This window comes from Spinacia oleracea, chromosome 2 (assembly GCF_020520425.1).
Source record: "Spinacia oleracea cultivar Varoflay chromosome 2, BTI_SOV_V1, whole genome shotgun sequence".
Taxonomy (NCBI): Eukaryota; Viridiplantae; Streptophyta; class Magnoliopsida; order Caryophyllales; family Amaranthaceae; genus Spinacia; species Spinacia oleracea.
In genome coordinates, this window is record NC_079488.1 from 3,292,306 (window position 1) to 3,364,394 (window position 72,089).

At 36.7% G+C, this 72,089-nt stretch overlaps 1 protein-coding gene across 2 annotated transcripts; it reads right to left on the reverse strand.

Moving 5' to 3' along the window:
• Positions 1-21,304: 21,304 nt before the first annotated feature.
• On the reverse strand, positions 21,305-25,127 carry LOC110778937 (probable potassium transporter 13). Of its 2 annotated transcripts, XM_021983469.2 has the most exons (6): positions 24,788-25,127; positions 24,387-24,421; positions 22,738-22,790; positions 22,544-22,658; positions 22,384-22,456; positions 21,305-21,542 (listed from the first exon to the last, which is right to left on the reverse strand). In XM_021983469.2, the coding sequence occupies exons 1-6, from the start codon at positions 24,889-24,891 to the stop codon at positions 21,419-21,421; spliced, it is 504 nt and encodes a 167-aa protein (XP_021839161.1). In that variant the 5' UTR covers positions 24,892-25,127; the 3' UTR covers positions 21,305-21,418. The 2 variants fall into 2 exon arrangements, with proteins under 2 accessions (XP_021839161.1, XP_056692371.1); XM_056836393.1 differs by lacking the exon at positions 24,387-24,421 and having other exon boundaries at positions 22,738-22,801; positions 24,788-25,126.
• Between the last annotated feature and the right edge of the window lie 46,962 nt (positions 25,128-72,089).

Sequence of the window (72,089 nt, forward strand, 5' to 3'; positions counted from 1 at the left end):
ATAACTCATATGGAGTCTTTTCAACAGCTTTAGACGGAGCTCTATTTATAGTGAGTGATACTGTATTTAGTGCATGTCCCCAAAATTCTATTGGAAGTTCGGCCTGACCCATCATTGATCTAACCCTGTCTAGCAAGGTTCTGTTCCTCCGTTCCGACACACTGTTCCATTGTGGTGTTCCAGGAGGAGTCAATTCTGATAGAATTTCACATTCTTTCAGATGGTCATCAAATTCATAGCTCAGATATTCACCGCCTCTGTCAGACCGTAGTGCCTTAATCTTCTTGTCTAATTGATTATCTACTTCACTCTGAAATTCCTTGAATTTGTCAAAAGATTCAGACTTATGCTTCATTAGGTAGACATAACCATATCTACTGAAGTCATCAGTGAAAGTGATAAAGTAGCTGAAACCACCTCTAGCATTTGTACTCATTGGTCCACATACATCTGTATGGATTAAACCCAATAGTTCAGTTGCTCTTTCTCCAACTTTAGAGAAAGGTTGCTTTGTCATTTTGCCAAGTAAACATGATTCGCACTTACCATAATCCTCTAAGTCAAATGGTTCTAGAATTCCTTCCTTTTGAAGTCTTTCTATGCGTTTCAAGTTAATATGGCCTAATCGAAAATGCCACAGATATGTGAGATCTGAATCATCCTTTTTGGCCTTTTTTGTATTTATGTTATAAACTTGTTTGTCGTGATCTAATAAATAAAGTCCATTGACTAATCTAGAAGATCCATAAAACATCTCTTTAAAATAAAACGAACAACTATTGTCTTTTATTAAAAAGGAAAATCCCTTAGCATCTAAGCAAGAAACAGAAATGATGTTTTTAGTAAGACTTGGAACATGGAAACAGTCTTCCAATTCCAAAACTAGCCCAGAGGGCAACGACAAATAATAAGTTCCTACAGCTAATGCAGCAATCCGTGCTCCATTTCCCACTCGTAGGTCGACTTCACCCTTGCTTAACCTTCTACTTCTTCTTAGTCCCTGTGAATTGGAACAAAAGTGTGAGCCACAACCTGTATCTAATACCCAAGAAGTTGAATTAGCAAGTATACAGTCTATAACGAAAATACCTGAAGATGGAACGGCTGTTCCGTTCTTCTGATCTTCCTTTAGCTTCAAGCAATCTCTCTTCCAATGCCCCTTCTTCTTGCAATAGAAGCATTCAGATTCAGAAGTGGGTTGGCTCACCTTCTTCTTTTCAGATTTGGTGCCGCCTGGTTGCTTAGTCTGGCTGGCCTTGTTGCCACCTTTCTTAGCATTCCTCTTCTTTCTAGATTTCTTGAACTTGCCCCCACGCACCATAAACACATCTTGCTTATCATTTTTGAGCGTCTTTTCAGCGGTCTTCAGCATACCGTGAAGCTCAGTGAGCGTTTTGTCCAGACTATTCATACTGTAGTTCAGCTTGAACTGATCATACCCCCTATCAAGAGAATGGAGGATGGTGTCTACAACCATTTCCTGAGAGAATTGCTGATCCAGCCGACTCATATCCTCAATGAGTCCAATCATTTTGAGAACATGTGGACTTACGGGCTCGCCTTTCTTAAGCTTGGTCTCAAGAATTTGCCTATGAGTCTCAAATCTTTCGACTCGAGCCAGATCTTGGAACATGTTCCTTAACTCACTGATGATCGTGAAAGCATCTGAGTTGATGAACGTTTTCTGTAGATCTTCACTCATGGTTGCAAGCATTAGACATTTCACATCCTTGTTGGCATAAATCCAACGATTGAGGGCTGCCTGAGTGACCCCGTCGCCTGTGGCTTCGGGCATCGCCTCTTCCAGGACATACTCCTTTTCTTCCTGCATAAGAACTATTTGCAAGTTCCTTTGCCAGTAAAGGAAGTTTTTCCCGTTCAACTTCTCCTTTTCGAGAATTGATCGAATGTTGAATGAATTATTGTTTGCCATAGTTAAAACTACAATTGAAAAAGAATAAACAAATAAATAATCATTCACAGTTTCTCTTAATCAACTCAAATTCTAGCATACATGCATAATTTAATGTTCATTAAGCATTTTATTCAAGTTATGTGTTCCGGCAGGTGTGAATTAAATGATTCCAAGACCCTTAAATCATTGAAGAATCAAGCACATTATGTATTTTGACTCAATTCTAAAATATTTTAGGTAAGCAAAAGCCTTTTGCTAATAGTCTAGAAACTACTCTTGGTTGATAGGTACGTCTAAGAACTTATAATTAGGAAAACCTATCGAATTTTCTACGACATAAAAGGACTCCTTACTTATATCGTTGAGTTTCACCAAAACTAACATGTACTCACAATTATTTGTGAAGGAAATAATGCCCTTGGTCCAAGTATGCATTCAATGATAAGTCTAATATATACGGTTCAGTATTAATTAACAAGTTAATAATTCAGTGAGATCAAGTGAGCTGAATGCCTAGCAAGAGGCCGCTTCAGTTCAAGTGCAATTAATGATATTAATCCACAGCTTACTCTTGACTGAACCCGTAGGGTCACACAAATAGTACGTAAACGGATCAAGTATTTAATGGCATTAAATACTCCATCTATGGATATTCGGAATCGACGGATCTTGGTTTCAGTGGGAGCTGAGATCGTCACAGGCAAGAAATGAATACTCCGGAAACGATGATATTGCCGGAAACGGAAATATGGATCGTATCGGAAATATAAATATTATCCAAGTCGTAGATGTTGCCGGAAACGGAAACATGGTACGTATCGGAAAATATTATCGGAAATGGAAATATTGTCGGAATCGGAAATATTGCCGGAAACGGAAATATTGTCAGAATCGGAAGTATTATCGGAATCGGAAAATAATTCCGGAAACGGAAATATTAAATATTTGTTCGAAACGGAAATTGATTCCGGAATCGGAAATATTAAATATTGTTCGTATCGGAAATGAATTCCGGAATCGGGAATTTAATCGGAAGTGTATCGTACGAATTAGCATCGGACGAGGCCCGCTAGACGAAGGCCCAGCACGAGGCCAGGCCATCGCCCAGCGAGCCAACACGCACCATCGCATGCCAAGCCTCGACCAGGCCCAGCGCAAGGCCAGGCCCAGCCAAGGCCTGGGGCGCGCGCGCGAGAGCACAGCAGTGGGCCGAGCGCTGTGCGCCTAGCGTGGGCCGCAAGGCTTGCGCGGGTGTACGGTGCTCATGCAATGCTTGTGCGGGAATCCTAAAGCAATCGGGATTCGAAATATGATTAAATCCTAAAACTATTAGATAATGATTATTTAATTAGAGTCCTAGTAGGATTATAATTAAATAAATTAGTATCCTAATAGGATTCCAAAACCTTTTCCATAACTCTATAAATAGGTGCCTGGGGTCACATATTTATAGAGATTATTCAAGTATTCAAAGTGAGTTTTTGAGAGAAAAATTCAGTCACATACCTTGCCTAAAAGTGCCGAAATTATTAGTACCTTAAGGGCGATTCTAGTTGGTCAATCTTAAGGCAGATCCGGACGTGCTGTGGACTATCTACGGAGGGACGACACTTGGAGTCCTAAAGACTTGTTCTTGTTCGGTTCGGGCGCAGCTAGGGAAGGCACGCAACAAAGAGTATGCATCTAAACTATGCTATATGATTATGTGTAAATAATATGTATTCCTGGCTAAATGGTTTTTCCGCATGATTTATGAATTGTCATATGTATCATAACCTAACAGTGGTATCACGAGCCTCTTATTATTTTCATAATCTAAATTGCATGAACATGGTTAAATATTACAAATTTGCAAGAATTAAAAGGGGTGATTAATTTTCGTAATTGTTAATTAATTGCAAATTGCGTTTATTTAATTATACGTACGCAGTTTTTCGGCAGTTTCTTCGTTACTCATCCAAATCGAGTGATTTTTGTGTCAATTCCGCATGTAAAAGGCATTCTAAAATTTTGACAAAAATAGTTTTTTTCTGCCGAACCCAGAATTCTCAAATTCGAAGCCTAACTATGACTTTTCGAAGGTTTTAGTTTTTCGAATGCAAAATTTCGTAAATTTAAGATGTTAAATTAAATATTTGCGATTCTTGTTGATAAATCTTGAATTTTTGATTGACCTACTGCATATGTTTAACAAGTTTGAATGTCTAGCCTTGTTAATTATGCAATCTAATTTGTAATTATGATTAATTTGTTAAAAATTAGAATAATTTAGAATTAATTTGATTTTCATAATTAATTATAATTTAATTAGATACCTATGATTAAAAACCACCATAAAAATTGTAAATTTATGATAAATTTTAAATTTTTATGACCTAGACTTGAATCCGTGTTAATCGGAAATCAATTGAATAATAAATTTTCGATTTTTCGCCCTAAAATTATGAAATTAATATTAATTTATTAATTTGTCATTAATTTTAAATATAAATTTTTTAAATTTTATGCGATTCGTTCATATAACTTGCACGCACAAAGCAATGGACGCTATGTGTTACCCTTAAGGGGTGTTGTATAGTGCGGGCATGCGACGACGAGCAAGGGAGCTCGTCGCCCATGCGGCACGAATGCAATGAGCAAGGGCATGGTGCACGAGCGCAAGGCAGCAGCCCTGCCTTGTGTCGTGGGCTATGAGCAATGGACGAATGGGCATGGGCGAAGGCAAGGCACGGCAGTCGCGTGTGGGCAGCAAGCGAGCTGCGCCACAACGCGCACTGCCTCGCGCAAGCGCGCGCAGCCTCACGCGCAGCGAGCGCAAGCTCGCGTGCCACGAGTGCTGCGCCCAGCGTCGATGCCACGCGCAGCGAGCGCTGGCTCGCACCAAGCGAGCGCTAGCGAGCGCGCACAGCATGCGCTGGCGAGTGCACGAAGCGAGCGCTGGCTCGCTTGCATCGAGCGCTGGCGCGCGCGCAGCGAGCACATGCTCGCGTGCATCGAGCGCTGGCGCGCGCGCAGCGAGCACATGCTCGCGTGCATCGAGCGCTGGCGCGCGCGCAGCGAGCACCAGCTCGCGCGATGGCTTGCGAAGGGTAGAAGCAGCAGCTATGCGACGCAGCGCATGGGCTGCGCGCACATGGCCAGCGATGGCTGTGTGCGTGTGGCCCATGGGCGTGTGATGCGTGAGGTGTTTGCGTTGCGATTAGATCGTTTTGAAATTTTAATTTGAAATTTTCAGTTTACGTAATTTTAATTAATTTTAAAATTAATAATTTAAATTATTTTCTTGGATTTTAATTTTGAATATTGTAATTATAATAAATTTTATTTATTCTAATTATTTTACTAAAATTAAAATCATGAATTAATTTAAATACGACTGAAATTAAATTAAACTTTATGGATTCAATTATAAATTTATATGAGCTTTAAATTTTAATTAAATTTGTATGTTTCCGGTTAGACTAGAAATACATTTTTATGTTTAAAATTAGTAAAGCATATGAATTTATTGGTTTAAGTGGGACCCCTTTTTAGTCATAAACTCTTGATTAGGTCTACAAATCCTTAAGGTTAAAACAACTTGATTAGAATTAATAAGGACTGAATAATTGGTAGATTATTGGTGCCCTTGATTAATTGCTGCAAATGTTTACGTGATGCATAATGTGTTTTACTAACCAGCTATGTGGGCCATTCATGATAATGAATGGGTGAATGGTATATATTGTATATGTACTGTTTTGCAGGTTATGAAGTGACTAGTATGGCCCAAATATGATAGAAAATATGGTCTGCGTACCATTAATTTGAATGTAATTGGTCTAAAGTACCAAAGTTGTTTTTTCAATTCAAATATGGTCTGCGTACCATCAAATAGTTGTAATTAGTTTTAATTATAGCTTATCCTATTTGAAGAAAATGGTGCCTCCCACGGAGATTTTCAAGACGGATTTTGAAGTTAAAGCTTCAAGATGAAGTCGGGCCATACTAGATCACATTTATCTTATGTATGTTTTAAGTTATTTATTGCTTTTAAATATGTCTTAAAATGCATGAGATCAAAAGCTTGATTATGTTGCATGATTAAGGATTTTAGTTCACTTAAAATCTAACCAACATAGTAAGAGCCTTAAGTTCCAAACTTAAAAATTGAGTTATAAGGTGCCATGCCAAAATATACACTTGCTTGGATATCCTTTACATCAATCTAGTAATAGTTTTCGCTCAGCGAGGTGTTACTTATTGGTCCTAAAGGGGCAAGGTACACAAATAATTGTGAGTACATGTTAGTTTTGGTGAAACTCAACGATATAAGTAAGGAGTCCTTTTATGTCGTGGCAAAATCGATAGGTTTACCTAATAAGTTCTTGGACGTACCTATCAACCAAGAGTAGTTTCTAGACTATTAGCAAAAGGCTTTTGCTTACCTAAGATGTTTTAGAATTGAGTCGACAAACTGTGCTTAATTCTTCAATGGTTTTAGGATCTTGGAATCTTTTTATTCACACCTGCCGGAACAATAAATTCGAATAAAATGCTAATGACTTGTTTAAATTGCATGATTGCTTTCATTTTCAAGTTATTATTCATGATAAATGTTTAGACTTTGCATGCTTCAATGTATGTTTTAATTATTGTTTATAATTAAATATCTAGCACTGCGGTAAATCCTTTTAGAAAGGTAACAGTAAATTTCCTCGATTGGTAGTGAATCCAAGAACGATTCACGGAAATGAGAGAAAGTGAGCAATTTAAAATGTACGTTTCTTATAGCGACTTTTATGGTTGTTTTCGAACATCAAAGTCGAATGGCAAACCAATTGGTGCTTGTGAATTCAAAATACACTGTAGTTTTGAGATTATAAAGCATTGAGTTTAATGCGCTCAGCTTTACCAATGGTTAACAACCTAATATCTTTGTCCATTTAATTCTCGAATGAGTCTAGTCCCTAGACATTCGAATAGATCGATGCTTAGAGAACTTTAGAAGCTTCTGGTAAGATCATCTAGTTGAAACTTAATATTCAACATAAATTAAAATGGTAAAGAACCTTGTTGGTGACATTGGACATGTCTAACAAAGTATAAAAGTCAACACTAAAGAATTCAATTCTTAAGACTATAAGAAAGGGTACAAGAAATAGGAAAACAAAGGAACAAATGAAAGGAATTTACGATTCCGGTTCTACCTATAAGTTTATGTTTAAAGAGAAGTGACCTAGCAATCAAACTTCCTTGGTATCGTATACCGCTTGAGGTTCTTACTTCGGTAATAACTCAAATAATGGAAGCTAGGATACACTAATGACCTACAAGTGGGAAATGAAGCATGGCAATGCTACATTAGTTGTAGGGTCATCTAGTTTGTTTTAAGTCCTTTCAAAGGCTGGAACTTAATGGCTATTTTGTTCCATAATCAGCATACCTAAATTTCTGCTTCAAACACAGAAAGACTCACATTCAGAAGAACGAAAACAATGCTTGTTTGTTTGTTTATTTGAATGAAATGGTCATTTACGGTTTGAGTCAATATGCTTGATTAAAACAAACAACTCTTTAAATAAAAACTTTACTAGGTTCAAATCAACCCCTTGATTTGAGTTCCACTAATCTTTGGCATTGTTTCTTAGACCATATCAACAAGTTAACATTCACAAGCTCTATTTTAATGGACTTTTGAAAGTTGGTTGATTTCTAGATCAACTTAAGACAAGCTAGTCTTACTTGTTGAAAGTAACAAAGAATATGAACTATTGTTAGAACGCCTAGACAATAGAGTTCAAAGCTAAAGAAAGGTTTTATGACTTTATTATTTCACACAGATTTGAGTGAATATAGGTTTATTTACTCAATGTGATATAAGTTTGAATCTGTTTGGCTAGTTCAAAGATTCAGAAGTATAAATCCCACTTGGTAAGAAATCATAAAGATCTAGGTTAGATCATGTTGATGATTAAATCAAGAATGATCATCAATGATTGTGTAGTAAAATTCACAATCTAGCTCCATAAGATATGGCATATCTAAGTTGGAATGATCGAAGTCGATTAGTACTTGATTCGATCAATGATGGATCATAAAGACTTTTCCTTTAATTTCTAAAACAAAATGCTCAACTACCACCAAACTAAACTAAATTCGTCAAAGCTATAGAAAAGAAATTTCAGAATATCTTTTCGATAATATATATCTAGAGAGTTGCTAAACTCAGTGGGAGCTTAGTGTTTGTTATTCAACAAACTAAGGCCCAAGTATAGATATATGTTTCATTGTGATTTATTCAAATGAGACACAAGGGTATTGTTTCTACCACGAATTTTTGAGAACATAATGTTTGTTTGCTCGAAATGATGTCCTTTTGGAGATTCGTTTCCAAAATGACAAGTGGGAGAAAATAGACCTCGAAAGTCTTCGAGGCGAACAACAAACATAAACGGACATTCCGGAGGCTTTTCGAAGTTCTTTAGAAAATCCGAACACGTATTCTTTAAGGACTTTAGAAGTGGCTTTAAAGAATAGACATCTCTTAGAAGACTTTACAAGTGCTTCAAGGAGAACAGAATATTCAAAGGAATTTTAAGTGGCTATTGACATTCTGTTGTTTGATGTCCTATACCCTTGTAGGCATAGAGTTCAAGTCACTGAAACTATGAGATTCTTCTATTAGATAATGAAGAAACATGGAGTTCAGGTCACTGAAACTATGCAATTCTTCTATTAGATAGTGAAGAAACCTACAACTTGCAGTCAAACTATTATCATGTAGATTAATGAGTTTGTGACTTGTAAGAAAGCTATGACGAAACCCAGATTCCCTAAAATGGTTAGAGGCCATATATAGACTCAAATGTTTTAAATGGTTAGAGGCCATAAAACATACTCAATGTTTTGATGACAAAATTGAAATTTTGTTGATTTGCAAGAATAGTTTCACACCTATTGGTTGCAAGTTTGTTTTAAGGATAAAAACCATCAAACATGAAATTGTGTTCACACACAAAACTAGATTAGTTGCTAAAGGTTACAAGCAAATTCACGGCGTGGATTGTGTTGAAACCTCATGCATAATCGTAATGCTCAAGTCTATAAATCAAGCAATGATTGCATATTGGTACATATGACAATTGGATGACAAAACATCTTCCTCAGTCAAATGTTGGAAGAAACTATGTACATGGTATGTCATAGGATTTGTGGATCCAAATAAATGCTTGAAAAGAATAGCTAGCTTATGAAATCTAAGTACAGATTTAAGCAAGCAATTGGGAATTAGAAATGTATTTTAGTGAAGCTAATAAGTATTTTAGTTTCATAAAATGTACATGATTCTTATAGATATATAAGAAGTTTAGTGGGAGTACTTAAAACTTAATTGGTCCTATGTGTATTACACACATATCTCTCTATTGTGAAATAACATTCAAATGCTAATGACTTAGATTTGAAATTATTCATCAATGATGGACCATGGCGAAACTTAGTACATACTGGGTATTAAGATCTATTTACAAAGATCTTATGATATTGTTTTGGATTAAGTAATGGCATTTACTAAATCAAACACGAAAGTCTCCATTGGAGATATTTGACCCATGTGAATAAATCTAAGTAAAGGATGTTTGAACTATGTATAAGCATTTACTAAGTTAAACATCAAAGAGTCTAAATGAGATTCTTAACCTATATTATATGTCAAAGAATTTAGCTGAATTTAGTATCTACTGAAACTAGATAAGCTAAAGTTACATGAATAGAATTCAATTGGGAATTATTCTGCAAAAGAATTTATCATGTATGATATAATATGAGGATCGCCAAAAACGTATCGTATGACTTTGGGCATGACGAACATATACCAATCTCTATTGATCTAAGTAAAGATCAACTAGATTGAGATCAAGAAAAACTTATGGTACTTAAAAAGGTACATAGGAATAGTTCTTGATTCAAGGAAATAAAGATATGCTAAATATTGATGCTACACGCATAAACACTGGCAAAGGATCAAGCAAGATTCCCTTGGAGTTAACCATTGATAAGGACGTGCTATAGAGCATCGTGTTTTGAAATGGCAACATGGATTGGAGACCATGAGTTGTTGCGTGGGAAATTAAAATATTAATTTCTATGTTCTAAGATACAGCTGGAAAGTCTTCCACATGTCTGTGAACTGCTTGGATAAGTAAATCCAAACAAAGCATCACTAGCAACCTAAACAGTTGAAGTAAAAGTACTTATTGCCTAAGAAGCAATAAAACAGAGTTGTTTATATTAATGAGTTCTTCATTGAACTTGGGTGGATCACATGTCTGCTAACTTGATGGCTCTTCATTGCAAAATGCGTAGAACCACTATCGAAGTAAGAAAGACTAGATCACATAATAAACAAACTCAAAAGATCTTATCATCCTATCTCGAATATCATTCGATGAAAAGGATATTAAGATTGGCAAAGCATGATAACTAAACCTATGCAACAAGTGAGAAGCAACACTCACATTGTAGCACTGGAAATCAAGCATAGCTTTGAATTCCATGAACTGTTTTAAAGATGGGTTTGAGGCCCATGGTTGTAAAACAATGGGGTTAAACATTTATCATATATGAAATGTATTTTCATATTCCGTTTAATCTTGGTTTAGTATTAAATGATGAGTCCCTTCAATTTGACAATATATTCAAGATAGACTGTCAGGACCAGTCCTGTGACTAAGAAATGTCTATCAAGTGAACTTGAATGTCAAAGGTTGAAAATGGTCCCTAGTCGGAGTTTTCTATAAAATTGGACGCATAGAAAACGTTAGACGACTAGAATGCAAGATGACTAGTAGTTCTGTTTCTTGAACTATGTGGACATGGCAATGTCATAATCATTTGCATAGATACTTACTTTGGGAAGACTAGTATCGGACAAGACCTATGAAACTTTACTGTAAGAGATGAAAATCTGTCATAAGTAAATTTCATTAAAATTATTAGACACTAAATCCTCAATACCTGAGTGATTTGAGATTACTTGTTTGAGAACTGGTTGCTTTGACGTTGACCAACCGTCGCACCGTAAAAGGAGGCTATAAAGGCAACGCTCAGGTAATCACCTATCAAACGAAGTCTAATCTCAAGATCGCAAGATTGGGATTGTCCTCCCATAAATCGGGATGAGATGCTTAAAAGTTGTACAAGGCCACTCGGAGAGCTAGAAACTGTGAAATGCATGGCCGTGCTCGGATGAATCATAGGCTATGATTATCTGTTTATTTGATCAGTTGAACTCTGAAACCGAGGAACACCTCTGGACATAATAAGGATGACAACTCTTACCTTATGTTCAAGAGCAAGCATCGAGCGACAAAGGAATTAGGAAATGCACACTTGTCCCTAAGGACAAGTGGGAGACTGAAGGAAATAATGCCCTTGGTCCAAGTATGAATTCAATGATAAGTCTAATATATACGGTTCAGTATTAATTAACAAGTTAATAATTCAGTGAGATCAAGTGAGTTGAATGCCTAGCTAGAGGCCGCTTCAGTTCAAGTGGAATTAATGATATTAATCCACAGCTTACTCTTGACTGAACCCGTAGGGTCACACAAATAGTACGTAAACGGATCAAGTATTTAATGGCATTAAATACTCCATCTATGGATATTCGGAATCGACGGATCTTGGTTTCAGTGGGAGCTGAGATCGTCACAGGCAAGAAATGAATACTCCGGAAACGATGATATTGCCGGAAACGGAAATATGGATCGTATCGGAAATATAAATATTATCCAAGTCGTAGATGTTGCCGGAAACGGAAACATGGTACGTATCGGAAAATATTATCGGAAATGGAAATATTGTCGGAATCGGAAATATTTCCGGAAACGGAAATATTGTCAGAATCGGAAGTATTATCGGAATCGGAAAATAATTCCGGAAACGGAAATATTAAATATTTGTTCGAAACGGAAATTGATTCCGGAATCGGAAATATTAAATATTGTTCGTATCGGAAATGAATTCCGGAATCGGGAATTTAATCGGAAGCGTATCGTACGAATTAGCATCGGACGAGGCCCGCTAGACGAAGGCCCAGCACGAGGCCAGGCCATCGCCCAGCGAGCCAACACGCACCATCGCATGCCAAGCCTCGACCAGGCCCAGCGCAAGGCCAGGCCCAGCCAAGGCCTGGGGCGCGCGCGCGAGAGCACAGCAGTGGGCCGAGCGCTGTGCGCCTAGCGTGGGCCGCAAGGCTTGCGCGGGTGTACGGTGCTCATGCAATGCTTGTGCGGGAATCCTAAAGCAGTCGGGATTCGAAATATGATTAAATCCTAAAACTATTAGATAATGATTATTTAATTAGAGTCCTAGTAGGATTATAATTAAATAAATTAGTATCCTAATAGGATTCCAAAACCTTTTCCATAACTCTATAAATAGGTGCCTAGGGTCACATATTTATAGAGATTATTCAAGTATTCAAAGTGAGTTTTTGAGAGAAAAATTCAGTCACATACCTTGCCTAAAAGTGCCGAAATTATTAGTACCTTAAGGGCGATTCTAGTTGGTCAATCTTAAGGCGGATCCGGACGTGCTGTGGACTATCTACGGAGGGACGACACTTGTAGTCCTAAAGACTTGTTCTTGTTCGGTTCGGGCGCAGCTAGGGAAGGCACGCAACAAAGAGTATGCATCTAAACTATGCTATATGATTATGTGTAAATAATATGTATTCCTGGCTAAATGGTTTTTCCGCATGATTTATGAATTGTCATATGTATCATAACCTAACAATTTGTGTACCTTACCCCTTTAGAATCAATAAGTAACACCTCGCTATGGCGGAAAACTATTACTAAGATTGATGTAAAGGTTATCCAAGTAAGTGTTATTTTGGCATGGCACCTTTTAACTCAATTTTTAAGTTTGGAACTTAAGGCTCTTACTATGTTGGTTAGATTTTAAGTGAACTAAAATCCTTAATCATACAACATAATCAAGCCATAATCTCATGCATAATTAAGACATATTTAAAAGCAATAAATAACATAAAGCATGCATAAGATAAATGTGATCTAGTATGGCCCGACTTCATCTTGAAGCTTCAACTTTTAAGTCCGTCTTGAAAATGGATTGGAAACTCCGTCTTGAATTTCACCATGGGAGGCGCCATTTTCTTCAAATAGGATCAGCTATAATTAAACTAATTACAACTATTTGATGGTACGCAGACCATATTTAAAAGCAATAAAATTTTGTACTTTAGACAAATATTACATTCAAATTAATGGTACACCATATTTTATATCCTATTTGGGTCATACTAGTCACTTTCAATAACCTGCAAAACAGTACATATACAATATATACCATTCACCCATTCGTTATCATGAATGGCCCACATAGCTGGTTAGTAAACATTGTAATGCATCACATAAATATTTGCAGCAATTAATCAAGGGCACCAATAATCTACCAATTTTTCAGTCCTTATTAATTCTAATCAAGTTGTTTAACCTTAAAGGATTGTAGACCTAATCAAGAGTTTATGACTAAAGGCTCCCACTTAAACCAATAACTTTATATGCTTTACTAATTTTAAACATAAAAATGTATTTCTAGTCTAACCGGAAACATACAAGTTTAATTAAAATTTAAAGCTCATATAAAATTATAATCGAATCCATTTAATTTATTTTCAGTTGAATTAAACGAATTTAAATTAATTCAAGGTTTAATTTTAGTAAAATAATTAGTATAAACTAAAATTTATAATAATTATAATAATCAAAATTAAATTCCGAGAAAACAATTTAAATTATTAATTTTAAAGTTAATTAAAATTATTTCCGAACTGAAAATTTCAAATTAAAATCAAAACGTATCAATCGTCGCAAGACGAGGCACTTGGGCTTGCGCCCAAGCCCCATCAAGCCACGAGGCTGCTGCGCCCCGTTCGATTGATCGTTGCACAAGGCACACGCAGCCACACGCCACATAAAGCCACACGCCACAAGCAGCCATCGCTGGCCACGCTGCGCGCAACCATATGTTGTGTCGCGTCTGCTGCTGCTTTGCTTGGGCGAGCCAGGCGCGCTGTGGCGCAGCACCATCGCTGCCCACACGCATCTTGCTCGTCGCTCGTGCCTTGCCTCATCGCCCTCGCCCATCGCATAGCACACACGCCCAGACCTGGGCCTTGCGCGCGCGCCTAGCTTGTTGCTCGTTGCATTCGTACCGCACGGCCGACGAGCTCCCTTGCTCGTCTTCGCGTGCCCGCACTATACAACACCCCTTAAGGTAACACATAGCGTCCATTGCTTTGTGCGTGCAACATTTATGAGCGTTTTTCATAAAAAATTCAAAATTTTAATTCAAAATTAACGACAAATTAATAAATCTTATTAATTTCATAATTTTAGGGCGAAAAATCGAAAATTTATTGATCAATTAATTTCCGATTAACATGGATCCAAATCTAGGTCATAAAAATTTAAAATTTATCATAAATTAACAATTCCTATGGTGGTTTTTAATCATGGATACCAAATTAAATCGTCAATTAATTATGAAAATCAAATCAAATTCTAAATTATTCGAATTTCAACAAATTAATTACAATTACAAATTAGGTTGTATAATTAACAAGCTTAGGCATTCAAATTTGTTAAACATATACAGTAGGTCAATCAAAAATTCAAGATTTAACAACAAGAATCGCAAATATTCAATTTAACATCTTAAAATTACAAACTTTTGCGTTCGAAAAACTAAAACCTCCGAAAAGTAATAGTTAGGCTTCGAATTTGGGAATTCTGGGTTCGGCCGAAAAATAGAATTTTTGTCAAAATTTTAGAATGCCTTTTACATGCGGAATTGACACAAAAATCACTCGATTTGGTTGAGTAACGAAGAAACTGCCGAAAAACTGCGTACATATAATTAAATAAACGCAATTTGCAATTAATTAACAATTACGAAAATTAATCACCCCTTTTAATTCTTTGCAAATTTGTAAATTTAACCATGTTAAGCAATTAATAGATCATGCAATTAATAAGAGGCTCGTGATACCACTGTTAGGTTATGATACATATGAACAACATAAATCATGCGGAAAAACCTTAATGCCAGGAATCATATTAATTGCACATAATCATATAATTAGTCTAGGATGCATACACTTTGTAGCGTGCCCTCCCTAGCTGTGCCCGAACCGAACAAGAACAAGTCTTTAGGACTCCAAGTGTCGTCCCTCCGTAGAAAGTCCACAGCACGGCCGGATCCGCCTTAAGATTGACCAACTAGAATCGCCCTTAAGGTACTTAGAATTTTCGGCTAATAGGGCAACAATATGACTGAAATTTTGCTCTCAAAATGTCACTCTAAATACTTGAAAAACTCGTCCATAAATTGTGAACCTAGGCACATATTTATAGGGCTATGGAAAGGGATTTAGAATCCTATTAGGATACTAATTAGTTTAGTTAGAATTCTATTAAAACTCTTTTAAACTAATTCTATCTATTAGGATTAGGATTTAATCAATGAACGAATTCTATTATCTTTAGGATTCGTATCGAACACAAACGTTGCACGACCACGAGCATACCGCACAGCCCGCGCAAGCCTTGCGGCTCACACGAGCAGGCGCAGCTCGCAGCCCACGAGCGTCAGCCCACCGCGCGCGCGCCTTGGCCTTGCTGGGCCTGGCGTGGCCTTGGCTGTGTTGTGTTGCGTGCTTGGCTTGCTGGACGCGGGCCTGGCTTCGTGTTGGGCCTTCTTCTAGCAAGTCTCGTCCGATGCTAATTCGTACGATGCGCTTCCGATTAATTTCCCGATTCCGGAATTCATTTCCGATACGAACAATATTTAACATTTCCGATTCCGGAATTAATTTCCGTTTCGAACAAATATTTAATATTTCCGTTTCCGGAATTATTTTCCGATTCCAATAATATTTCCTATTCCGACAATATTTCCGTTTCCGGCAATATTTCAGATTCCGGCAATATTTCCATTTCCGATAATATTTTCCGATACGTACCATGTTTCCGTTTCCGGCAACATCTACGACTTGGATAATATTTATATTTCCGATACGATCCATATTTCCGTTTCCGGCAATATCATCGTTTCCGGAGTATTCATTGTTTGCCTTTGACGATCTTAGCTCCAACTGAAACCAAGATCCGTCGATTCCGAATATCCATAGATGGAGTATTTATTGCCATTAAATACTTGATGCGTTTACGTACTATTTGTGTGACCCTACGGGTTCAGTCAAGAGTAAGCTGTGGATTAATATCATTTATTCCACTTGAATTGAAGCGGCCTCTAGCTAGGCATTCAGCTCACTTGATCTCACTGAATTTATTAACTTGTTAATTAATACTGAACCGCATTTATTAGACTTAATATTAAATGCATACTTGGACCAAGGGAATTATTTCCTTCACATTGAACCCCTCCGGCTCCAACTCTTATGTGCCTCCCGCAAAGCGATTGGTTAGTAAATAACCAACCAACGAGCGTAGAAGCTTGTCATGCGCACTCGCACATCTTTCGTGCAACAAGACATGCACGATGATCAACAACAACATTTGCATAAAGTCCGAATGAGCTTTATGCCAGTAAGGAGTAGGATGCCTAAAGGAAGAAGAATAAAAAGAAAAAACAATAATAAAAGAAGAATAAGAAAATGAAGGAAAAGAGAAAGTAGGCATACTCTCCTTATGGAAGTTGTTTTTGCGGACTATTGATTCTTCAACCTCAATGATCAATGAAATAGCTCTCTCTGTGTTTTGGAATTCATGGTGGACAGGCTCTTCACCATATAGAGCTCTCTGCAAAGCATCCACCTCTTCTTTGTAAGTACTGTAAGTACCTGCAAAAGATTCACAAAGAGGAACATACTCTATTGGGTCATTGGGCTTTTGATTTTCGTGGGGAGGAGGAAGATCCTCAAGCAAAGGTTTTATGGGGAAAGAGTAGGGGAGTGAGATGGTGTAAACGGGGCTAAGAATAACCCTTCTTGGACTTGGAATATGAGGGGTAGGGGTTGACACAACAACAAGGGTTTTATCAACTTCAACTTCCTCATAGACTTGCTCTATAACATATGGCTTTTCAGTTTCAAAAAATCCTTCATCCATTGATCCAACAGTCACATCATCATCCTCCAACTCATCCTCAACCTCTGTTATAAGTTCCTCCCACTCTTGGTTGCCTATGGGTTCACTCAGTTGACCCCCATCCCCAACATAACTCGAATCATTAGTTTCAATAATTTCTTGAACTTTTCTAAATCTCTCAAGAGTAGCCTTGCTAGCTTTAATAATCTCAAGTAGTAGCCTATTGAGATCTAGTACACTGAATCTCAATCTCAGAGTTTAATCTTCTTAATTCATCTAAGAAGATATCTCTGCTTTCTGATTCGGGTTGAACGGGATTGGGCAAGGATTTACAATAATACACCGGAGAAGCAACAGTGGAATCATGAGGCAAAACATTAATATCCATGAAACGGTTAGATAAGTCATTAGAATAGACATGATTATCATAAACATTAGAATGCACCTCATTATAACAAGCATTCAAGGGAGAGGGGTAGAAACATGTAGATTATGCTCATAATTTGGATTAGCACATGTAACATGAATGGCCATTTCATGCTCATACAAATCCCTTGCAAACCACATATAGTAATCCCATATATCATCCAAAGACAAGGCTCGAAAATCACCATTAAATCTACTTTCTATAACATTCCTTGTATACTCATTTAAACCACCATAAGCAAAACCACAAGAATCCCAAAGATTAAGATTGTCGTAACCAATAAAATTTAGCCTATCGAAATACACCCAAAAATGCTCATTTACGAATTGAGGGAAAGAATAATAATCCATTTCTTCAGAGGGGGAAAAAAAAGTAAAAAAAAAAAAAAAAAAAAAAATTAAAAAAATAAACTAAAGAAAATAAAATATATACATGGTCTCAAAGAACTGGAAGTTCTATGAGACTCAAAAAAATAATCTAGATCATAAAATTAATAGCAGAAAATTAAACCGTTTCCCCGGCAACGACGCCAAAATTTGACAGGCTAAAGTCGTATCACCTAATAAAAAATAACCTAAGTTCACTAGCTAGGTAGCAAAGGGAAGTCAGGATCGAATCCACAGGGAAACAGTGTTCTTTATATTACTAATTAACTAATCTAGACTATTGGTATCAAAAGGGTTTGAATTGATTTGTAGATTAAACTAATGCGATAATTAAAATAGAAAATATCAATGATAAAGGAATCTAAGGAAGCGGTTCACCAACAAATAACAATCCAGGACGATAAACAATCACAATAATCAACAAAGTAATTAATTAGACAAGCATGCTCTCTTGAATCGATACTAATCATAGACATAGAATTAACGGGCTCTCGCTACGTATTAATCCTAATTCCACCTATTGATACAAGCCTAAACATCAAATTGCATCTCTCGAATCTTAACTTGATATTGCCAAACTATCACAATTAAACCTGCGCAAATCTAATTGTATAGTAATATAAATCAATCAATTACAATGCCAACAATCTCAATTATTCAATCATCCCTTCATATTATTCATGGATCCCCAAATCCTAGAAAATAGATTACTCAAGCATATTAACAATAAACAAAGCAAGCATATTAATTGAAAACATAATTGAAACAAAGTAATAAATCAAAGTAAGAAAATAATACCTAAATGAAGAAAAATGGAAATTGAAAGCTTGAATTTTTATAGAAATTGAAACTAAGTGTTGGAACGAATTTGAGAGAATATAAGCTAAGAAAAATAAACTAACTCTTCAATACTCGAAATTAAGGTCCCTACTAAAAATAAAAGGGCTAGTATTGATAGTTTGCCTAAAATACAAGCCAAAAACCGGAAAGAAAAAACGCGAAAAAGCATCAGGGGTTGGCGTCGCCCGATCGGGCGACGCTTCGCCCGATCGGGCGAACTGCTCGATAGTCGGCCCGATCGGGCCGATCGGCTTGCGAAAAGCCCAGAACACGCCTAAGTTTGGCCGCCCGTTCTGGACCGGGCGAAGTGCGCCCGATCGGGCGCGTATTGAAACTGCACGATCCTCTATCTTCAAAACGCCATATCTCCTTCGTTATTCATCGGAATTAGACGAATGACCACTTGTTGAAAAGCTATTGAAGTCTGAAATCCAACCCAATTAGAATAACTTCATTTGAAGTTGTGGAACTTGAGTTATGATTAAAATAGTGGATTGTAGTCATTTTTCTACTTCTTTCGTTATTCGCTTTGCTTCAAAACTCTTCCAACGTAATGTTTGTGCTCTCGAAAGTACATAATCTCTTGTATTGATTCAAATGAGTAGGAAATGCACAAAAATATGCTAATTCCTACAATGATGAACCTGAAACTACAAACACACTACAAGCAGCACATTAGTACTAAAAATCGCTCCGAAGAGCTCATTTGAGATCAAAAATTACTAAGGAACGGGGGTAAAAACACTATAAAATATGAACATATCAAAATCCCCCAATCTAGATCTTTGCTGGTCCCTAAGCAAAGAAATCATCGATGATTACTTAAATCAACTTCACCCCAAACACATCTCAAAACAATGGATACGATTCAAGGTAAAATTCAACAAGCATGCATCAATGCCAACTAATCAAATCCATTCGACCACAAATCCTCCCTAACAATCGTCACGCAGAGCGAACCACAAGTGCACAATGAAATTCAAGACTAGTGCTCACACACTCTTCACTCATTTATGTGGCGGTTAAAAGATGTACCCGTTCGCTCTCCTCCCAATATGTATGTGAACATTGCCTTCCGAAACTCACAACACTCGTGTGTTTAAAAGAACATGCACTCAACCTAATAGTCGACTCGGAATATGTCATGTCATAACTTGCATTGATAAACAACTACTTTCACATTAATATGACTCTATGCACAAAGGTCGGAAGGTCTTCAAAGCTTGTAATGTTAGGCTTAGGTAAGGGTGCGGTAAATTTGGGTAAAATGTGAGCTTAAAGCCTTGGCTTTGGGTAGCATAAATCCTAGTAAAACCCATGTTCAATCACAAGTGATGACCACAACTCTCCCACTCAACACATGATGAAACAAAAAACAAACTACACCATGCTTTCTTGCCTTCTTTCACAATTATAACCAATTACTCATAAAGATAAGAAATTACAATACTTGAGTGAATTCATGCTTTGAAAATTTTCGAGCATAATGAAATTTTCTTTCCTTTTCTTGCTCGAATTCGTTCTTTTTTTTTTCTTTTTCAAACAACATACAAGATAAGAAGAATTCCCTTATTTCCTTTTTTCAACACCCAATTTGTGCTCAAAATGTAACACACTTTGTGACCAATGGGGCTAGTAACCAATGGGGCTTTCACGGGCTTGTAATGTGGTTAGTCACCGAATAAAGGGCACAAGCACAACATGGGTAGAAAAGGAGGGAACAAATGTATCTATTTTCATCTGAAGGCTACCTAAATAGGAAAAAAAAATGCCTTATTCCTCCTCAATGTGCATGTATACAAGTCATAAAACATTACTAACAGTTGCAAATCAATACTCAAAATCAATGACACACCAGGAAGCTATCACACATTTCTAACCAAAACAACTAGCCAAGCACCAAGTTCACAAATATTTAGTCAAAGTTGACTCATGCAAAGGCACCAAAATAGTCGAATATTAAATCATGGCCAACATATCAACAATGCTCGTCATCAAAAACCAAGAATCAACACATTTCAATCAAGGGGCACAGGGAATCATGATTTTGTATTCATCGGAACGTATTTTTGTTCTTTTTTTTTCAAAAGCGATAAACTACTCTAGAAAGCAATACCACATACCTCCCCCAAGCCAAACTCAGCAATGTCTTCAGTGCTTGAAGGAGTGGAGATCGAGGGTCTCAATCTTCATTGTGTTATGTTATGATACATATGAACAACATAAATCATGCGGAAAAACCTTAATACCAGGAATCATATTAATTCACTAGTAGAAAAAACGTCATTTGCAGCGCGCATAAAAGGGGCTTTTTGCAACGTTTTTGAGCGCTGCAATTGTGATGGCTGCAAATAGTGGATTTTTATTCGCAGCGAACAAAAACGCTGCAAAAAACCATTAATTGCAGCGCATGGGGTTTCACACGCACTGTGAAATGTCCATTTTTCACAGCCCTTAGCAGCTGCAGGCGCTGCAAAAAGAGGTTTCAAAGCCACATTTCTAACCCTATTCGCAGCATTCACTTATCAGTGCGCGCTGCAAATAGTACATTTATTTTACAAAAAAAAAATCAGATGAAAAATCCATTGCCAGACTAGTCCCTAGTGAAACAACCAAATGAAATACACCCACCACCTGATTATAGCAATAAACACCAAGCCACCATTACATTCAATCAATCTACATATTACATCAACATTTCTATCCCAAAATTTTGAGCTGACAAGCAAAATTAACAAATATTACAGGTTCTGAAGTACAAAATAATCACCCTTCTCCTATCCGTTGCCCACCTTGCTCTATACAGCAGGAGAACACCTCTCTTTGAATGAGTGTCATCCTCCTCGTACCGAGCCCTGCAAAGAAATTAAACAAATAAATCAAGATGAGAGGTCGGGGGATTAGTACTTCCCCAATAATGAATTTAAAAAATGAACATATGAAAACGTACTTCCCCGACAAATAAACCAACATCGAATAACTTTAAAAAAACGAAGGTATGTTTTGCATTACCCCATTAAACACTAAGTAAATGTAGTATTTTATTGACGTTATTTTTTGTTACTGGTTGTATTTCTATGTCGTTTGCATTACTACTTCAAAAGTTAAATTATTATGTCCATCAACTACTTTGTCTATGTGAGATCTAAAATACAGTCATGATTAAGAATATAATTTTTCAAAGAAGATCAAAGTCCAAAACGATTTTCCATTCGAAACTTGGACTGTATAAAGCTTGCCAGAGTTTCAGGAAGATCAAAACCTATTACAAGACAACATGTCTGTATATCAAGTCCTTCTTCACCAACTTTTAATAGCAACCAACAGATTCAGCTACCAAATCACATTATTAACCAGTGTTTGGACATACCAAAAAAAGCAAGGAACAAATTTGGTTTCTTTAAAGATAAGGCATAATATATTTTTTAGCGTGCAAAATGTAGGAGATGGGTTCCCCCCATTGCTCACAAGTCACAACAGTAAAGCAACAAGGCATACCCTACGCAGTATTGCAAGAGTTTCTCACCATTTTGGATATAAAATAGGCTAGACAAGGCACAAGAGGGAACTTATTAAAGCCAACATGAAGGACTTGCTAAAAAATTCCCAAGAGATCTGAATGCTCCACTACAAAATAGTTATTTCTAGTTTGTTTTTGGAGACAAGAATGCAAAATATCACAGTAAGAAAGGTTACCTTTCCAGACCGAATACTGGTTCTACTACCGCCGCAAATGTAGCCACTATGAAAACCGGCCAGAATATTGGTTCTATTGCAAAACAAGATGGAATATAACTTTAATAAAACAAAGTTTCAAATCTGTGAGACTTGAACAGGAACAGTAAGTAAATTTAACCTGGAATAGCTTTGTAGAAGCTCCTCTGAATATCTTCATTATGACAAGACAGGAAGGCAGCCTCACCCATATAAGCCAAAACCAAACAAGGGTAAACCAGAAAAGTAAATGCTGTCTGGAAAATGTGAACTATCAATGTGTTACAATCCATTCACAAGATATGCAGGAAGTGCAAAACAGAATGCAAGAGATACCTTAATTGAACAAGCTGAAAAATGTCCCAAATCAGCAAACATGGTCTCCACGCCTGCAATAAAACTACCAGGATATCATGTTTTCAGTAGGTCATTTAGAAGTAACCAAACCATGACCCAGTATACAAGTAAGCCAAAACCAAACAAGGGTAAACCAGAAAAGTAAATGCTGTCTGGAAAATGTGAACTATCAATGTGTTACATTCCATTCACAATCCATTCACAAAATATGCATTAACCACGCCTGGATTAATTCCACCTTATAATACTATAAACACCGATGCTGCTGATACAAAGGAGCCATGCTAAAAAAGAACGAAAAAAATAAATCACAAGGTCATATTGAGAAAGGTGGTCAAATTTTAAACCTAAAATCTGAGCAGCAAGCACCGAGTCGATGATACTTGAGCCTAAGCACAATTAAGCAACCCAGCGAACCATATCCTGTTTAAGCAGAGTGCAACAACGAAGGCTAAGATCTACAAACATATATTTCAACAAACCCCACAGAAGAAAAATAAGAAAATCATAACCCTTTTGGTTGAACTAATGATATAATATAACCTATCTTCTAAATAAAGAAAAAACAATCTTCAGATAATTGAGAAAAGCATTTAAAGTCTTTTCTCATTTTGTGCTACTCCATAGTCATATCACATAAGTAATTCCTAAAAGGAATGACCTGTAATTGACTTCTTGAGGGTCAAATTTTAGCTGGTTAAACTAAGCAAAGTTTTGTGATTCAAAATTTAAGGTTAAATAGTAAAGGAAATCAGACTAGAGTAACTCACTCAAAAGGGAGCATTGAGCATAACAACTTTCAATAGATGTGACTTAGCACGTAATAGGCATAGGCATGAAAAATATCTTGCGAAAGCTACATCGCAAAAGAAAGAGCAGGAAAGATTAGCCACCTTGATTAGATCATCAATTGAACGAGTTTCTTTGATTACTTTGTGACGGTTTAAAATTAAAATTGCTGCCACACAAAACACAGGTAGATCATCTTCCCCGTTCCTTGTAGATGAGAACCCAGTGCGCTCATGTGTGCGATCATACCGAGACCATAAGGTCCTAGTTAAGCCACAATATGAATGATTAGCCGTTAAGGACTTCATTGCAGCCTCCGCGGAGCTGGCATGTTCACTATTTCCACTTTTTGCTAGCGAGCCAAACTTGGAACTGCTCTCATATGTCTCTTTCTTTCCTCTACACTCTCAGCGCCCACATCATCTTGCACTTGCAGCACCAGTGGTTCAAGACAGTTTTGTGCTAGATTTCAAGCAAGGGGTTCATCAAAATCAGCAGCCCACATCATCTGCATAAAAGATAAATTCTAAATGACAAAGAAACATAAAGTGGTTGATGGACATGCACGCTATACAGCTATAGAAAGGAAAGAAACAAGGAATATAAAGTGGAATCAAACAAGTAATGTCAATATGAATAACCACTGATTAACTGTAATTCATAACCATGTTGTAACAACATCAGCAGTAAAGGGAGTCAAGGGTATGTATCCGGCCAACATCGAGCACGAAAACAAGATTCAATCTAAAATTAACCAATAAAATTCTACCATACTTCAAGATTCCCAATACTAACTTGCGCTTAGCATCAAAAAAACGCAGAAAGGTGATACTCCGTACCTTTTCCAGTATTGTTGTTCAAACAATGTGAGATTCTGGAGAAAAATCCAGATTAAACAAATGCTTCAGCAAAATTCCCAAAATTGAAATTCAGTAGAAACTTCAAAAGGGGAAAAAGCTTAAAAAACAAAATCGACAAAATTCAACAAAATTCGACAACATTTACCTACTTTGGCCCCAAATTCAACAAAATCGACATATCTAGAAATAACGTTGAAAACAAAAAACAAAACCCTAAAAGGACCTGAATCGGTCCCTTAACCGACAGAAACCCTAAAGTTTATGTCAAATTAACATATTAAATGAAGAACAAGAAATCAGCCCTAAAAATAATCACCAAATAAACATTATAAATCAAACAAATTCGAAGAGAACAAAGGGTTTATGAACCAAATTCTTACCGTAATCGACAAGGCAAAGGTAGAACAATGAGTGGAAGTGGAGTCCATCGTCTTCCTCTCTCTTCCGCCGTCACTTTATTTCGTTGTAGACCAGGGTTGAACATTTGACGCAAAATCGGAAGACAACAAGTTTCCCTTAACGCATAAGAAGAAGATCCATTAACAGATCTGGAGGAAGGCAAGGTATCAAGGAGAGATTGAGAAAGGAGAAAGTGGATTGATGGGGTTTGACGGAGGGTTCGAGAGAAAGGGGTGAGAAGATTATTGATGGGGTTTGCGAGTAAAGACCAAATTGCAGCGTGCAATTAGGTATCTTCGCTAAGAGTAAGTTTTTGTTTTTTATTTTTGCTTTTTCGCAGCTGTTAGTATCTTCAAAACGCTGTGAGTATGTCATTAAATCATTGACCCGCGTTGACCAAAGATTTTTTGCAACCTCCACACCTTCGGTGAGTTTTGAATGATGGGTCGCAAATGACGTTTTTTCTACTAATGATTGCACATAATCATATAATTAGTCTATGATGCATACACTTTGTAGCGTGCCCTCCCTAACTGCGCCCGAACCGAACAGTGTTGTTTCTATTACTAATTAACTAATCTAGACTATTGGTATCAAAAGGGTTTGAATTGATTTGTAGATTAAACTAATGCGATAATTAAAATAGAAAATATCAATGATAAAGGAATCTAGGGAAGCGGTTCACCAACAAATAACAATCCAGGACGATAAACAATCACAATAATCAACAAAGTAATTAATTAGACTAGCATGCTCTCTCGAATCGATACTAATCATAGACTTAGAATTAACGGGCTCTCGCTACGTATTAATCCTAATTCCACCTATTGACACAAGCCTAAACATCAAATTGCATCTCTCGAATCTTAACTTGATATTGCCAAACTATCATAATTAAACCTGCGCAAATCTAATTGTATAGTAATATAAACCAATCAATAGGAATCAATTACAATGCCAACAATCCCAATTATTCAATCATCCCTTCATATTATTCATGGATCCCCAAACCCTAGAAAATATATTACTCGAGCATATTAACAATAAACAAAGCAAGCATATTAATTGAAAACATAATTGAAACAAAGTAATAAATCAAAGTAAGAAAATAATACCTAAATGAAGAACAATGGAAATTGAAAGCTTGAATTTTTATAGAAATTGAAACTAAGTGTTGGAACAAATTTGAGAGAATAATAAGCTAAGAAAAATAAACTAACTCTTCAATACTCGAAATTAAGGTCCCTACTAAAAATAAAAGGGCTAGTATTTATAGTTTGCCCAAAATACAAGCCAAAAACCGGAAAGAAAAAACGCGAAAAAGCATCAGGGGTTGGCGTCACCCAATCGGGCGACGCTTCGCCCGATCGGGCGAACTGCTCGATAGTCGGCCCGATCGGGCGGCTTGCGAAAAGCCCAAATCACGCCTAAGTTTGGCCGCCCGATCCGGACCGGGCGAAGTGCGCCCGATCAGGCGCGTGTTGAAACTGCACGATCCTCTATCTTCAAAACGCCATATCTCCTTCGTTATTCATCGGAATCAGGCGATTGACCAATTGTTGGAAAGATATTGAAATCCGGAATCCAACCCAAGTGGAATTACTTCATTTGAAGTTTTATAACTTGAGTTATGATTAAAATAGTGGACTATAGTCATTTTTCTACTTCTTTCGTTATTCGCTTTGCTTCAAAACTCTTCCAACTTAATGTTTGTGCTCTCGAAAGTACATAGTCTCTTGTATTGATTCAAATGAGTAGGAAATGCACAAAAATATTCTAATTCCTACAATGATGAACCTGAAACTACAAACACACTACAAGGAGCACATTAGTACTAAAAATCGCTCCGAAGAGCTCATTTGAGATTAAAAATTACTAAGGGACGAGGGTAAAAACACTATAAAATATGAACATATCATGGATCAAGAAAGGGCCGGACGAAGAGGAGTGGCAAGAGAGGAGAGAGGAGAGAAAATTCAGAAATTTTAGGTTAGGGGATCTCATGAAGGGGAGGGGTATTTATAGGTTCTCTTCCCTTCATGGGCTAGGTATTAGGGTTTAAGGTTGGGCTTGCTTTCGGGCTTAGTTGAATTTAATCATTGCAAGCTTTTGTTAGGTTTGATTACGGCAAACAATTGGGCTTTAATTAAATTGGATTTGTTTTTGAAATACGACCCAACAAGTCCTGATTAAATAATTTCGTTGAATCTATTTAATAAAATTCGGTTTTCAAAATTAATTAATAATTAAATTAATTAAAAATAAAAGCGCATTAAATTCTCATTAAATGAAATTAATTTATAAAAAACTTTATAATTACAACGAAATGCTTTATAAATATAATAAAACATATTTATAATTATAGAAAAATACGAGGTATTACAGTCTACCCTCCTTAAAAGAAGTTTCGTCCCGAAACTTGGGCACGGAAATCACAACTTTAAAACTAGACTTGAGACTATTGTGAGACTTTAGTGCGTTTTCTTTGCAAAAAGTTTTTAGTTGTTGTACTCTTTAAGTAATTCAACATGACAATAAACAGTGAAAGCTTCACTGGAAACAACGATTCAAGCATATCTTAAAGGATAAATTCGGTAAATAAGGTAAAAAGCGCGAAATTCTACCGCACTCTACCCCCCTTAAAGAAAACGAGTTACGGCCCCGTAACTCAACTAACCTCGGGAAAAAGCTCGGGATATTTCTTTCTCAATTCCTCCTCCGCTTCCCAGGTAGCTTCCTCAGACTCTTGGTTAGACCACAACACTTTAACGATCTTAACATCCTTAGTTCGTGTACTACGCACTTTGCTATCAAGTATTTTGACAGGTCTTTCCTCAAATGTCAAACTTTGGTCTAACTCTATGGACTCCGGTTACAGTACGTGAGACTTATCCGGGACATACTTTCTCAACTGAGATACATGAAACACATTATGCACTCTATGCAAGTCCATGGGCAAGGCTAGTCTATACGCTACCTTCCCTATCCGTTCTAGGATCTCATATGGGCCTATATACTTTGGGCTAAGCTTTCCTTTCTTCCCAAATCTCATCACACCTTTCATTGGTGAAACCTTATGCAACACTTTGTCGCCTGTTTGGAACTCTTCATCCCTACGCTTTAAATCTGCGTAGCTCTTTTGGCGATTTTGCGCGGCTTCGATTTTGGATTGAATAGTCCTAACTTGATTCATAGTGTCCTCTATCATTTGGGGACCTAGTACGACGGTTTCATTAATGTCACTCCAACATAGTGGACTTCTGCATTTTCGTCCATACAGGGCTTCGAATGGTGCCATTCCAATACTGGCATGATAGCTATTGTTGTATGAAAACTCAATTAGATCTAGGCTATCTTCCCATCCACCTTGAAAATCAATCACACAAGCTCTTAGCATATCCTCTAAGGTTTGCATAGTTCTTTCGGTTTTCCCATCTGTGGCTGGGTGGAACGTTGTACTCATTTTCAACGTGGTACCAAAGTTCTTCTGCACACTCTTCCAGAAATTCGAAAGGAACCTAGAATCTCTATCTGATACGATATCCTTAGGAACTCCATGTAATCTCACTACATGCTTGATGTAAGCTTTAGCAAGTTGTTCCATTTTCCAGGTTTTTTTCATTGGTATGAACATTGCCGACTTAGTCAACCTATCCACCACTACCCAAATGGTGTCATTTCCGCTTTTCGACTTGGATAAACAAGTGACAAAGTCCATTGAGATATAGTCCAACTTCCAACTCGGAATCTCTAAAGGTTGGACCTTCCCTTGAGGTCTCCTATTCTCAATCTTAACTTTCTGACAAGTCAAACACCTTGTCACGAATTCAGCCACTTCGATTTTCATCCTTGGCCACCAATAGACCTTCTTCAGATCCTTATACAGCTTGTCACCTCCCTGGTGAACAGAATATGGCGTATTGTGACCTTCTCTCATCAACTTCTCCTTTAGTTCACCACACTTTTGAGGTACACACCATCGTTCTTTATACCTCAAACTTCCATCCTCGTGGATCTCAAAATCAATCTCCTTTCCTTGCGAAATCTTTTCCTTGATCCTCTCTAACTTAACATCACCAACCTGATTCTCCCTGATTTCATCAAATACCGATGACTGGATGGTTAAGGCATTAATCATACCCTCAAGTCATTCTCCACTCACTATTTCTAGATTCATTCGCTGCATGTCCTTACACAGCTCGTTAGCAACTACTAACACATTCACACCATGACTTGATTTCCTACTCAAGGCATCTGCGACTACATTGGCTTTTCCCTCATGGTATTGAATATCCAGATCATAGTCCTTGATTAACTCCAACCACCTTCGTTGGCGCATATTTAAGTCCTTTTGTGTGAAAATGTACTTCAAACTCTTATGATCCGTGAATATCCTACATTTCACACCATACAGATAGTGTCTCCATATCTTTAATGCAAACACTATGGAGGCTAACTCTAAATCATGGGTAGGATAATTGGATTCATATGGCTTCAACTGCCTCGATGCATACGCAATCACTTTCCCGTTCTGCATCAACACACACCCTAAACCATTCTTAGAGGCATCACTATATACATCATAAGTACAACTCTCATCTGGAAAAGTTAACACCGGCGCGGTTGTCAATCGCGTCTTTAAGGCTTGGAACGCCTCCTCACACTGGTCATTCCACTCAAACTTCGCTTCTTTATTCATCAAGGTTGTCATTGGTTTGGCGATTCTAGAAAAGTCTTGCACAAAGCGTCTATAATAACCCGCTAAACCAAGAAAACTTGGAATATCAGTGACACTCTTAGGTGTAGGCCACTCACTAACGGCTTTTATCTTTGCAGGATCCACTGCAACTCCTTCCTTAGATACGAAATGTCCTAAGAACGCAACTCTCTCCAGCCATAATTCACACTTCGAGAATTTGGCATACAACTGGTTGTCTCTCAGGGTACTCAACACTGACCTTAAGTGTTCCGCATGATCCTCCTCATTCTTGGAGTAGACCAGAATATCATCTATGAAAACCACTACAAACTTGTCCAAGAATGCATGGAATACTCGGTTCATTAAGTCCATAAAGATTGTAGGTGCATTGGTTAACCCAAAAGGCATAACTGTGAACTCATAATGACCGTATCTAGTCCTAAATGCAGTCTTTGGTATATCGTGCTCTGCGATTCTCAACTGATGATAACCTGACCTCAAGTCAATCTTTGAAAACATTCCCGCTCCTTTTAACTGGTCAAATAGATCATCTATCCTAGGCAAAGGATACTTATTCTTGATTGTGACCTTATTGAGCTCCCTGTAGTCTATACAGAGTCTCATACTTCCGTCCTTCTTCTTCACAAACAAGACTGGCGCTCCCCAAGGCGATGCACTTTGTCTGATATAACCTTTCCCTAACAATTCCCCAAGTTGACCTTTTAACTCACTCATTTCTGCTGGAGCCATCCGGTATGGGGCTTTCGAGATAGGTGCAGTTCCGGGTGCTAAGTCTATGGTAAAATCGATTGGTCGATTGGGCGGCATTCCCGGGATCTCTTCCGGAAACACGTCCAGGTATTCACTCACCACTGCAATATCCCTTGGTTTCTCTTTCATCACATGGTCTAGGTCTCTTACGTTGCATAAGAAAACATGGTTCCCTTTGTGTATTAACTTCACGAGTTCCATTGCCGTGACGATTCCTACATTCCTAGGTTTCCCAAAACGTCGATATGATACAACCTTTCCTAGACTAGACTTCAAATGAATCTTCTACTTCTCACAGTCAATCTTAGCTTTGAACATGGCCAACCAGTCCATTCCCAAAATCACATCTAAATCTCCTAACTCACACTCAATTAGGCTAGACAAGAATATGGTCTTGGCTATGGTTAACGGTACATTCCTATGGATCTTAGTGCATTTCACAATCTCACCGGTTGGTATCACTATGGGTACTTCAATCTCTCCAGGTTATTTCAATCCTAACTTCTCTAAGATACCCTTTGATATAAACGAATAAGTCTCACCAGAATCAAATAGTACTTTAACTAAATTGGAGTTAATAGAAAAAGTACCAGCTATGACGTCAGACGAGTTTTCGGCTTCCTGCCTAGTGATCACATTCAACTTTCCTTGGGCAACTCCCTTGTTATAGCCACCTCCATTGGCACTTCCATTGGAATTTCGGTTCCCATTCTGCTGATAGTTCCCTCCGGGCTTTCCATTACCCTGGCCATTATTGCCATTGTTACCATTCTGGTTCCCCCTTTGGTTTCCACCATTGTTCCCTCCATTCCGGTTCTGGTTATTCCGATTGTTGTTCTGGCGGTTGCCTTGGTTAACTTGGCTGGGTTTCCCATTCTTGTCCCAACACTCAAATTCTCTATGGCCTAGCTGTTAGGTTATGATACATATGAATAAACATAAATCATGCGGAAAAACCATAAAGCCAGGAAACATATTATTAACACATAATCATATAGCATAATTTAGATGCATACACTTTGTAGCGTGCCCTCCCTAGCTGCGCCCGAACCGAACAAGAACAAGTCTTTAGGACTCCAAGTTTCGTCCCTCCGTAGATAGTCCACAGCACGTTAGGATCCGCCTTAAGCTTGACCAACTAGAATCGCCCTTAAGGTTCCTTAGATTTTCGGCTATTTGGGTGCAAGTGTTTGGCTGATTTTTTTGCTTAAAAATCTTACCTTGAATACTTCAATTATCGTCTGTTAAATATGTGACCCTAGGCCTATATTTATAGAGTTTATGGAATGGAATTATAATCCTACTAGGATACGGATTTATTAATTAGAATCCTATTTGAACTCTAAATAATAAATTTAATCTATTAGGATTAGGATTTAATCATTGCACAAATTTCGATAGGATTAGGATTCGTTACGAACACGAGTGTCGCACGACCACGAGGATAGCACGCACCCGCGCAGGCCTTGCGTCCCACACGAGTGGGCGCTGCATTGCAGCCCACGAGCATACGCTCCAGCGCGCGCGCCTACGGCCTTGCTGGGCCTGGCCTTGCGCTGGGCCTGGCGAGGTTGTGGCCTTCGTGTTGGGCGCTTGGCTTGCTGGGCGCGGGCCTGGTTTCGTGCTGGCCTTCGTCTGGCAAAGCTCGTCCGATGCTAATTCGTACGATGCGCTTCCGATTAAATTCCCGGTTCTGGAATTCATTTCCGATACGACCAATATTTAATATTTCCGATTCCGGAATTAATTTCCGTTTCGAACAAATATTTAATATTTCCGTTTCCGGAATTATTTTCCGATTACGATAATATTTCCGATTCTGACAATATTTCCGTTTCCGGCAATATTTCTGATTTCGGCAATATTTCCATTTCCAATAATATTTTCCGATACGTACCATGTTTCCGTTTCCGGCAACATCTACGACTTGGATAATATTTATATTTCCGATACGATCCATATTTTCGTTTCCGGCAATATCATCGTTTCCAGAGTATTCATTTCTTGCTTGTGACGATCTCAGCTCCCACTGAAACCAAGATCCGTCGATTCCGAATATCCATAGATGGAGTATTTAATGCCATTAAATACTTGATCCGTTTACGTACTATTTGTGTGACCCTACGGGTTCAGTCAATAGTAAGCTGTGGATTAATATCATTAATTCCACTTGAACTGAAGCGGCCTCTAGCTAAGCATTCAGCTCACTTGATCTCATTGAATTATTAACTTGTTAATTAATACTGAACCGCATTTATTAGACTTAGTATTATATGCATACTTGGACCAAGGGCATTATTTCCTTCAGTCTCCCACTTGTCCTTAGGGACAAGTGTGCATTTCCTAATTCCTTTGTCGCTCGATGCTTGCTCTTGAACATAAGGTAAGATTTGTCATCCTTATTATGTCCAGAGGTGTTTCTCGATTTCAGAGTTCAACTGATCAAATAAACAGATAATTATAGCCTATGATTCATTCGAGCATGGTCATGCATTTTACAGTTTCAAGCTCTCCGAGTGGCCTTGTACAACTTTTAAGCATCTCATCCCGATTTATGGGAGGACAATCCCAATCTTGCGATCTTGAGATTAGACTTCGTTTGATAGGTGATTACCTGAGCGTTGCCTTTATAGCTTCCTTTTACGGTGCGACGGTTGGTCAACGTCAAAGTAAGCAGTTCTCAAACAAGTAATCTCAAATCACTCAAGTATTGAGGATTTAGTGTCTAATAATTTTAATGAAATTTACTTATGACAGATTTTCATCTCTTACAGTAAAGTTTCATAGGTCTGTCCGATACTAGTCTTCCCAAAGTAAGTATCTATGCAAATGATTACGACATTTCCATGTCCACATAGTTCAAGAAACATAACTACTAGTCATCTTGCATTCTAGTCGTCTAACGTTTTCTATGCGTCCATCTTTATAGAAAACTCCGACTAGGGACCATTTTCAACTTTTGACATTCAAGTTCACTTGATAGACATTTCTTAGTCACAGGACTGGTGCTGACAATCTATCTTGAATATATTGTCAAATTGAAGGGACTCATCATTTAATACTAAACCAAGATTAAATGGAATATGAAAACACATTTCATATATGATAAATGTTCAACCCCAATGTTTTACAACCATGGGCCTCAAAACCATCTTTAAAACAATTCATGGAATTCAAAGCTATGCTTGTTTTCCAGTGCCACAATCTGAGTGTTGTTTCTCACTTGTTGCATAGGTTTAGTTATCATGCTTTGCCAATCTTAATATCCTTTTCATCGAATGTTTTTCGAGATGTGATGATAAGATCTTTTGAGTATGTTTATTTTGTGATCTAGTCTTTTTTGCTACATTAGTGGTTCTACGCATTTTGCAATGAAGAACCATCAAGTCAGCAGACATGTGATCTACCCAAGTTCAATGAAGAACTCTTTAACATAAACAACCCTGTTTTATTGCTTCTTAGGCAATAAGTACTTTTACTTCAACTGTTTAGGTTGCTAGTGATGCTTTGTTTGGATTTACTTATCCAAGCAGTTCACATATATGTGGAATACTTTCCAGCTGTATCTTAGAACATAGAAATTAATATTTTAATTTCCCACGCAACAACTCATGGTCTCCAATCCATGTTGCCATTTTAAAACACGATGCTCTATAGCTCGTCCTTATCAATGGTTAACTGCAAAGGGTCTTGCTTGATCCTTTGCCAGTGTTTATGCGTGTAGTATCAATATTTAGCATATCTTTATTTCCTTGAATCAAGAACTATTCCTATGTACCTTTTCAAGTACCATAAGTATTCTTGATCTCAATTTAGTTGATCTTCACTTAGATCAATAGAGATTGGTATATGTTTGTCATGCCTAAAGTCATACGATACGTTTTTGGCGATCCTTATATTATATCATACATGATAAATTATTTTGCAGAATAATTCCCAATTATTCTATTCATGTAACTTTAGGTCATTCAATTTTAGTAGATACTGATTCCAGCTAAATTCTTTGACATGTAATATAGGTTAAGAATCTTACTTAGATTCTTTGATGTTTAACTTAGTAAATGCTTATACATAGTTCAAACATCCTTTACTTAGATTTATTCATATGGGTCAAATGTCTCCAATGGAGACTTTCGTGTTTGATTTAGTAAATGCAATTACTTAATCCAAAACAATATTATAAGATCTTTTTAAATAGATCTTAATACCCAGTATGTACTAAGTTTCGCCATGGTCCATCATTTGAATGTTATTTCACAATAGAGAGATATGCCTGTGATACACATAGGACCACTTAAGTTTTACGTACTCCCACTAAACTTCTTATATATCTATAAGAGTCATGTACATTTTATGAAACTAAAATACTTATTAGCTTCACTAAAATACATTTCTAATTCCCAATTGCTTGCTTAAATCTGTACTTAGATTTCATAAGCTAGCTTTCCTTTTCAAGTATTTATTTGGATCCACAAATCCTATCACATACCATGTACATAGTTTCTTCCAACATTTGATTGAGGAATACGTTTTGTCATCCAATTGCCATATGTACCAATATGCAATCATTGCTTGATTTATAGACTTGAGCATTACGATTATGCATGAGGTTTCAACACAATCCATGTCATGAATTTGCTTGTAACCTTTAGCAACTAATCTAGCTTTGTGTGTTAACACAATTCAATGTTTGATGGTTTTTATCCTTAAAACCAATTCGCAATCAATAGGTGTTAAATCTATTTTTGCAAATCAACAAAATTTCAATTTTGTCATCAAAACATTAAGTATGTTTTATGGCCTTTAACCGTCTAAAACATTGAGTCTATATATGGCCTCTAACCATTTTATGGAATCTAAGTTTCGTCATAGCTTTCTTACAGGTCACAAACTCATTAATCTACATGATAATAGTTTGACTGCAAGTTGTAGGTTTCTTCACTATCTAATTAGAAGAATCGCATAGCTTCAGTGGCCTGAACTCCATGTTTCTTTACTATCTAATAGAAGAATCTCATAGTTTCAGTGACTTGAACTCTATGCCTACTTGGGTATAGAACATCAAACAATAGAATATCAATAGCCACTTGAAAGTCCTTTGAATATCCTGTTCTCCTTGAAGCACTTGTAAAGTCTTCTAAGAGATGTGTATTCTTTAAAGCCACTTCTAAAGTCCTTAAAGAATACATGTTCGGATTTTCTAAAGAACTTCGAAAAGCCTCCTGAATGTCCGTTTATGTTTGTTGTTCGCCTCGAAGACTTTCGAGGTCTATTTTCTCCCACTTGTCATTTTGGAAACGAATCTCCAAAAGGACATTATTTCGAGCAAACAAACATTATGTTCTCAAAATTCGTGGTAGAAACAATACCCTTGTGTCTCATTTGAATAAATCACAATGAAACATATATCTATACTTGGGCCTTAGTTTGTTGAACAACAAACACTAAGCTCCCACTGAGTTTAACAACTCTCTAGATATATATTATGAAAAGATATTCTGAAATTACTTTTCAATAGCTTTGACGAATTTGGTTTAGTTTGGTGGTAGTTGAGCATTTTGTTTTAGAAATTATAGGAAAAGTCTTTATGATTCATCATTGATCGAATTAAGTACTAATTGACTTCGATCATTCAACTTAGATATGCCATATCTTATGGAGCTATATTGTGAATTTACTACGCACAATCATTGATGATCATTTTTGGTCTTCAAGTAATCATCAACATGATCTAACCTAGATCTTTGTGATTTCTTGCCAAGTGGGATTTATACTTCTGAATCTTTGAACTAGCCAAACAGATTCAAACTTATATCACATTGAGTAAATAAACCTATATTCACTCACATCTGTGTGAAATAATAAAGTCATAAAACCTTTCTTTAGCTTTGAACTCTATCGTCTAGGCGTTCTAACAATAGTTCATATCTTTTGTTACTTTCAACAAGTAAGACTAGTTGTCTTAAATTGATCTAGAAATGAATGAACTTTCAAAATTCCATCAAAATAGAGCTTTTGAATGTTAACTTGTTGATATGGTCTAAGCAACAATGCCAAAGATTAGTGGAACTCAAATCAAGGGGTTGATTTGAACCTAGTAAAGTTCTTATTGTTAAAGAGTTGTTTGTTTTAATCAAGCATATTGACTCAACCCGTAATTGACCATTTCATTAAAATAAACAAACAAACATTGTTTTTGTTTTTCTTGAATGTGAGTCTTTCTGTGTTTGAAAACAGAAATTTAGGTATGCTAATTATGGAACAAAATAGCCATTAAGTTCCAGCCTTGAAAGGACTTAAAACAAACTAGATGACCCTACAACTAATGTAGCATTGCCATGCTTCATTTCCCACTTGTAGGTCATTAGTGTAGCCTAGCTTCCATTGTTTGAGTTATTACCGAAGTAAGAACCTCAAGCGGTATATGATACCAAGGAAGTTTGATTGCTAGGTAGAAACGTAATTGTAAGTTCCTTTCATTTGTTCCTTTGTTTTCCTATTTCTTGTACCCTTTCTAATAGCCTTAAGAATTGAATTCTCTAGTGTTGAATTTTATACTTTGATTAGACATGTCCAATGTCACTCCAACAAAGTTCTTACCATTTATGTTGAATATTCTGTTTCAACTAGACGATCTTACCAGAAGCTTCTAAAGTTCTCTAAGCATCGATCTATTCGAATGTCTAAGGACTAGACTCATTCGAGAATTAAATGGACAAAGATATTAGGTTGTTAACCATTGGTAAAGCTGAACGTTTAAACTCAATGCTTTATGATCTCAAAACTACATTGTATTTTGAATTCACAAGCACCAATCGGTTTGCCATTCAACTTTGATATTCGAAAACAACCATAAAAGTCGCTAAAAGAAACGTACATTTTAAATTGCTCATTTTCTCTCATTTCCGTGAATCGTTCTTGGATTCACTACCAATCGAGGAAATTTACTGTTACCTTTCTAAAAGGGTTTACTGCAGTGCAAGATATTTAATTATAAACAATAATTAAAACATACATTGAAGCATGCAAAGTCTAAACATTTATCATGAGTAATAACTTGAAAATTAAAGCAATCATGCAATTTGAACAAGTTATTGGCATTTTATTCGAATTTATTGTTCCGGCAGGTGTGAATAAAATGATTCCAAGACCCTAAAATCATTGAAGAATTAAGCACATTATGTATTTTGACTCAATTCTAAAATATTTTAGGTAAGCAAAAGCCTTTTGCTAATAGTCTAGAAACTACTCTTGGTTGATAGGTACGTCTAAGAAATTATTAGGTAAACCTATCTATTTTGCCACGACATAAAAGGACTCCTTACTTATATCGTTGAGTTTCAACAAAACTAACATGTACTTACAATTATTTGTGTACCTTACCCCTTTAGTATCGATAAGTAACACCTCGCTATGGCGGAAAACTATTACTAAGATCGATGAAAAAAGGATATCCAAGTAAGTGTTATTTTGGCATGGCACCTTTTAACTCAATTTTTAAGTTTGGAACTTAAGGCTCTTACTATGTTGGTTAGATTTTAAGTGAACTAAAATCCTTAATCATGCAACATAATCAAGCTTCGATCTCATGCATATTTAAGACATATTTAAAAGCAATAAATAACTTAAAGCATGCATAAGATAAATGTGATCTAGTATGGCCCGACTTCATCTTGAAGCTTCAACTTCAAATTCCGTCTTGAAAATCTCCGTGGGAGGCGCCATTTTCTTCAAATAGGATAAGTTATAATTAAACTAATTACAACTATTTGATGGTACGCAGACCATATTTGAATTGAAAAACAAATTTGGTGCTTTAGACCAATTACATTCAAATTAATGGTACGCAGACCATATTTTCTATCCTATTTGGGCCATACTAGTCACTTCATAACCTGCAAAACAGTACATATACAATATATACCATTCACCCATTCATTATCATGAATGGCCCACATAGCTGGTTAGTAAAACACGTTATGCATCACATAAATATTTGCAGCAATTAATCAAGGGCACCAATAATCTACCAATTACTCAGTCCTTATTAATTCTAATCAAGTTGTTTAACCTTAAAGGATTTGTAGACCTAATCAAGAGTTTATGACTAAAATTGCTCCCACTTAAACCAATAAATTCATATGCTTTACAAATTTTAAACATAAAAATGTATTTCTAGTCTAACCGGAAACATACAAATTTAATTAAAATTTAAAACTCATATAAATTTATAATTGAATCCACTTATTTAATTTATTTTCAGTCGAATTTAAATTAATTCAAGGTTTTTAATTTTAGTAAAATAATTAGAATAAATTAAAAATTTTAATAATTATAATATTCAAAATTAAAATCCAAGAAAACAATTTAAATTATTAATTTTAAAATTAATTAAAACGTTTCCGAACTGAAAATTCAATATTAATTTTAAGAACGACTCAATCGTAACACGACGAGGCACTTGGGCTTGCGCCCAAGCCCCATCGAGTGCACGAGGCTTAGCGCCCCTCGACCGTTCGTATAGCAATACGCAAGCAGGCCACACGCAACGCAGCAGTACAGGCCACGCTGCGCGCGCCCGCTCGTTCGTCGCGCCTGCTTGCTTGCTGGGCGTGGCAGCGCGCGCTGTGGCGCATCACGCTTGTTGCCCGATGGCTTGCGCCTTGGCCCTTCGCCCTTGCCCACTCGCCCATATACGCACAGCACTCGACACAGGGCAGCGTGCTGCCTTGTGCTCGTGTGCCATGGCTCTTGCTCGTTGCATCGTACCGCATGGGCGACGAGCTCCCTTGCTCGTCGTCGCATGCCCGCACTATACAACACCCCTTGAGGGTAACACGTAGCGTCCATTGCTTTGTGCGTGCAAGTTTTATGAGCGAATTGCATAAAAATTAAAACTTTTATTTCCAAAATTGATGACAAATTAATAAATCATATTAATTTCATAATTTTAGGGCGAAAAATCGAAAATTTATTAATCAATTAATTTCCGATTAACATGGATTCAAATCTAGGTCATAAAAATAAAAATTTAACATAAATTAACAATTTTTATGGTGGATTTTAATCATTGGTACCTAATTAAATTATTAATTAATCATGCAAATCAAATCAATTCTAAATTATTCGAATTTCAACAAATTAATCTTAATTACAAATTAGGTTGTATGATTAACAAGTCTAGGCATTCATAATTGTTAAACATATACGGTAGGTCAATCAGAAACTCAAGATTTATCAACAAGAATCGCAAATACTTAATTTAACATCTTAAATTTACAAACTTTTGCGTTCGAAAAACTAAAACCTACGAAAAGTCATAGTTAGGCTTCGAATTTGGGAATTCTGGGTTTCGGCGAAAAGTACTTTTTTGTCAAATTTTTAGAATGCCTTTTACATGCGGAATTGACACAAAAATCACACGATTTGGATGAGTAACGAATATTCTGCCGAAAAAATTGCGTACATATAATTAAGTAAACGCAATTTACAATTAATTACGAAAGATAATCACCCCTTTAATTCTTTGCAAATTTGTAAAATTTAACCATGTTCATGCAATTTAGATTATGAAAATAATAAGAGGCTCGTGATACCACTGTTAGGTTATGATACATATGAATAAACATAAATCAGGCGGAAAAACCATAAAGCCAGGAAACATATTATTAACACATAATCATTTAGCATAATTTAGATGCATACACTTTGTAGCGTGCCCTCCCTAGCTGCGCCCGAACCGAACAAGAACAAGTCTTTAGGACTCCAAGTGTCCTCCCTCCGTAGATAGTCCACAGTACATCCGGATCCGCCTTAAGGTTGACCAACTAGAATCGCCCTTAAGGTTCCATAGATTTTCGGCTATTTGGGTGCAAGTGTTTGGCTGATTTTTTTGCTTAAAAATCTTACCTTGAATACTTCAATTATCGTCTGTTAAATATGTGATCCTAGGCCTATATTTATAGAGTTTATGGAAAGGAATTATAATCCTACTAGGATATGGATTTATTAATTAGAATCCTATTTGAACTCTAAATAATAAATTTAATCTATTAGGATTAGGATTTAATCATTGCACAAATTCCGATAGAATTAGGATTCGTTACGAACACGAGTGTCGCACGACCACTAGGAACGCACGCACCCGCGCAGGCCTTGCGGCCCACACGAGTGGGCGCTGCCTTGCAGCCCACGAGCATACGCTCCAGCGCGCGCGCCTACGGCCTTGCTGGGCCTGGCGAGGCTGTGGCCTTCGTGTTGGGCGCTTGGCTTGCTGGGCGCGGGCCTGACTTCGTGCTGGGCCTTCGTCTGGCTAGCCTCGTCCGATGCTAATTCGTACGATGCGCTTCCGATTAAATTCCCGGTTTCGGAATTCATTTCCGATATGACCAATATTTAATATTTCCGATTCCGGAATTAATTTCCGTTTCGAACAAATATTTAATATTTCCGTTTCCGGAATTATTTTCCGATTCCGATAATATTTCCGATTCTGACAATATTTCCGTTTCCGGCAATATTTCTGATTCCGGCAATTTTTCCATTTCCAATAATATTTTCCGATACGTACCATGTTTCCGTTTCCGGCAACATCTACGACTTGGATAATATTCATATTTCCGATACGATCCATATTTCCGTTTCCGACAATATCATCGTTTCCGGAGTATTCATTTCTTGCTTATGACGATCTCAGCTCCCACTGAAACCAAGATCCGTCGATTCCGAATATCCATAGATGGGGTATTTAATGCCATTAAATACTTGATCCGTTTACGTACTATTTGTGTGACCCTACGGGTTCAGTCAAGAGTAAGCTGTGGATTAATATCATTAATTCCACTTGAACTGAAGCGGCCTCTAGCTAGGCATTCAGCTCACTTGATCTCGCTGAATCATTAACTTGTTAATTAATACTGAACCGCATTTATTAGACTTAATATTATATGCATACTTGGACCAAGGGCATTATTTCCTTCACTAGCTTCTCACAAAACCTACAGACAACTTGGTTTCCATTACAGTCTCGACCTGGGTGATTAGTATGGCAACGTCTACACTCATAGACTCTCGTTCCATTCCCAGCAGACTATTCTTATCTCCATTGTTATTGTGAAAATTGTTCCTGTTTCCACCCTGGTTTCCCCTGAACTGGAAATGGTTGTTTCCTTTGTTTTTCTTAAAGTTCCCCTGATTCTGCTGGCCACCACCTTGGTTTTGATTACCAACATCCTTCCTCTTCTCACCAATTCCATTCTTCCTTTGCTGCAGGCCATACAATGTTAGGTTATGATACATATGACAAAACATAAATCATGCGGAAAAACCATAAAGCCAGGAAACATATTATTTACACATAATCATTTAGCATAATTTAGATGCATACACTTTGTAGCGTGCCCTCCCTAGCTGCGCCCGAACCGAACAAGAACAAGTCTTTAGGACTCCAAGTGTCGTCCCTCCGTAGATAGTCCACAGCACGTCCGGATCCGCCTTAAGGTTGACCAACTAGAATCGCCCTTAAGGTTCCTTAGATTTTCGGCTATTTGGGTGCAAGTGTTTGGCTGATTTTTTTGCTTAAAAATCTTACCTTGAATACTTCAATTATCGTCTGTTAAATATGTGACCCTAGGCCTATATTTATAGAGTTTATAGAAAGGAATTATAATCCTACTAGGATATGGATTTATTAATTAGAATCCTATTTGAACTCTAAATAATAAATTTAATCTATTAGGATTAGGATTTAATCATTGCACAAATTCTGATAGGATTAGGATTAGTTACGAACACGAGTGTCGCACGACCACTAGGATCGCACGCACCCGCGCAGGCCTTGCGGCCCACACGAGTGGGCGCTGCCTTGCAGCCCACGAGCATACGCTCCAGCGCGCGCGCCTACGGCCTTGCTGGGCCTGGTGAGGCTGTGGCCTTCGTGTTGGGCGCTTGGCTTGCTGGGCGCGGGCCTGACTTCGTGCTGGGCCTTCGTCTGGCAAGCCTCGTCCGATGCTAATTCGTACGATGCGCTTCCGATTAAATTCCCGGTTTCGGAATTCATTTCCGATACGACCAATATTTAATATTTCCGATTCCGGAATTAATTTCCGTTTCGAACAAATATTTAATATTTCCGTTTCCGGAATTATTTTCCGATTCCGATAATATTTCCGATTCTGACAATATTTCCGTTTCCGGCAATATTTCTGATTCCAGCAATATTTCCATTTCCAATAATATTTTTCGATACGTACCATGTTTACGTTTCCGGCAACATCTACGACTTGGATAATATTCATATTTCCGATACGATCCATATTTCCGTTTCCGGCAATATCATCGTTTCCGGAGTATTCATTTCTTGCTTATGGCGATCTCAGCTCCCACTGAAACCAAGATCCGTCGATTCCGAATATCCATAGATGGGGTATTTAATGCCATTAAATACTTGATCCGTTTACGTACTATTTGTGTGACCCTACGGGTTCAGTCAAGAGTAAGCTGTGGATTAATATCATTAATTCCACTTGAACTGAAGCGGCCTCTAGCTAGGCATTCAGCTCACTTGATCTCACTGAATTATTAACTTGTTAATTAATACTGAACCGCATTTATTAGACTTAATATTATATGCATACTTGGACCAAGGGCATTATTTCCTTCACTAGCTTCTCACAAAACCTACAAACAACTTGGTTTCCATTACAGTCTCGACCTGGGTGATTAGTATGGGAACGTCTACACTCATAGACTCTCGTTCCATTCCCTGCAGACTATTCTTATCTCCATTGTTATTGTGGAAATTGTTCTTGTTTCCACCCTGGTTTCCCCTGAACTGGAAATGGTTGTTTCCTTTGTTTTTCTTAAAGTTCCCCTGATTCTGCTGGCCACCACCTTGGTTTTGATTACCAACATCCTTCCTCTTCTCACCAATTCCATTCTTCCTTTGCTGCAGGCCATACAATGTTAGGTTATGATACATATGACAAAACATAAATCATGCGGAAAAACCATAAAGGCAGGAAACATATTATTTACACATAATCATTTAGCATAATTTAGATGCATACACTTTGTAGCGTGCCCTCCCTAGATGCGCCCGAACCGAACAAGAACAAGTCTTTAGGACTCCAAGTGTCGTCCCTCCGTAGATAGTCCACAGCACGTCCGGATCCGCCTTAAGGTTGACCAACTAGAATCGCCCTTAAGGTTCCTTAGATTTTCGGCTATTTGGGTGCAAATGTTTGGCTGATTTTTTTGCTTAAAAATCTTACTTTGAATACTTCAATTATCGTCTGTTAAACATGTGACCCTAGGCCTATATTTATAGAGTTTATGGAAAGGAATTTTAATCCTACTAGGATATGGATTTATTAATTAGAATCCTATTTGAACTCTAAATAATACATTAAATCTATTAGGATTAGGATTTAATCATTGCACAAATTCCGATAGGATTAGGATTCGTTACGAACACGAGTGTCGCACGACCACCAGGAACGCACGCACCCGCGCAGGCCTTGCGGCCCACACGAGTGGGCGCTGCCTTGCAGCCCACGAGCATACGCTCCAGCGCGCGCGCTTACGGCCTTGCTGGGCCTGGCGAGGCTGTGGCCTTCGTGTTGGGCGCTTGGCTTGCTGGGCGCGGGCCTGACTTCGTGCTGGGTCTTCGTCTGGCAAGCCTCGTCCGATGCTAATTCGTACGATGCGCTTCCGATTAAATTCCCGGTTTCGGAATTCATTTCCGATACGACCAATATTTAATATTTCCGATTCCGGAATTAATTTCCGTTTCGAACAAATATTTAATATTTCCGTTTCCGGAATTATTTTCTGATTCAGATAATATTTCCGATTCTGACAATATTTCCGTTTCCGGCAATATTTCTGATTCCAGCAATATTTCCATTTCCAATAATATTTTCCGATACGTACCATGTTTCCGTTTCCGGCAACATCTACAACTTGGATAATATTCATATTTCCGATACGATCCATATTTCCGTTTCCGGCAATATCATCGTTTCGGGAGTATTCATTTCTTGCTTATGACGATCTCAGCTCCCACTGAAACCAAGATCCGTCGATTCCGAATATCCATAGATGGGGTATTTAATGCCAATAAATACTTGATCCGTTTACGTACTATTTGTGTGACCCTACGGGTTCAGTCAAGAGTAAGGTGTGGATTAATATCATTAATTCCACTTGAACTGAAGCGGCCTCTAGCTAGGCATTCAGCTCACTTGATCTCATTGAATTATTAACTTGTTAATTAATACTGAACCGCATTTATTAGACTTAATATTATATGCATACTTGGACCAAGGGCATTATTTTCTTCACTAGCTTCTCACAAAACCTACAGACAACTTGGTTTCCATTACAGTCTCGACCTGGGTGATTAGTATGGCAACGTCTACACTCATAGACTCTCGTTCCATTCCCTGCAGACTATTCTTATCTCCATTGTTATTGTGGAAATTATTCCTGTTTCCACCCTGGTTTCCCCTGAACTGGAAATGGTTGTTTCCTTTGTTTTTCTTAAAGTTCCCCTGATTCTGCTGGCCACCACCTTGGTTTTGATTACCAACATCCTTCCTCTTCTCACCAATTCCATTCTTCCTTTGCTGCAGGCCATACAATGTTAGGTTATGATCCATATGACAAAACATAAATCATGCGGAAAAACCATAAAGCCAGGAAACATATTATTTACACATAATCATTTAGCATAATTTAGATGCATACACTTTGTAGCGTGCCCTCCCTAGCTGCGCCCGAACCGAACAAGAACAAGTCTTTAGGACTCCAAGTGTCGTCCCTCCGTAGATAGTCCACAGCACGTCCGGATCCGCCTTAAGCTTGACCAACTAGAATCGCCCTTAAGGTTACTAGGATTTTCGGCTAATAGGTTGCAAGTGTTTGGCTGATTTTTGCTTCAAAATCTTACCTTTAGAATACTTCAATTATCGTCTGTTAAATATGTGACCCTAGGCCTATATTTATAGAGTTTATGGAAAGGAATTGGAATCCTACTAGGATACTAATTAGCTTAATTAGAATTATATTAAAACTCTTATTAACTATTTTATCCTATTAGGATTAGGAATTTAATCTTTGAACAAACCCCTTTAGATTTAGGATTTGTATCGGACACAAACACCCACGAGCACGACCCTCGCGAGCGCTCAGCCCACGCAAGCCTTACGGCCCACGCGAGCAGCGCAGCTCGCAGCCCACTCGTGCGCGCGCCTTGGCCTGCTGCGCCTAGCCTTGTGCTGGGCCTGGCGTGGCCTTGGCTGCCTTGTGTGGCGCGCAGGCTTGCTGGACGCGGGCCTGGCTTCGTGCTGGGCCTTCGTCTAGCAAGTCTCGTCCGATGCTAATTCGTACGACGCGCTTCCAATTAATTTCCCGATTCCGGAATTCATTTCGGATACAAACAATATTTAACATTTCCGATTCCGGAATTAATTTCCGTTTCGAACAAATATTTAATATTTCCGTTTCCGGAATTATTTTCCGATTCCGATAATATTTCCGATTCAGACAATATTAGCATTTGAATGTCATTTCACAATAGAGAGATATGTGTATGATACACATAGGACCAATTAAGTTTTATGTACTCCCACTAAACTTCTTATATATCTATAAGAATCATGTACATTTTATGAAACTAAAATACTTATTAGCTTCACTAAAATACAATTCCAATTCCCAATTGCTTGCTTAAATCTGTACTTAGATTTCATAAGCTAGCATTCATTTCAAGTATTATTTGGATCCACAAATCCTATGACATGCCATGTACATAGTTTTCTTCCAACATTTGATTGAGGAATACGTTTTGTCATCCAATTGCCATATGTACCAATATGCAATTATTGCTTGAATTATAGACTTAAGCATTACGATTTTGCATGAGGTTTCAACACAATCCACACCGTGAATTTGCTTGTAACCTTTATGAACTAATCTAGCTTTGTGTGTGAACACAATTTCATGTTTGATGGTTTCTAACCTTAAAACAAACTTGCAACCAATAGGTGTGAAACTATTCTTGCAAATCAACAAAATTTCAATTTTGTCATCAAAACATTGAGTATATTTTTTGGCCTCTAACCATTTAAAACATTTGAGTCTATATATGGCCTCTAACCATTTTAGGGAATCTGGGTTTCGTCATAGCTTTCTTACAGGTCACAAACTCATTAATCTACATGATAATAGTTTGACTGCAAGTTGTAGGTTTCTTTACTATCTAATAGAAGAATCGCATAACTTCAGTGACCTGAACTCCATATTTCTTCACTATCTAATAGAAGAATCTCATAGTTTCAGTGACTTGAATTCTATGCTTACTTGGGTATAGAACATCGCAATATTTCTGATTCCAGCAATATTTCCATTTCCAATAATATTTTTCGATACGTACCATGTTTACGTTTCCGGCAACATCTACGACTTGGATAATATTCATATTTCCGATACGATCCATATTTCCGTTTCCGGCAATATCATCGTTTCCGGAGTATTCATTTCTTGCTTATGGCGATCTCAGCTCCCACTGAAACCAAGATCCGTCGATTCCGAATATCCATAGATGGGGTATTTAATGCCATTAAATACTTGATCCGTTTACGTACTATTTGTGTGACCCTACGGGTTCAGTCAAGAGTAAGCTGTGGATTAATATCATTAATTCCACTTGAACTGAAGCGGCCTCTAGCTAGGCATTCAGCTCACTTGATCTCACTGAATTATTAACTTGTTAATTAATACTGAACCGCATTTATTAGACTTAATATTATATGCATACTTGGACCAAGGGCATTATTTCCTTCACTAGCTTCTCACAAAACCTACAAACAACTTGGTTTCCATTACAGTCTCGACCTGGGTGATTAGTATGGGAACGTCTACACTCATAGACTCTCGTTCCATTCCCTGCAGACTATTCTTATCTCCATTGTTATTGTGGAAATTGTTCTTGTTTCCACCCTGGTTTCCCCTGAACTGGAAATGGTTGTTTCCTTTGTTTTTCTTAAAGTTCCCCTGATTCTGCTGGCCACCACCTTGGTTTTGATTACCAACATCCTTCCTCTTCTCACCAATTCCATTCTTCCTTTGCTGCAGGCCATACAATGTTAGGTTATGATACATATGACAAAACATAAATCATGCGGAAAAACCATAAAGGCAGGAAACATATTATTTACACATAATCATTTAGCATAATTTAGATGCATACACTTTGTAGCGTGCCCTCCCTAGATGCGCCCGAACCGAACAAGAACAAGTCTTTAGGACTCCAAGTGTCGTCCCTCCGTAGATAGTCCACAGCACGTCCGGATCCGCCTTAAGGTTGACCAACTAGAATCGCCCTTAAGGTTCCTTAGATTTTCGGCTATTTGGGTGCAAATGTTTGGCTGATTTTTTTGCTTAAAAATCTTACTTTGAATACTTCAATTATCGTCTGTTAAACATGTGACCCTAGGCCTATATTTATAGAGTTTATGGAAAGGAATTTTAATCCTACTAGGATATGGATTTATTAATTAGAATCCTATTTGAACTCTAAATAATACATTAAATCTATTAGGATTAGGATTTAATCATTGCACAAATTCCGATAGGATTAGGATTCGTTACGAACACGAGTGTCGCACGACCACCAGGAACGCACGCACCCGCGCAGGCCTTGCGGCCCACACGAGTGGGCGCTGCCTTGCAGCCCACGAGCATACGCTCCAGCGCGCGCGCTTACGGCCTTGCTGGGCCTGGCGAGGCTGTGGCCTTCGTGTTGGGCGCTTGGCTTGCTGGGCGCGGGCCTGACTTCGTGCTGGGTCTTCGTCTGGCAAGCCTCGTCCGATGCTAATTCGTACGATGCGCTTCCGATTAAATTCCCGGTTTCGGAATTCATTTCCGATACGACCAATATTTAATATTTCCGATTCCGGAATTAATTTCCGTTTCGAACAAATATTTAATATTTCCGTTTCCGGAATTATTTTCTGATTCCGATAATATTTCCGATTCTGACAATATTTCCGTTTCCGGCAATATTTCTGATTCCAGCAATATTTCCATTTCCAATAATATTTTCCGATACGTACCATGTTTCCGTTTCCGGCAACATCTACAACTTGGATAATATTCATATTTCCGATACGATCCATATTTCCGTTTCCGGCAATATCATCGTTTCGGGAGTATTCATTTCTTGCTTATGACGATCTCAGCTCCCACTGAAACCAAGATCCGTCGATTCCGAATATCCATAGATGGGGTATTTAATGCCAATAAATACTTGATCCGTTTACGTACTATTTGTGTGACCCTACGGGTTCAGTCAAGAGTAAGGTGTGGATTAATATCATTAATTCCACTTGAACTGAAGCGGCCTCTAGCTAGGCATTCAGCTCACTTGATCTCATTGAATTATTAACTTGTTAATTAATACTGAACCGCATTTATTAGACTTAATATTATATGCATACTTGGACCAAGGGCATTATTTTCTTCACTAGCTTCTCACAAAACCTACAGACAACTTGGTTTCCATTACAGTCTCGACCTGGGTGATTAGTATGGCAACGTCTACACTCATAGACTCTCGTTCCATTCCCTGCAGACTATTCTTATCTCCATTGTTATTGTGGAAATTATTCCTGTTTCCACCCTGGTTTCCCCTGAACTGGAAATGGTTGTTTCCTTTGTTTTTCTTAAAGTTCCCCTGATTCTGCTGGCCACCACCTTGGTTTTGATTACCAACATCCTTCCTCTTCTCACCAATTCCATTCTTCCTTTGCTGCAGGCCATACAATGTTAGGTTATGATCCATATGACAAAACATAAATCATGCGGAAAAACCATAAAGCCAGGAAACATATTATTTACACATAATCATTTAGCATAATTTAGATGCATACACTTTGTAGCGTGCCCTCCCTAGCTGCGCCCGAACCGAACAAGAACAAGTCTTTAGGACTCCAAGTGTCGTCCCTCCGTAGATAGTCCACAGCACGTCCGGATCCGCCTTAAGCTTGACCAACTAGAATCGCCCTTAAGGTTACTAGGATTTTCGGCTAATAGGTTGCAAGTGTTTGGCTGATTTTTGCTTCAAAATCTTACCTTTAGAATACTTCAATTATCGTCTGTTAAATATGTGACCCTAGGCCTATATTTATAGAGTTTATGGAAAGGAATTGGAATCCTACTAGGATACTAATTAGCTTAATTAGAATTATATTAAAACTCTTATTAACTATTTTATCCTATTAGGATTAGGAATTTAATCTTTGAACAAACCCCTTTAGATTTAGGATTTGTATCGGACACAAACACCCACGAGCACGACCCTCGCGAGCGCTCAGCCCACGCAAGCCTTACGGCCCACGCGAGCAGCGCAGCTCGCAGCCCACTCGTGCGCGCGCCTTGGCCTGCTGCGCCTAGCCTTGTGCTGGGCCTGGCGTGGCCTTGGCTGCCTTGTGTGGCGCGCAGGCTTGCTGGACGCGGGCCTGGCTTCGTGCTGGGCCTTCGTCTAGCAAGTCTCGTCCGATGCTAATTCGTACGACGCGCTTCCAATTAATTTCCCGATTCCGGAATTCATTTCGGATACAAACAATATTTAACATTTCCGATTCCGGAATTAATTTCCGTTTCGAACAAATATTTAATATTTCCGTTTCCGGAATTATTTTCCGATTCCGATAATATTTCCGATTCAGACAATATTAGCATTTGAATGTCATTTCACAATAGAGAGATATGTGTATGATACACATAGGACCAATTAAGTTTTATGTACTCCCACTAAACTTCTTATATATCTATAAGAATCATGTACATTTTATGAAACTAAAATACTTATTAGCTTCACTAAAATACAATTCCAATTCCCAATTGCTTGCTTAAATCTGTACTTAGATTTCATAAGCTAGCATTCATTTCAAGTATTATTTGGATCCACAAATCCTATGACATGCCATGTACATAGTTTTCTTCCAACATTTGATTGAGGAATACGTTTTGTCATCCAATTGCCATATGTACCAATATGCAATTATTGCTTGAATTATAGACTTAAGCATTACGATTTTGCATGAGGTTTCAACACAATCCACACCGTGAATTTGCTTGTAACCTTTATGAACTAATCTAGCTTTGTGTGTGAACACAATTTCATGTTTGATGGTTTCTAACCTTAAAACAAACTTGCAACCAATAGGTGTGAAACTATTCTTGCAAATCAACAAAATTTCAATTTTGTCATCAAAACATTGAGTATATTTTTTGGCCTCTAACCATTTAAAACATTTGAGTCTATATATGGCCTCTAACCATTTTAGGGAATCTGGGTTTCGTCATAGCTTTCTTACAGGTCACAAACTCATTAATCTACATGATAATAGTTTGACTGCAAGTTGTAGGTTTCTTTACTATCTAATAGAAGAATCGCATAACTTCAGTGACCTGAACTCCATATTTCTTCACTATCTAATAGAAGAATCTCATAGTTTCAGTGACTTGAATTCTATGCCTACTTGGGTATAGAACATCAAACAATAGAATATCAATAGCCACTTGAAAGTCCTTTGAATATTCTGTTCTCCTTGAAGCACTTGTAAAGTCTTCTAAGAGATGTCTATTCTTTAAAGCCACTTCTAAAGTCCTTAAGAATAAGTGTTCGGATTTTCTGAAGAACTTCGAAAAGCCTCCTGAATGTCCGTTTATGTTTGTTGTTCGCCTCGAAGGCTTTCGAGGTCTATTTTCTCCCACTTGTCATTTTGGAAACGAATCTCCAAAAGGACATCATTTCGAGCAAACAAACATTATGTTCTCAAAAATTCGTGGTAGAAACAATACCCTTGTGTCTCCTTTGAATAAATCACAATGAAACATATATCTATACTTGGGCCTTAGTTTGTTGTATAACACACACTAAGTTCCCACTGAGTTTAGCAACTCTTTAGATATATAATTATGAAAAGATATTCTGAAATTACTTTTCAATAGCTTTGACGAATTTGGTTTAGTTTGGTGGTAGTTGAGCACTTTGTTTTAGAAATTATAGGAAAAGTCTTTATGATTCATCATTGATCGAATCAAATACTAATTGACTTCGATCATTCCAACTTAGATATGCAATATCTTATGGAGCTAGATCGTGAAATTACAACACACAATCTTTGATGATCATTCTTGGTCTTAAGTAATCATCAACATGATCTAACCTAGATCTTTATGATTTCTTGCCAAGTGGATTTTATACTTCTGAATCTTTGAACTAGCCAAACAGATTCAAACTTATATCACATTGAGTAAATAAACCAATATTCACTCAAATTTAGGTGAAATAATAAAGTCATAAAATCTCTTTTTAGCTTTGAACTCTATTGTCTAGGTGTTCTACCAATAGTTCATATCTTTTGTTACTTTCAACAAGTAAGACTAGTTTGTCTTGAATTGATCTAGAAATCAATCAACTTTCAAAGTCCATCGAAATAGAGCTTATGAATGTTAACTTGTTGATATGGTCTAAGAAACAATGCCAAAGATTAGTGGAACTCAAATCAAAGGGTTGATTTGAACCTAGTAAAGATCTTATTGTTAAAGAGTTGTTTGTTTTAATCAAGAAAATTGACTCAACCCGTAATTGACCATTCAAATTAACAAACAAACATTGTTTTTGTGAGTCTTTCTGTGTTTGAAAACAGAAATTTAGGTATGTTGATTATGGAACAAAATAGCCATTAAGTTCCAGCCTTTGAAAGGACTTAAAACAAACTAGATGACCCTACAACTAATGTAGCATTGCCATGCTTCATTTCCCACTTGTAGGCCATTAGTGTAGCCTAGCTTCCATTGTTTGAGTTATTACCGAAGTAAGAACCTCAAGCGGTATATGATACCAAGGAAATTTGATTTCTAGGTCACTTCTCTTTAAACATAAACTTATAGGTAGAAACGAAATCGTAAAATTTCTTTCATTTGTTCCTTGTTTTCCTATTTCTTGTACCCTTTCTTATAGTCTTAAGAATTGTATTCTTTAGTGTTGACTTTTATATTTTGTTTAGACATGTCCAATGTCACTCCAACAAAGTTCTTACCATTTTATGTTGAATATTTTGTTTCAACTAGATGATCTTACCAGAAACTTCTAAAGTTCTCTAAGCATCGATCTATTCGAATGTCTAGGGACTAGACTCATTCGAGAATTAAATGGACAAAGATGTTAGGTTGTTAACCATTGGTAAAGCTGAGCGTTTAAGCTCAATGCTTTATGCTCTCAAAACTACAGTATATTTTGAATTCACAAGCACCAATTGGTTTGCCATTCGATTTTGATACTCGAAAACAACCATAAAAGTTGCTATAAGAAACGTACATTTTAAATTGCTCATTTTCTCTCATTTCCGTGAATCGTTCTTGGATTCACTACCAATCGAGGAAATTTACTGTTACCTTTCTAAAAGGGTTTACTGCAGTGCAAGATATTTAATTATAAACAATAATTAAAACATAGATTGAAGCATGCAAAGTCTAAACATTTATCATGAATAATAACTTGAAATTAAAGCAATCATGCAATTCAAACAAGTTATTAGCATTTTATTCGATTTTATTGTTCCAGCAGGTGTGAATAAAATGATTCCAAGACCCTAAACCCATTGAAGAATTCAGCACATTATGTATTTTGACTCAATTCTAAAACATTTTAGGTAAGCAAAAGCCTTTTGCTAATAGTCTAGAAACTACTCTTGGTTGATAGGTACGTCTAAGAACTTATTAGGTAAACCTATCGTTTTTGCCACGGCATAAAAGGACTCCTTACTTATATCGTTGAGTTTCACCAAAACTAACATGTACTCACAATTATTTGTGTACCTTACCCCTTTAGTATGGATAAGTAACACCTCGCTATGGCGGAAAACTATTACTAAGATCGATGAAAAAATGATATCCAAGTAAGTGTTATTTTGGCATGGCACCTTTTAACTCAATTTTTAAGTTTGGAACTTAAGGCTCTTACTATGTTGGTTAGATTTTAAGTGAACTAAAATCCTTAATCATGCAACATAATCAAGCTTCGATCTCATGCATATTTAAGACATATTTAAAAGCAATAAATAACTTAAAGCATGCATAAGATAAATGTGATCTAGTATGGCCCGACTTCATCTTGAAGCTTCAACTTCAAAGTCCGTCATGAAAATGGATTGAAAACTCCGTCTTGAATTTCACCGTGGGAGGCGCCATCTTCTTCAAATAGGATAAGCTATAACTAAACTAATTACAACTATTTGATAGTACGCAGACCATATTTAAATTGAAAAACAAATTTGGTGCATTAGACCAATTACATTCAAATTAATGGTATGCAGACCATATTTTCTATCCTATTTGGGCCATACTAGTCACTCCATAACCTGCAAAACAGTACATATACAATATATACCATTCATCCATTCATTATCATGAATGGCCCACATAGCTGGTTAGTGCATCACATAAATATTTGCAGCAATTAATCAAGGGCACCAATAATCTACCAATTATTCAGTCCTTATTAATTCTAATTAAGTTGTTTAACCTTAAAGGATTTGTAGACCTACTCAAGAGATTATGACTAAAAGGCTCCCACTTAAACCAATAAATTCATATGCTTTACTAATTTTAAACATAAAAATGTAATTCTAGTCTAACCGGAAACATACAAATTTAATTAAAATTTAAAGCTCATATAAAATTTATAATCGAATCCATTAATTAAATTTATTTCAGTTGAATTAAACGAATTTAATTTAATTCAAGGTTAAATTTTATTAAAATAATTAGTGTAAATAAAATTTATAATAATTATAATATTCAAAATTAAAATCCGAGACAACAATTTAAATTATTAATTTTAAAATTAATTAAAATTATTTCCGAACTGAAAATTCAAAATTAAATTTGAAACGACTCAATCAAGACACGACGAGGCACTTGGGCTTGCGCCCAAGCCCCATCGAGTGCACGAGGCTTAGCACCCCTTGATTGTTCGTACAGCAACACGCAAGCAACCACACGCAACACAGCACTACAGGCCACGCTGCGCGCGCGCTTGCTCGCTCGTCGCGCCTGCAGGCCACACGCAACGCAGCACTGCAGGCCACGCTGCGCGCGCCCGCTTGCTCGTCGCCTTGCGTCTGCTTGCTTGCTGGGGGTGGCAGCGCGCGCTGTGGCGCAACACGCTTGATGCCCACACGCGTCTGTCACTGGCTTGCGCCTTGCCCTTCGCCCTTGCCACTCGCCCACATGCGCACAGCACTCGACACAGGGCAGCGTGCTGCCTTGTGCTCGTGTGCCATGGCCCTTGCTCGTTGCATCGTACCGCATGGGCGACGAGCTCCCTTTCTCGTCGTCGCATGCCCGCACTATACAACACCCCTTAAGGGTAACACGTAGCGTCCATTGCTTTGTGCGTGCAAGTTTTATGAGCGAATTGCATAAAAATTAAAACTTTTATTTCCAAAATTTTAGAAAGCCTTTTACATGCGGAATTGACACAAAAATCACTCGATTTGGATGAGTAACGAAGAAACTGCCGAAAAACTGCGTACATATAATTAAATAAACGCAATTTGCAATTAATTACGAAAATTAATCACCCCTTTAATTCTTTGCAAATTTGTAAAATTCAACCATGTTCATGCAATTTAGATTATGAAAATAATAAGAGGCTCGTGATACCACTGTTAGGTTATGATACATATGACAAAACATAAATCATGCGGAAAAACCATAAAGCCAGGAAACATATTATTTACACATAATCATTTAGCATAATTTAGATGCATACACTTTGTAGCGTGCCCTCCCTAGCTGCGCCCGAACCGAACAAGAACAAGTCTTTAGGACTCCAAGTGTCGTCCCTCCGTAGATAGTCCACAGCACGTCTGGATCCGCCTTAAGCTTGACCAACTAGAATCGCCCTTAAGGTTACTAGGATTTTAAGCTAATAGGTTGCAACTGTTTGGCTGATTTTTGCTTCAAAATCTTACCTTTAGAATACTTCATTTATCGTCTGTTAAATATGTGACCCTAGGCCTATATTTATAGAGTTTATGGAAAGGAATTGGAATCCTACTAGGATACTAATTAGCTTAATTAGAATTATATTAAAACTCTTATTAACTATTTTATCCTATTAGGATTAGGAATTTAATCTTTGAACAAACCCCTTTAGATTTAGGATTTGAATCGGACATAAACACCCACGAGCATGACCCTCGCGAGCGCTCAGCCCACGCAAGCCTTGCGGCCCACGCGAGCAGCGCAGCTCGCAGCCCACTCGTGCGCGCGCCTTGGCCTGCTGGGCCTGGCGTGGCCTTGGCTGCCTTGTGTGGCGCGCAGGCTTGCTGGACGCGGGCCTGGCTTCGTGTTGGGCCTTCGTCTAGCAAGTCTCGTCCGATGTTAATTCGTACGACGCGCTTCCGATTAATTTCCCGATTCCGGAATTCATTTCCGATACGAACAATATTTAACATTTCCGATTCCGGAATTAATTTCCGTTTCGAACAAATATTTAATATTTCCGTTTCCGGAATTATTTTCTGATTCCGATAATATTTCCGATTCAGACAATATTTCCGTTTCCGGCAATATTTCCGATTCCGGCAATATTTCCATTTCCATTAATATTTTTCGATATGTACCATGTTTCCGTTTCCGGCAACATCTACGACTTGGATAATATTTATATTTCCGATACGATCCATATTTCCGTTTCCGGCAATATCATCGTTTCCGGAGTATTCATTTCTTGCTTGTGACGATCTCAGCTCCTACTGAAACCAAGATCCGTCGATTCCGAATATCCATAGATGGAGTATTTAATGCCATTAAATACTTGATCCGTTTACGTACTATTTTTGTGACCCTACGGGTTCAGTCAAGAGTAAGCTGTGGATTAATATCATTAATTTCACTTGAACTGAAGCGGCGTCTAGCTAGGCATTCAGCTCACTTGATCTCACTAATTATTAACTTGTTAATTAATACTGAACCGCATTTATTAGACTTAATATTATATGCATACTTGGACCAAGGGCATTATTTCCTTCATACAAATGGGCAGCTTTTCCATATAGGGTGTCCAGATATGTAAAGGTCTCTCCAGCAAGCACCAGTTGCAAATCCATAGTCAATTCGCTCTCAAATCTTTGGGCTCTAAGCTCCTCCGTTGCCACCACTTCCGGTGCAAATCTAGACAGCTCTATAAACTTAGAATAGTACTCGCTTACAGACATCCCATCCATTTTCAACTCGATGAACTCTTGGGCTTTCTGCTTCTTCAGGTATGGCGGGTAAAACTTGTTCCTTAAGGCTACCTTGAATGATTCCCATCCAAATCCAGGTGTACCTCTCAAAACATTCTCACACCTCTGCCACCACAGATCATCTTCTCCCCTAAGGTAATAAACATCACTATTAACCCTAAGGTCTTCCGGGCAATTGACAGCTACGATAAGCTTATCGAGCTCCCTTAGCCAGTTCTCGAGTACAGTTGGGTCTATCTCCCCTTGGTACAAAGGAGGCTTACTTTGGGCCACCTTCTTAAACATCTCACCAGCTGGATCAACTCCCTGGTTATTCCTATTCTGTGTTAGGTTCTGCACTACTTCAGCTAGTTGCCTAACCACATTGGCAATTCCTTGGGTAGTCATTTCCCTTCTCCTGAATAAAACAAAAGACTAACTTTAACAACTGATTTTGGACACTGCCTTACTAATTCATTGCACTAACTAGCCATTCATTTAGTACACAAGCACAAAATTTTCGGACCCTAAGCAAGATAGGCGCCTTTTATGGCCCCTTTCTCTCTTAGTCCACATCACAAAGTTCAAGTGGTGAAAATTGAACCACCCTGCAAGTACAATTTCATTGAAGAAATACATGGAATTCTTTTGCGATAATCGCTCAAAGAGAACATAGACTTTGAATTAGAGGTAAAAGAAAGAATTCTAAACTTTATTACTTCAATGGAAAATAATACATCCTTTGGATCGTACTTTATTCGAAAGGAACCACAAAACTGAACTACTAAAACCATAAATAGTAGTTTACTACTTTATTATTTCACTAAAATTTAAGTACTAGCTACTACATTAGAAAAGTCTTCAAAATGCTACTCTACTATCCAACCACCTCTACAAACTGGTGAAGAGTGCTCATGTTCTTCAAAGTCATCAAAGTCTTCCTCTGGATCAGACTCATACTCCATATCCTCATTATTCTGTTGTAGCTCACTGTTTACTTCATCACTGTTAGTCTCTGGCTCAATTTCTGTGTCACTGGAGATCTCAATAGTAGGTTCAGGAATGATAGGATTAGGGTTCTCAAGCTCAACAACGTCATCATCACTATCCTCATCCATCTGAGTTTCTGTATCATTATCTAATCCTGTAAGGTTGATGTTTTCCACTGTCTTACCATCATCAAAACATTCCTCCGCAAGCTCTATAATTGTGGTCATAATCTCCAAATCATATCTCCATCTACCATCTAGAGTACCATACTTGTAGTAATTAGAAATGCCATTTTCCATATGCATATCACGAAATCGGTTCTTAAGCTCTATGTATGGGTTCTTGGAAGGTAAGCAATGAATAACCATCTCTGCCATAACATCTTTCTTCCTTAGTTCAAGTAGGTTCTTTACTGTAGCAAAGTAATTGCAAGCAAACTCGATCTTCTTCACATAAATGTGTGGGGTTTCACAATCTAGCTTCTCTAGGTTTCCTAGATTTGCGTACGTTGAAATCAACATCTTAAATCCTGAAAGTTAACAACTACAAAGTCTTACTAAAGTGTTCCAAAAACAAAGTAAGATCGTTGAGCCATACAATTTCAATGCACAAGTACATGCTTAATCATGAATCGTGATGCAATTAATCACATAAAGCAAAATAAGACATGATCAAAATTTAAGTAAAAGATCACATAATCAAGACATAATTACATAAACACTTGGTTAGCAATGCATACTTAACTTAAACGCATACTTAGTCTAATTATACCCTTCTTAATCTACCCTTTCCTCACTTAGAGTAAATAAAAATTTTCGAATTTAATTTAAATAAATAACTTCAAATATATACGAAATTATTAAAAATAAGTAATCGAAAATTAAAAACAAGTAATCGAATAATTTAATTAATTAATTCGATTATTTTCGAAAATAATTAAAATAAATAAGTAAATAAATAAATAAATAATTAATTATTTCCAATTTTTTTTTTTTTTTAAAAAAAAAAATCTGAAAAATCCGAAAACAATTTTTTTTTTTTTTTTTTTTTTAAAAAAAAATTCCCAAAAATTTCGGAATTAAAACAAGTAATTTGAATTTTAATAAAACTCGAATAATTATAATGATTTTCAAATACTTGAAATAATTGCTATTTGGCTTTTCAAAATTTTAAGTACTCAAAAATAACATTTTGACTTTAGGAAAATAGTTTTCGAAAATTCTAAAGTTCCGCAATCGTAGTTTAAGGATTTACCACTTTGCACTATTAATTAATGCAAAGCAGCTCTCAAACTAGAGCTCTGCAAATACCACTTTGTAACACCTTAATAATTCCTTGTTTTTTATAAAACATTTTCCAACTTAAAACACAGGAATTACCAAGATATTACCGCCACCGTGATAACGGCTAAGGCTATTTACCAGAATTATGCAGCGGAATTAACTAACTTTCAAAACATAAATAAATAGTTAATGGTCATTAAAACAAAGTGGAACCATCGAGGCCCAAAACCAAAGTAAAGGTATTTCAAAATCCATTAACTATAAGTAGTAGTCATGACTATAAATAGAGTTTATAAAATACGGAAGAATTAAACTCTCAACTCGAATCCCATGATAACTTCTCCCGCAAATTATCTCTACAAACCTGCTTATTAAAAATCTACTCCCAACAACGCAAATGTAATTGATGGATCATCATAGGGTCATTAAGGCAAAGTCCATGACCAGAAGACATGAAGCACGAAGTCAGCAAAAGCTGAGTACGAACAAGCTAGAATAACATTCTATCCTAACATGCTTCACTCGACAAATTAAATAATCCACATGCAAAAGCCATGTAATAAACAAACAAACATGGAGACAAGACTCGACACTTGACACGACTCTTGACTCACAGTTTAATAAAAATTAGCTTCGAACGGGTAAAGTAAAGTATCTTCAAAAGGAAAGAAAAGGTTGATGGGAGCCAACCATACACCAAAATAAATCGGGCTACTACCGACAGTCGGGCCATACCGACAAGAATTCCAATGCACAACGGCATAAAAGAAGAATGAAACAACGTCTTGTATCATTCTAGGAGTACAAGTTTTCCGGCAAGACTCTCCCCATTGTTCATACTCAAGGTATATACGTTCCAAGAGTTTTGAAGCTCTTTCGGGTTACACTTTACGTTAACTAGTATATTATGTTCAGGGCGACTCAAGACACAACATACAAACAATTCAACAATGACACTCCATTATTTTAATTCTTTAGGACTTGTGATCAAACATAGACTCAAGTGAAATTACTCCCATTGTTCCTTCTCAAAAACACTGTTTGAGATAACCCGACATTTCCTATTAACAAGCGGGGTGTGCCCTTAGCACGAATTGTCCTTAATTAAATTCACATAGACTCTCTAACATATTCTACCCCTTGGTATAATATATATTGCTCTCCGGAAATATTCGACTGGCTCAAAATATATGCTAGACATCCTGTACTATAGCATAATAATAATAACAACTTGCATGCGCACTACTCATACATGCAAACCAACTTGAACAACATGCTTGACATAATTCAACGATTATAAAAGTCCATACATGATAGTTCAATTGAATCTATAAAGCATAACTCAATTCATAACATGCTCGTTCACATAGATTCAACAATAATAATAACATGCTCGTTCTCAACATTAAACATGAATTCATAATAACATATAAGTTCACATGATTCGCATTCTATTCACTTCACAAAGTCCTCAAGGGATGGGTGTCACCCTAGTCTTGTACGTACCTGGAATACCTAAGTACGGGGGCCACTGTGCGAATCACGACTCACTAGAAATCAACTCCTATAAACAAAATAAGAGAACTAAATTATTATCCATGTTTACTAAATTTCCAGCAACTATTTAAGATTCTAAAACTCTAAGTTTAATTAGAAATTAATCATTAATCGTTAATTTAATAGTCTCAAATAGTCAACTCAAGTTCTAACATAAAAACATTGACTTTTTAGCTTTAAAACAATTAAAAACCAACCTTTTTAAAGCTTATAAACAATCTGAAAATTTTAGTTGATTCCCATAATTTAAATTGTCATTAAATTATGTGAATCAATCGCTTAATTAATTTGAAACCAAAACCCTAACAATAGTTTATTCCAAAAACATGTTTTGACTTCAAAAATCAACACTTTATAAACTTATTAAATCTGAAAATTATAAATTCAATCATCAAAACCAATCTCTTTAATTAAAACACAATACTAACCCAATACGGTGTTCATAACCATTTTAATTAATTTAAATAACCCACATATTTAAACTAATCACAACAAATCAACTTAAACTGAAAATTAATATTTTTGAAAACAAATTTTGATTTAAACAATTTATCAACACACACACACACACACAACGATGAATTGATCGTGTGTGTGTGCCGACCAACGAACACAACGAGTAACAACAATAGCACCGCACGCACCGCACAGCCCGCGCAAGGGAAGTGACGAGGGGCGAGGCACGCGAGGTGTGCTGGGCAGGAGAGATGGGCACACGAGTGCACACACACAACAAGTAGCAGCAGCAGCAGCAGCGGCCTCGTGCGCGAGTGTTGGGCGCTGCGGGGCTGCAACGCGACGAGAGGGAGAGAGAGGGGTACGCGTGAGGCGCGGCTGGGCACGAACACAAGGGCACGGCTCGTGCCTTGTGGCTCAAGAAAGGACCGGACGAAGAGGAGGGAGAGAGGAGAGAAAATTCAAAAATTTTAGGTTAGGGGATCTCATGAAGGGGAGGGGTATTTATAGGTTCTCATCCCTTCATGGGCTAGGTATTAGGGTTTAAGGTTGGGCTTGCTTTCGGGCTTAGTTGAATTTAATCCTTGCAAGCTTTTGTTGGGTTTGATTATGGCAAACAACTGGGCTTTAATTAAATTGGATTTGTTTTTGAAATGCGACCCAACAAGTCCTGATTAAATAAATTTGTTGAATCTATTTAATAAAATTCGATTTTCAAAATTAATTAATACTTAAATTAATTAAAAATAAAAAGCGCATTTAATTCTCATTAAATGAAATTAATTTATAAAAATACTTTATAATTACAACGAAATGCTTTATAAATATAATAAAACATATTTATAATTATAGAAAAATACGAGGTATTACATTAGCTCCCTAGTTTTCTTCATTACCTTTGAATTTTTTGCCCTTATTTCAAGCATGACATATTTACATTATGTCAGATTGCTTATAGGCTCTCTTGTGAACTTATTTTTGCCTCTCCTAGTAATATGTTGTGAATGTAACGATCTTTTATTGAAAATACTTAAGTCTAGATTCAAGCTGTTCAGCTAAGCATATCTGATCTTCTATTCATTGAGGTTTAGAACATATGAATTCAATTGTTAGAACATATAGCTCAACTTCTTAGAACATGTAGCTTGACTGATTAGAACATATAGGAATAATGTACAGAACATATAGCTTCACTTGTTAGAACATATAAATTCAATTGTTAGAACATAAAGCTTATCTGGTTAGAACATATAGCTTATTCAAGGCATGATTTCAAATTTTGAGTCTATTTTTCAATTTGTTCCATCTCTGCTATAATATTTGGTAAGTAGAAGTAGTTAGGTTAATTTGGAGAGGATTCAATGCTTTTTTTAAACCTTTTTGTGTGTTTAGTTAGGAATTCAAGGATTTCTTTGTTTTTGAATTGAATTTTAGATTTATTTGGGAACTTAAGAATATTGTGGACTGATATTATGATCTGTGATAAGCTGAAACCTAATGCAAGAATAATGCTTTCATAAAGATGCAAGCATAACTTTATCATTAATATACTCAAATAGTTCGATATTTGAACACAAAGAATTTTATAGTTTCTACTAATTGGTAAACTCGTGCTCTTGATTTTAGGGAAATTGAAATTTATGTTTTAGGTTATCTGAATTTTGTTTTGTTGATCATGAAAATTTCAATTCACTAATAAATCACCCTTGCTTATGTTCTAAATCACCTAGGATTATGTTCTAGATAACCCTTGATTACGTTCTAAATCAACCTTACTTATGTTCTAAATCATCCTGGATTATGTTCTAAATCATCCTCGCTTATGTTCTAAACTGGGAACATAGCCAAAATCATCTTTTAGAAATGTCACATAAGTTAGCAGAACTATGTACTATTGTCTTTATTACTCTTTAAAAATCATTATAGGTGTTCTACATTATTTTTTATTGATATATTTTAGTGTTTTCGTACTTGAATCTCTCTGCTTAACATGATGTCATTCAGTGCTTGTTTAGTTTAAAAAACACACTACCTGGTCTTATGCTAAAGATTCTATAGAAGAATTAAGAGTTTTGGATGTTGATACTGATGTACGTTGTTGGTCAAAAACCAAGCTTTGCATAATGTTTTCTGTAGTATTGTTTAGACCACTTCGTTTGCAATCTACTGCCTTTTATTTGTGATTGGTGCTAGAATTTGATTGGCTGGCCATTGACTACATGCATTTTTATTTAAAATGTAAAACTTCCCATTCCTAGATATCACATGCGTCAAAATGCAGAAATTTGTAGTAAGCAGAGGAATAATTTCCTAGCTCTTATCAATCAAATTAAGCCAGCGGAGCATCTTGTTGAAATCCAAAGTTCTTTCCAGGATAGATTGATTTAAAATATGTGCAAAGATGAGGATGCCACAACTAACGGGGAACTTTTTTTACATACGGGGTTTAATGAAAGAAAGTAGGTGGGGTTTAATGAAAGAAATGTAAAAAATTTCCCCGTTAGTTGTACAACTAAACTTCCCACTATGATTATTTCTTTCTTGTCTTTTCTGTTATCCATGATACACTTCAGACCGAACACTTCTCTGTTTTTACATTCTTAATAGCTGATTTTGAGCCTAGGTATGGAGATACCCTTACAATTAGCTTGTTGGCTCTCTTGTGAACATGTTTATGCCTCTCCTAGTAATATGTTGTGAATGTAATCCTTTTAGTGAAGATACTATACTAAAGGCTAGATTCAAGTTGTTCAATTCAACTCAGCATATCTGATTTTCTATTAACTTAGAACGTACAAATTCAATTGTTAGAACATATAGCTTAACTACTTAGAACATGTAGCTTAATTGATTAGAACATATAGGAATAATGTACATAATATAGAACTTCACTTGTTAGAACATATAAATTCAATTGTCAGAACATATAGCTTCTCTTGTTAGAACATGTTGCTTCTCTTGTTATAACAAGTTGCTTCACTAGTTAGAACATATAGCTTCATTGGTTAGAAAAATATAACTTATATTGTTTTTAATATAATATTATACATTATTTAAAACATAACTAAATTTGTTTCATATGTTGCAGGGAAGAAACTAAAGCTCACTTTGATGGAAAAACTGAAGCTACTGTCAATTATGATGTCTTCAATTATGTGTTGGGTGTAGTTCTGTGTATTGCGTTTTTTACTTGCATGTGTGTTTGATCTTTTATGTGCGTCTGTCAATTCAGAAAATTTAGTTAGGGAATTCAGAACATTTAGCTTAGGAATGCAGAACATTTAGTTTAAGAACTCATAACATTTAGTTTAGGAATTCAGAACGTTTAGTTTGTGAATTCAGAACATCTACTTTGTTAATTCAGAACATTTACTTTGTAAATTCATAACATATGCTAATTTTATTATTTCTAATATTCAAAATTTAATTCATTGTAGTTTGAGCAAACGAAGAGACTGAGGGCTGAGTATTGTGGAAAGATTGAGGATTCCAAATACTTGTTGCTCATGTTCCAAGTACTTGTTGCTCGATCATGTTCTAAACAATAACTGCCGATTCTTAGAAATTACAAATTTTACTTCTATATGATATCACCTTATGTTCTAGATTATTGTTGTATATGTTCTAAATTATTGTTGCATATGTTCTAATTATCGTGGAATATGTTCTAAAGGTTTATGTATCTGCTTTGAGTGTCTTTGTAAATGGAACTTCCTAAAACATAAATTCTTTTTTATTCTTAAATGATTTTTAAAGCCTATTAGCTCAAAATGGTAGAGCAGTGTGTCATTGCACATGGGTGTAGGTTTGAGTCCTATATAGGCTGGAATAATTACGAGTTAAACTTTATGTCAACTAAAGCATGGTTAGTCAAGAAGGTATAATATGTACAATAGACATCGTTTCTCCCATATCGTTGCTAAACAATAGCCCTCGTATTAAAACTCTTACATTGATGTTTTAAAACATTGAATTTTTGTTCTAAATAGTGTAACATATGTTCTAAATATTAAAATATATTTTTAGACACAAACATTGAACATTGGTAGGTCCATATGTCCTCAATTTTTTTAAGCTCTGCCTATATTTTATGTAATGTTGTTGCCTTACTGCTGAATGCGCCATCTCTTTGCTTCATATGATGATTGATGGGTAGAGTTAACTCGGGATAACAAGGTATGTTTCTTTGTCTCCTTGTGGTCTCAACTCCTCTTCTAGATACAACATAAGAAAGATCAAACAAAAAGCCGTCTAATGTTCCTTTTTTCATGATATATAAGGGTAATTTTGTTCCCAAAAGAACGATGTTTCCTTCCGAAATAAAAGCTCTTGAAAATTATGTACACATCAAGGGTCTAAAGATCGGAATTTATTCAGATGCAGGGTATATTCTGGCAGCAACTGAACACTATTTGGTTCCCCTGAATGTAGTTTGACTAAATATTTTCTGATGCACCAACATTGTCATTTCGAGTAAGTACTACATTTGCAGCAAAAAAATGCCTGGATCACTTGGGCATGAGGAGCGGGATGCAATGGAATTTGCCTCTTCGGTATCACACTTTCAACTCTTGTTTGATTCGAGACCCTTCTAACTTTCTGAGTCTGAATCATATATCATTGCTTTATGTGCTAATAACTTGTTGCTTTAAAGTCTTTTTAGTCAATGTTCTAAAAAAATGAACTCTTGTTCTAAATAATGTGGTTTATGTTCTAAACTTACATGATTAACCTACGTGGGATTCGAACCCACATCTTTTGTGCGTTCGCACAAAGCTCTACCTATTGAGCTAGAAGGCTAGTTGTTTTTCAATATAGAATATTAATTTAAACATAAACAAAAAACCAAAACAATGCTTTAGGATTACGAAGCAAACCTCTTACAAGATGTTTCCCCTGCCAACTTGTGCTCTTGATGCCGCTCCTGCCAGCTTGTGCTCTTGTCAAGTACGCGCCATAATTATGAAACCTGGAAAACATAATTATTACATATCAACATTATACACCAAAAACCCTCCAGGAAGCATCATCAAATTCTTGCTTTATATCTTAACATAATAAAGTAAACTATATGTTCTATATATTTCCACTTATGTTCTAAAAGGTATATATTGATGTTCTAAATATGAAATCTACATAGAAACTAAACATGAAAAAGGTGCAAGCAACCTATTCCAAATAGAACCACTTCTAAGTAACTACACAAGTTCATTCCCTTTGTATAAAACACAATTTCCAGTTATCTACTTAACCATTTTCAAGTAAACAAGCAAAAAGAAACTAAGATAGCACAACGAGACATTTTATTTTATTGGAAACCGAACCAAAATAAAAGGTAGGTTGAAACATGCTTCTAGAAACAGATCCGCAAACAAGAAATAAAAACTTCTCGACCTGCAGTAGCAAATAGGCCAATACCTTGAGCATTTTTTGCAAAAAAAAATCTCCAAATATTATTTACATGAACTTAGACATGAGTTTATTAGCCTACTTGTCTTCACATTTCAAAAGGATGGCATGCTAGTTTTCTTGAATGAAAAATACCAATATGGTGATCACAATACTCACCAGTTAGGTCCATCCTCATGACAGTGCTATAATGTTATAATATTTTTTCAGTTGTGTTCTAAATATCAAACAAAGGTCAACCATACGAGACTGCTATATGTTTTTTCTAGCAAAATCAGACCTTCGGGTTGCTGCCTGTGGTACCAGATATGATTTGATGGCTGACACGGGACTTTTCTTCTTCCTGTTTTTCTGCATTCGGGTCAAAGTTGCTGATTAGTATCAAGTGAAGCATTCAGACAATTGATAAGCCATTGTTAATCTTGATTAATATCAATCATGTTTCCACTGAAATTCACCAAAAATTCCAGCAAATTGTACATAAACCATATCAACAGTAACAAAAAGTCATATGTTCTAAAAAGCCATAGCAAATGCTCTAAAAAGCCATAGAAAATGTTCTAAACCTTAACCCATAGTTCTGAAAACCATAGCAGATGTTCTAAAACATAAATCACATGTTTTAAAACTTTAACCATATGTTCAAAAAATATGCCAAATGCTCTATAAACCAAAAATATGCATCAAAAGATTTTTTACGAACTATTACAGACATATAAGATATTTATGCAACTAGTATGGGTGCATGAGGATTCATATTCTAATCCTGTTGTAACAACTAGTATGAGTGCATGAGGATTCGTAATGTAATCATGTTATAACATGTATAATACATAGAACCTTAGGTTAAACTTTCAGAACATGTAAAGCAATAATTCAGAACATCAAACACAATGTCACAGGAAAATAGAAACAAGTATACAAAAAACTAGAATCGAGTATTCAAAACAAAAATACTATTACTCAGAACATTGGAACGATTATTTAGAACATGTAATGCAATAATTCAGAACATGAAGAACACTTTCTCAGAAAATGGGAACAACTATACAGAACACTAGAAACAACTGTACAGAACAAAAATCACTATTATTCAGAACATTTAAAATGATTACTCAGAACATTAAACATAAGACACATTAATAATAAAACTCACTGGATTTCGTCAATGATGAGGTCCGACTAGGATGAAGTTCTGATGACCTTGCTAAATCTGTAAATAAGAATTTGAAAACAGAAATTAAAATACGAATTGAGCAGAACAATTCGATAATAAAAAATAAAATAAAAAACAACGAATCCTAAAATCAAAAAAAATAAATAAAAAAAAAATTAGGAAATCAAAAAAAGTAAATAAAACACAAATCACGAAATAAAAAAAAAACTAAATATAAAAGAATCAATAAATCAAAAGCAAAACAGATCAATAACGAATCAGAATTCAGTAATAAAAAACAAATTAAAAACACAGCTCAATAATCACGTAATTAGACAAATTTAAAACGCAAATCGACAATTCAATAATTACGTAATCAGTAAAATTTAAAAAGGCGGCTAAATAATCACGTAATAATAAATTAGATAATCAACAATTCAATAATTTTTGAAAAAGATAATAATCACGGAATCAGATGTAAAATTAGGTAAAAAATCAGAAAATAATAACATAAATATGAAAAACAAATTTGCGAAATTGATAAAATACCTTTAAATAAGCAATTAAATGAATGTATTCGAGAATATGATTGAATTCTGAAGCAAATTTGAAGATCAAATCGACCTTGATTGAGGTCCTGTAATGGCGGCATGGTGAAGAGAGAGAAGAGAGGAGAGAAGGAGAAACCAGAGTTTAGAGAGAGAAAGAAATCAGCGTGAGAATGAAAGAAAAATCAGCGAGAGATGTTGGGTATATATTCAAAGAATTAAAATGTATTCAGGTATCATTCAAAATAGCATGGATGAAAGACATGTTCAATATGGAACTCACTTACGTACACCACTATAAATAGTGGCCTTTTACTACTCGAGTTTGTCTTGTAAGAGACCGCCTACTTTTAAATTAAAATTAGGCAATGGTAAGCCCTATATTAAAAAGAGAATAAGCCTAATAATGAATAGGTTAATTTCTTCCCGTGACTAATTTAATCCATTTAGTGTCTATGTCTACTTTTATATTAAAAGTAGACCGTCACTTTTAATAAATTTTGTTACTACTCCACTAATTAGTGGCCACTTAATTGAGTAGAGTAGTAAAAGGCCACTATTTATAATAAGGAATTGAACTAGTGTATAATGAAGACAAATAGAAAGTTGTAGGTACTATAGATTGAAATCATACTTCAATTAGGGGGGGGGGGGGGGGGAACACTCTCTCCTCCAAACCCTGGCCTCCATTGGTAATTTTTGAGGGGCTTCCATCGGTTTTTACCGGTGGAAAGCCCCAATTGCTTTGTTTTCTTGTGTTCTTTCCTTTAGTTTTGGTTTTTGTAGGTCTAATAATGCGCCTCCTCCAGAGAGGAACGATTCTCCCTTGAAAGACAGGGTTTTTTCTCTTTTTTTCCGAAAGGTTTTCTGCTTTTGTGTGGGTATCGAGTCGAGGGGTGTTGTTTGTGTATTTCATAGTGGAAATTGTGTTGTTTCTATGATGTATGCACTTTAAAGATCAAGATCAATCCGGGATATAAAGCAGATTCAATTTTCAAGATGACTATAACGTTTATAACGAGGTCCTCCATACAACGAAAAGATGCTTTGACATCGAAGTTATTTCATGGCTACACATATACCATGATTCCGGAGCCGTTCTTCAGTATTTGCTCATTTAGTTATTTGGAAAAAAGGAATTTTTATTGTATTTTAGATTTGTTCTTGTTCTTGTTCTTGTTTAGGGAAAAATTTGATTGTAGATGCCGTATGGCTTTATTTTAATGAAATTTTTCCTTACCCGTCAAAATAAAAAAGGATTTTTGTCAGAAAGGACCTTATATATTACAAAAATTGTGACAAAGGACCTTTTAAAAAAAATTGTGAGATAGGATCCAAATCAGGTTTTTTGGTTGTGAATAGGGACCAAAACCCAATTTCCAGTGGTCAAAGCCCTTTTCCGACGTTGACCTCCACGTGCACGGCACGTGACCCCATATAAAGGGTTTTTTTTTCAGGTTTTTCCCTCCAAGAAATTTCCCCCTTATTCCCCCTTAATTAACTGAGAACCATTAAAAAAATCGTATTCTCTCTCCTCTTGATTGTCTTCTTCGCCATTTATTTTCCTCCATTTTTTCTTCAATTCGTTTTCTGTAGTGTAATAAAAAAATTCCGTTAAATCCCCTTTGTTTTTCGTGGAATTTCTTACAAAGTAACAGTGAAAGCTCCTAATTTTTGGGTCCAATTTCTCCAATTTGTGAACTCTTGAAATTAGGGTTCATATGCTAATTAATTTCTTGCTGGTTCTTTTATACATGATGAATTTCTTGTTGATTCTTTTATACAGGAGTAAGTCAGAGTATGAACAGCAAATTTATGGAATAGGAATTTGCAAGTTTATATTTGATTTGGATTAGGGGGAAAGTTTTGGAAATTGTTTCCATGAGCTTTATTGAAATTGTATAAAAGAATCAGGAATGTAGTGTCCTAATAAGCGCATGATGCCACGAAAATCAAAGGGGATTGAGACACTTTTTTTTATTACACTAAAAAGAACAAATTGAAGAAAAATGGAGAAGAAAATGGTGAAGAAGACAGAGGTAAGAGGAGAGAGAATAGGATATATATTTTTTTGATGTTTCTTAGTTAAGGGGGAATAAGGGGGGAAATTCTTAGAGGGAAAAACTGAAGAAAAAAAATCGTTAAATGGGGTCAACACGTGGAGGTCAACGCCGGAAAATTGGCTTTGACCGTCGGAAACTGGGTCTTGGTCCTTATTCACAACAAAAAACCTGATTTGGGTCCTATCTCAAAACGTTTTTTTTAAAAGGTCCTTTGTCACAATTTTTGGATTATAAAAGGTCCTTTCTTACAAAAATCTCAATAAAAAAATAAAAAATTGAACTAGTGTGTTTGTATTTTGCTCAATGCATCGTCATGTTAAATAAGGAATTGAACTAGCGTGTTGGTACCTTGCTCAATGCATCGTCAGCTACTTTGTTGTTGAGGGAGTGTATTTTTGTTAAATTAAAGTAGGCTAAATTGTCAATTCCAAAAAACAAAAACAAAAAAAAAAAAAAAAAATTAGGCCAAACTAATTACAAATTAAGATGATATCATGTGATGCCTACAAAGTGTGATGGATGAAAGACATGTTTAATACGGAACTCACTCACGTTACAAAGTGTAATAAATGAAAGACATGTTTAATACGGAACTCACTCATGTAAATAAACACAACCTGTAATACCCCGAATTTTTAAAACTCGATTAATACGCTTAATATTTTTTTTTTAGCTTTAAATCGTTTTAAATATTAATTTCAAACTTTATTTTAATTAACGAAGTTTTATTTCGCTTAAATTTTCAATATTATTACACGATTTATTAATTTTCAGATTCTATGATTAAATTTCAAAATTTTCAAGCTTAAGCTACTTTTTAAAAAAATCTAAATTACTTCGTGATTTATTTCGGATTTTTAATAATTTCGGAACGTTCTTATTCGAAAACTAAATTTATTTTTCGTTAACGATATTTTTATAAATAATTATTTTAAAACTTGGTTTTAATTAAACTTTTCTATTCCGATTAGTTTCCTAAAAATAGAGATCAATTTTCTGAATTTTGGCCTAATAATGTGAAATTACGAAAATGCCCTTGAAGAGCAAGATTCCATTTCACCTCTTCTCCTTGCTCTCCACGTACAAGCAAGAAGGAGCATTTTTCATTTCTTTCTTCCTTTCCCTTGAAATCAGTCCAAATGCATGCCTTGGAGACCAAGGACTTCTCCTTGTTCATCACTCTTCCTATTTACAAATTCAACATTTCAGAATTGGAATTCTAACATGGAAAACCAAAACCAATTTCAACATTTCCTCCTCTTTTCTCTTTTCTGATTCGAACCATCAACACTCACCACCACCATTCTCTTCCACCACCATCTTCAGCCATCTCCGCCACCATTACCCGCCTCACCAACCTCCCAGCACCACCACGCACTCCCTTCGCCACCCCCACACCACCTTCCCTGCCTTTCCCCTTCTCGACCTCCTCTCTCCCCTGCTTTTCTCCCTCCCTGCCTCTCTTTTCGCTGTAGCACCACGCCCACCACCGTCAAATTCGCCCCCTTTCTGTCCCCTTGCGTTTGTCTCACCGCCGACCAACCACCCAGAACCACCGCAGACATTCCCCCCCCTCACCGTCCTTTTCTCCTCCTCTCTCGCAATGCCCTGCCTCCCTCTCTCCTCCGCGTTCGAGCAGCAGCCCAGCCACCAGAACCACCCTCCTGGCGTGCTCCACCTCCCTGCCCAGCATCGCCCCGGTGCGCCGCCCTCCTTCAGTCACGAGCCGCCACCCTCTTCCTCCCTCTCTCCTCCCTTCGTGCTTCCCCTGTTTCGCACCTCTCCCCTTCCTTGCTGTTTCGCCGCCGCGAACACACCTCCACCATCGCCTTACCGGCGCAATTCCGCGCCTTTGCGCCGTCCAGAACCCGAGCGCAGCCCCACCTCCTCTCTCTCCTCTCCTCTCCCTCCTCTGTTTCGAGCCTTCTCCCCCTGTTTCCCCTGTTCTTCGTACCCAACTTCAAAAAAAAAAGACGAGTTCCAGTAATTTGGAACTTTGTTTTTATTTCTGAAATTAAGCCCAACCCCTTTGTTCTGGCCCAATA

What these genes read in the sequence shown, in the direction of transcription:
- LOC110778937 (XM_021983469.2), bottom strand. Translation starts at nt 24,891, where the DNA reads ATGTTCAACCCTGGTCTACAACGAAATAAAGTGACGGCGGAAGAGAGA. An exon ending in GAACAACAATACTGGAAAAG is followed by an intron (nt 22,791 to 24,386) that starts GTACGGAGTATC and finishes GTTTTATTGCAG; the next exon opens with GCGTGGAGACCATGTTTGCT. An exon ending in CTTCTACAAAGCTATTCCAG is followed by an intron (nt 22,457 to 22,543) that starts GTTAAATTTACT and finishes GTTTTGCAATAG; the next exon opens with AACCAATATTCTGGCCGGTT.